The sequence below is a fragment of the Mercenaria mercenaria genome, chromosome 5 (genome assembly GCF_021730395.1).
Source record: "Mercenaria mercenaria strain notata chromosome 5, MADL_Memer_1, whole genome shotgun sequence".
NCBI classification, from domain to species: Eukaryota; Metazoa; Mollusca; class Bivalvia; order Venerida; family Veneridae; genus Mercenaria; species Mercenaria mercenaria.
Window position 1 is genome coordinate 43,392,358 of NC_069365.1, and position 72,089 is coordinate 43,464,446.

Consider the following 72,089-nt stretch of genomic DNA (forward strand, 5'->3'; position numbering starts at 1 on the left):
GTGAAATAGTTAGACGTCATCAGTTCATAATTTAATTCAAGAGGAAATATACTATCCTTGTATCATTAGGTAGGACATTGTACTAAAGCTTTTTCAACATATAAAAAGAACATAAAACGTTTGTATAGTTTGAATATTTTATATGGTCAAATCACCCATGAATACAAATATATAAGAAACATGGAAAGATAGTGTATAGCATAAACGCATAATCTAAAATGGAGTGAGCTGCAGGTTTAAAACACACTGCAGGTTAATATTGTCAACATGGCTATAGCAATGTTATGAAAAATATCTTGGATGTGCAAATCCAAGCGTTTTACAAAAAAAAAAAAAAAAAAAAAAAAAAAAAAAAAAACAACTTAAGATAACATTTGTGTAAAGTGCTTATTTTGTAAATGCGTTCTTGTTCAGTGTTAGACACATGAACTATGTTAATATTATAAAAATACCATGGGGTTATTACAAAATCAAAAATAGTTTGAACATTCACACTTATTATAATCTAACTTATCTCGCCTCCTACAAGATTCTTGCATTTCTACTGGTCAATAGACGTCACGTGGAGACAGGATATATTCCATATCCTGCTAGTACATTACAGATAAGAAATTTGATTAAAAACAAAATGGCTGCCGCACCGCTATCGTAATTAAAACAAGTTAGATTATAAGCCCAAGCTATAGATATCATTTCCGAGATAAAAAAAATTAGTGTTTTCTTGCCGCTCTTATTTTTCCTATCTAAGTTAGGTTTGTGAAGTGAGTAGAAATTATATTATAGAAGAACAGTAACTCTGTATGGCACGGTCGCGATTGACCTTGACCGTTGACAAGTTGATGTTGTTTTAGTATAATCATCGGAAAGCAAAGGAATTAACGCATTTGTAAGACAGCAGTTTGTTGTAGGATCATTTAATCTATCTGCAAGATAAAGGAATTAACAGGAAACGGACTAAAGCGGAAGTTTTAAAAGACATTTCTGACATCGTCTAATCTGATGATTTTTCGAAAGGATGGAACGTAAAAGTTTTTCAAAACCAGTTCATAACCTGTATAAATGAGCTCCTGTGTTTTGTGATTTTGTCAAAATACAGTTCATTTTTCATTTTATGGCTGGTATTAATCAACTATAATCAAAGCATGAAAACCAGGGAAGATTTCAGGATTCCAGCACTGTAACTGTAATTAGCTTTATTATAATATAAAATCTGTGTCAATCAGTACAGTGAGGATGTAAAAGATAGTCGGCAAGATAAAATCGTTACACTGCTTGTTGGTGACAGGATACGGGATATACGCTGTCTCGAAAATCCATATCAGGCTCGAGCTACGCTCTCGCCTAATATGGATTTCCTCGACAGCGTATATCCCGTATCCTGTCACCAACAAGCAGTGTAACTAATATTATCCTGTCAATTAACACATACCCTGCTAAATTTCTATAATGAACTTGTCCATCTTTCAATTTGGACAGTACCATTAATTGTTAAATGGGGTGCTTACCAAAAAGATACTGACTGAATGACGGACAGTGGAGACCATGATCAGACTGCACGAATGTGCAGGCTGATCGTGGTCTACACTGGCCGCAAAGGCAGAATCACTTGCCGTCAGCAGGCTTTGGGGTTAATTCAATACATTGGATAAAGGAAGGAAGACAGTCATGTGTATCAAAGGTGGAGTGAGGAAACAAAAGTTTGAACAATTTTCTTATTTGACATAGTATTGTTCTGGTACCGTTAATTGTTGATTTGAAGTATCGCAAAAGCCAGTGTTTTGATATTTTCCGGGAGTGACTCAGAAACAGAATTCATAAAATTGTATAATATCGATTATCAATTACACCAATAAAACTGAAAATGTGTCAATATTATCAAACTTTGTGATTTATAACGATTACATTTCCGACAAAGAATGTATTTGCTTTTTCTCTAATTGCTATACATTGGTTTATGATGTGAAAACTAGCCATTTGGTCAATTGCTTTAAGGTGACCAACATGGCCGAAGTTAAGCTTTGCCAAAATATTATCAGATCAAGTATTATTTTAATATCTAAACTAACTCTGCTACCCTACACGATAAGGATGGGATGCACTTCTAATTGTGAGAAACAGGAAGACAACTCTTCAAAGTTAAACATAACAATCTTTTCAGAGTTATTTAACACTGAGTCTCATTTTATGGAGATAAAGTATTTAAATGTTGCCTCCTAAATCTAAATGTTATTATCTTCCTTTTTTTTTGATTTATTGAATTTTACACCGATTTACATCAGTATTTCAATATATTCCACGGTATGTTAAGTCCAACTATTGGTTTTAAGAACTGACAACTTCTATTATACATGAATCTTCTTTAATATGAAAGTATATGCATGTGTGCTTATTAATTTGGTTAATACTTAAGTCCAACTACTGTTTTCGACACCTATAAATACCGTATTTTTTAAGAGAATTCTCTAGCACAAAATCACGAATTATAACAGATTTCGATCTTCAAAGTTCTGCTGCTCGAGACAGATGCCATGATTATAAACAAATATGAAATAACTAAACAACAGTCAATATATCAGGTACATGTGCATTATGACCCAACCTATAAACTCATAATTGATTTAGTATTTTACGATAATGCTTTAATTTATTGGTTTATTAATTTCGTTAGGTTTATGTCACATCGACATTATGTTATGTCATACAAATGTATCGCAATTTTTCAGCTTTATAGGCAGCTAAAGGCACTGTTTGCTCCTTGGCGAGGAATAGTTTAGGCACGGGTGGGCAAACGCGTAGAACCACCCGCCATTCGTAGCTTCCTAAAATGAAAGAATTCAACACCCTAATACAGACCTCTTTTTCAAGACATTCAACATATTAATTTCGCAGAAAATGTACGCAAACAAAATATTAAGTGTATATTATATAAAATATGAAACTATTCATTTGCAGGCTTTTACTATATCATTTTACATTTCGCCTGAAGGCAAATACCATGTACGGTAATTTCGTTTGATCTGATAAGTGTTGGATAAAGCTTAAATACTGCCATGTTGAGCACCTTTAAGGAAAGGTAATGTACAGTGACAAAGCGCTTAATTATCATATTCAACATTTTCAAACATATAAATCAGAATGTGAGATAATGACTGTATAGCATGAATCGTTTTGAGATATTTTCTTGACAAACTACAAAATAATGTACTAAAGTCTGTCTCGCCTAAGTTTGGACCTACTGTAATTTATTTGTACTCCAAGTAAACTTGTTATAAATAGCTTCGTTAATATTAGAAGATTTTCAGTCTATAGACATGTTTTCTTTCTTTTGAAAATAAAATAAATTTTTAAAAAAGTCAAGATACGTTGTAAAATGACGTGACATCCATTCAAAAATGACGGCGGTCATACAAGCATCATTTGGGGGGTTGGTTCATATTTGGCGACGTTTGTTTTTAACCTATTGATGAATAAAAGCCATGAAAAAATAAAACTAATTTCGTGCAAAATCTACAGAATTTATCTGCACGTCTGACATTGAATAAACATTTCCCCACTAAATAAAATATTTTTTTTTGATTTGATTTTGCTAAAAAAAAGGGTGTTTGCACGTAATCGTTAGAAATGATTCAAAATAAATGCAAGTCAAGTGCGCATCATTGTTTCATCCATGATAGATAATTTGGGTGGGGACAGTACACTCAGAAGTACACTCATCCCATCTAACTCATTCTTATTACGGGTCATTAAATTTGTTAAAGTTTTAATGTTAACACTTTTTTTTGCATATCTAGCGGATATTGACTGGTGCTTTCTGTTTCGTCTGTGCACGTGAGTTTTAGCGACCATTTGAACTTGCCATATGACTGAATGCAATGAATTATTGAAAATTTAAGGTCTCGTTATATTTGATTGTGACAATTTACCATGCTAATTGGATGATCCGCAAATTATAATAAACAAAGTTGCCAATATATGGGAGACTTTTTAAACAACTTATAATTGTCGTTATTCTTTATAATATAAAAAAACATAAATCTGTTTCAGTAATTCCATCCTCGTGTCTTTAATACTCTCCTTCGCGGCCGTTTGGTGAAACATTATTGCATTCCTTCAAAGTAGAGTGATTTCAATACCACTCATGTTGGTATTTTAAAACATTTTTATAGTTTTGGCTGACATGGTAGCTCTACTGAGCCGATGTTTTTCCACACCGAAATTCCTGTAATTACTGGAATGTTTTTCTACAAAAGAAATCAACGTCGCTTTTCTTGTTTATGGAACACTGATTTTAATTGATATTCGACATTCAAAGCAATAAGCGGGACGTTAGAATCATCTGTAAACTGAAAGCGTCTGTTGACACCGTTAAGTACTATGAGTAATATTTTGAAAGAAACCCGAACAACACCGATTCCATCAAATGCCACGCATTTTGTACACGGCACCTTACGATCGGATAAGAGTAATCTGTTTTCTTTTTTCACATGTCTAACCTTGGTGCGACGCTGTCGGTGCCGCGAAGCTCTGCTATAAACATTGGGGTCTCTGTGTCCCTAACGTGTGTTTTAGACCTGAATGGATCGTTTTCTGAAGAAGACAGCTTGATAGCGGAAGGTCCTTGGCTCCCTCATATGCCTTAAGATGACCAGAGAATCAGGCATCTAGGGTCTTCCTCCACAATTACAGTTGGAAAATATCCATATCATCTGAACTTAAACAGCATTACATCGGATCATTACATCAGGTCCGGCATTGCACCTCTATTATTCTATTGTTGTTGTAATCAAAGAACGCCAATATAATATCTTTTAATCTGTTTTCGTTAAGACTGTAGAAGATGGTGACTAAGCGTTTGAAATAAACCCGTATGTACAAAATTATACAAACACACGTGTGTTGACGAAATATCAGATCGCTTTATCATTTCTTGGTTCGCAATGAAGAGAAAGTGTATGCTAAAAATCAGTGGAATAAGAGAGGAGAAATGCCACAATGAAAGGTATTTGCAAGTGCTTCCGTAATCGATTCGTCTGCAGTGGCACGAGCGTTCTTAGAAAAATACGAAGCGACAGGTATTGGTTTATAACCAAATAACACAGCTCCTCTACAAACTGCTTTACTTGGACCAAGTGGAATAAGGAATTTAGCGTTTGGCAACGCTTTCTTAATGATGTCTTGAAAAATGGGGGATTCAGGTAATTCTCCAACCAATAAAATTACAGTACTTCTTTCCACAATACCTGGGTTTGAAATAATCTTCTGAACGTGAGCTGCTATTTTATAGGTGCAAGGTGTAAAGAAGTTTTTGAAAAATCCTCGATGTATTCTAAGTCTATTGTGAATCCAATATACCTTCTTGCTGTAAGGGGAACATTTTGTCGCTTCTTGGATGTTTTGCTTCATAAAGTCATTACATTTTTTAAAAATACTGACTGGAACTTCAATTGTTACGTTCTCTTCGTTGAAAGTTGTGCCCATCCAGTTCTTTGTAAGGGTACGCTGAAAGTCCAAAACATCAAATTTATCGCAGTCTAATAATATCTGGTGTATTGAGCTTCCAATAATTGTAGTGAGCATTAAATACAACTCTTCCTCAACACAGGCTCCACCCCAAGGCCCTTCGCTTGAGTTGTGAAGCTCCATCAGTCCGTTATCTTGATTTTGCTTGTACACAGATATGTGAGTGTGATCATCTTGACAAAAGAAAAGGTACAAAATACAAAGGTTTATGTCATGTTGAGAACGTTGCATTTGATCAAAATTCTCAAAATTATTATTTTCGCAAAAATGTTATCTGCTCTGGCATCGAAAATAAATATTATTCATCATGATAAAGTAGGAATGTAAAGTAGGAAGAATTACTTCGTTAACTAATAGCGCGTTGCACTGAGGTATACATGCATTTGTTTTGTTTGTGTTAGGTTTAACGTCACGTCGACATAATAATATGTCATATGGCGACTTTCATGGTGCAGGAAGACCCCAGGTGCTCCTCCGGGCATTGCTTCATCACAGGCGGACACCTTGGTAGTACCATTGACTTTTCGTTAGCCAGCTGAATGGCTTCCCTACATAAAGATTTTTACACCCCAAGTGAGGCTCGAACTCACATCGGCAAGGGGCAAATGATTTGAAGTCAGTGACTTTTACCACTTGGCCACGGAGGCCCCGAGGACAATATGCAAGTTTACGGATTGGGCAGTTAGTTCAACATATTATATGAAATAAAGCGGAGATCAAAGCCATGCTCAAAGCGCTCACTTCATGATGCTGAAGACTTCTGACAAGTTTGTAAGCACTCAGTTTTATAACACCTGAGAAACCTGTTTACATGCAAAACTTTCACCAACATTTCTCAGTTAAAATGGAATATACGTTTGACAAAGTAAAAGCCAGAGTTATGTAACACGATCTGAGATGTCATCTTATGACGCCAAATGAAACTTATAAGAAAATCTTTTTGAGCATAGAACGCGGCCTAGCTAAATACATGTAATATAAGACTCGGCTTGATTGAGTCTGTTCGCGAGAGGTTATGAAATGTGAAACACCCCTCATGACCCCAGCACCGAGTTTAAGCGGAATTATACAAATATTTTGAAGCGGTTCCATGATCCCAGATATCCAGAGTCCAAGTACGGCGACACAATTGACGGCCAGTCACTACACTGCACTTAAATACTGCTGTTGTGTTAGTTGATAAAATTTATAAGATTCTTTAGGAGCATAAATCAACCAGGACCGGATTTGATCAAGTACGTTCATGAGAGGTCATGAAATGTGTAATAGCCTCACGCCCACTAGCACCGTCTATTATAACAGTATTAATACAAAGACTAGACTAATAAAATAATAAATAATAATTAAGACTAAGTGTGGATTGAAAATCATTCAGTCCAGTAGTGTTTGAGAAGCATGCTTACATTAAGAAATGAGTACCGATACTAACAGCAAAACTAAGGAAGTAGAATCTAGGTTAATAAGCACGAAATTATAGAAAACATGTTTTTTCTTCTGTTTACACTGAAGTTCAATAAAATGCTACTAAAACAATTAGTCAGGTCATATAGATTGAGGTACACTGACACAATGTGTAACTTGGGTGAGTGACAATTTGCACACGTTTTATGAGAAAGTGTTTGTTTCTTGTTTATTACTTGTAGTTTGGACCAAAAGTTCTTCTTTTTGCTTACGCAAATGATGCATTTGACCAGTCTGTTTAAATATGGAGAAAAATTGTGTATTTGCGGACTAGACAAAAAGAGATAGACACAGGCACAGCAATCACACTGACACATGCTCAGGAGACGTGTGCTGCAGCCTTAGACGGGGAGGAAGACAGAGCAACCTACAACAGGTTAAGTCTTAGAATCGGCTAATTTATGTCAGATGAACTTGTGTTAGTTCTTTCTGTTAGAAGTTGTTGTTTGTTACAAAAAATAGACTAGTCGATGCACACAATATTAAGTTGAATGAAAATCTATGTAAAAACATACGTCCTGCGTTGATGGCCACGAATGTGCTTTCTTGATTATTAGTTTCGGCGCCGCATGTTTCAAGCATCTCTGATTTAGGCATTCTCAGGCAGAATGATAGTGCAGCCACTGATTCAGTCGTCTCTGAAAGTTGGTCTTCGTATATGCCTGCCTTTGAAATAAAAAGCAAATACAATTCTCCAATTTTAAATATTCCTTCCAAATGCAACAAGGATAGGAAACCTAATATATACAAATATATCATTGAATGTACTGGAATATATTACGGGATAAGTATACCTTATCCATGATAGCCAATCACATAACGACTTTTATTACGATGCATCAGAACCGGTAAGCTGCCTTTGTCAAATTCGCTTGATAGGGTTGCTGTCAGTATAAAACTGATAAATAAAATCTTTTACACAAACTATTTTGTTGCAGCTTAACATCAGTGATTTTGCTGTAAACTCTTTGTCGGTCTACATCATTCCTTTATTTTGGAATTTTATCAAACACTTAACTCACATGAAGGTGTAAAATTTGTTTTCCTTCAAGACTCATTATATTTTGCAGTAAATACAGTAACAATTTAGAAAAAAAAACATTTTGCTAGAAGTAAAATAAATGTATTATATAATCATACTTTATACGCAGCCTCTTTAATTATTAGATGGGCATCGAAAGGCAATGAATCCGGAACTGATAAAATCCAAGTCAGATCTTCTTCAGTAATTTGACTTGATGAATAAAACACATGCCGGAACAAATCTTTTTTCAGATAGCCAATGATTGCACCAAATACGTCTACAGCTTTCATTGCCTTTCCTCTGGTGTCATTTATTTCAATGTCTGAATGTATCTGTTCTAATAAGTCAACAGAAGTGTAAAGCCTAAATGTATAGCATGTAAGTTAACATATAAACTGTACTTTGGTCGCTCGAACGCGAATGGACAGGCAAAATTTGTTCGAAATATCGGTTGCTCGAACCATCTTAAGTTGTATATTATATAAGGATTTTGCGGGACCTGACGATGTGTTCGAGCAAAGGGTGGCGTTCGAAATATTGGAGTTCAAGTGTGCGAAGTTCGACTGTATAACATTTACATATTCGATTATTCTTTCAATAATTTACGATAACCATATTTGCTTCAGTATAAGGGCATTGTTCTTACCTTATACCTTCCCGGTTTCTGTCTAGAAAATGCTTTCATAAATTCATTACAAACTGCCTTGCGTTAACCGACATGGACAAACGAAACGGCGGACGGATAATCCTAGATGCAAAAACAATCATGTGCAAATAAGGAATCTGTTTCTTCTAACTGCAACGTTGTGAATTTCTCTATTAGTTTCAAGTAATTGAAATAAATGGAAGTCGTGCGTGACTTGGATAGTAAAATGATCCGTTAATTTATTATTCTGATGCATGAGTTTTAAGCTACAATACAATAGTTTTTTTAAGAAATCGAATTGGAACATAGAAATAACAGAAAACTTTTAACTAGGTCATTAGTCTTCTTCCACCTGTCAGATTTTGTCATCAATTTTCACGATCTGTCAAAATTATACCTAACTCTCTTGTCTTCATATCCATTGGTTTTAAGTATCTTGGTATGTTTAACACTACAATAAATTCCTTATCAATATTGTGCTTGAAACTGTTTTGTTGAGCAAATAATCTCTATTGCCTTAGTTTATTCTTGATTAATATCGCACCAAAAATATGATTTTGCCATTCATCGAAAATTCAAAACATGGTACCTCCTTAAACCTGTTACGACGCGCGCATCTTCATATTGCATTTATTTAAACGTTGGATTTTCGATTAATGTACATCTATCCCATACAACTGAAGCGTGCGCAAGATAAGAGTCTTAAGAGTACTTTGATTTTGGCAATTGACAAATTGACAGCTGTTTACACGTGCACCGTTAAAGAGTAAATGTGAACAATGTACTTTAAATCTAGTAATGAATGATTGACAGTCGATCTTAATGATAATGCTATTGCTGAGATCGAATTATAATGAATTTTTAGTGATGCAGGGATAATTATGTCCGTTTCCTTCTCAAAACATTGGTAGATAATTAGAGCCAAGAAATGTTGGCCAGAATATATGAGATATAATTGAAAACAAGTTGTATCATGTCGAACAACTGCCGGATGTACAATTTAAAGATGGTAAATCTGATTTTGGTCGTATGGTCATTTGCACCTATGTTTGTTCAGTGGATAATTTTTTCAAATTTGATTTTCTATACTGGTTGCCCGAATAGGAATCGAGAAGAAATGCTGTCCAATGTCTGTAGCCTGTAGGTGTCTTATAAGCCAAGCACGACTGGCTCTTTCAGTAAGGGTGAAAGCTCCTTATAATAGTATTTAGGCCATAGTGTCACCAGGAATGTTTATGTGCATGTATATTTAAACTAAGCATAAATGATCCAAACGCGATAATATATAAAGATTCTACGTTAACAGTGCCATTGCTTTTTAATTAAGCAAATTAGATGTTTCTATTAAGATCTGGATATTTGCTATATCAATAAATGAACATGTTTTATGCACACTTGTTATTACTAAACTTCATATATTTGAGAGCATCATGGGTATAAGTATTATTGCAATATAAAAAGAAACGCTTACTCTTTTCCCATGCCAAACTGTCTTAAATTCTCTAAAGAAGTGCCAGTTGGAATGTTCATTATTTACAGATAATTCTGCGTATTTGTCTTCGGCATGGAAACCGAAACTATGAAACACTTTCTTCTCATCAAATAATACCGCTAAACGGATCTTTCCTGAATGTCTTTTATCTGATTCTCTCCATCCATTGTTTGTATAGACATTATTAGGGCCCCTTCTTAGTCCACAAAATCCAAACGAATAGCAACAACGACTGTTTCCTATTTCAATTGCAGCCATTATAAAGTATTTATATTTATCTCCTACTGTGTATCTGTAAATGTCTGAAAATAGACACGTTATAAATAAAACACCAATTTAAATAACAAACATGTATACGAGGGATTTTCAAATTTTTATTGCAACTGGGTCTGTTTCGTTTAGAAAAGGACCATAGTGTTTCTTCCAAAACTGCTAAGGGGTTGTAGAATATGTGACTTTAATATAAAATTCTTATTTTTTCTTTTAAAATGTTGATTTCTGTGTTGTTTATCGCATTATTTTCCGTATTAATTTGTATTTAGTTTTGTCAGTATATGTCTTTTAACCTTAACAATTTTACTACTTACAACCTTCAGTCTTCGCAGACTTTCTACAAATTGATATAACTTTGTCAGCAGTTTTCTTTTCAAATCGTGTAATTATGACTGTCACAGTTTTTTTTGTTTTCATTCCAAAGTTTCTTTCCTAGAAAAACTCAAGTTCGGATGTTCATGTTTTTCTTTACTACGAAATACCTATGTTTCCAGACAATATCAACTTAGGATACAACATTTCTTCATGAACCTACAGACAATTCCAAAAACAAACAAAAAATGATAAGATTTCCTGAAACACAAAATTTACATTACATTAATTTTACTCTTTTGCTTGTTAAATTATGCAGCTCAACTGTATTTTGTCAGTCATGCAAACAAAGCATCTCTGCTGTTCAGCTGGCAAATCAAACTACCTTTTATTGTCAGTAGCTAATCAAACTTACCAAGCAAAATTATTTATTATTTGATTCCATTGAAATCTGTACTGAATATAGCTGATATGTATACCTTTAGCTTATTAGATTGGTTGCTTATTAGATTGGTAGCATTTCTGTCCGAACATCCCTCGTGCACGTTTCAAAACGTTTCTTTTTATAGCAAAAATAGCAAAACTTTAATGATGTCATAACTATTATATATGATAGATATCGCAATATGTTTTTATATTTACAAACTGCTTGCATACAAATGTACATCCTAAAATGAAATCATGTAGGCATAGTACCATCAAAATGTACGAAACAAATAACAGTACTTGCTTTTCAGCTTTTGGAATATAATGACAAATAGGGAAGGTGATTAAATTTTGGACGAGTATTCTAAGCAAGATAATGCTTTTCGTGATATGTGACACAAACTCGACACCGACGCGTTTACAAAATCATTTATGTATTGTTGTCTAAATGTAAAGAGCTTGAAATTTGAATAAAATAATATAATATTACAGAAACAAAGAAACAAGATACGTCTAAATGTATCATAAATTATATTATATGTCCCAGACTCTAGAAATTGTTGTGTGGATTGTTTTTATATCAATTTATATTTATATCGGCGTGCACTAAAATGCAGCAGGTAGTCTTCTTTGATTGAAAGACCAAAAGAGGTCTAATGTCTTCTTTATGTTTTTAAAACATTTGTGCGAAGCACTATTTGTCATACATCAAATTCCTTGGACCGACTTGGAAAACCTGACTCGTAAATGACAGTGATTGTATAAACCACACACAAAACACACCGCTTCGATAGCCTAGTGGTAGAGCGTCCGCTTCGAGTGCGGGAGGGCGTGGGTTCGATCCCCGGCCACGCCATACCAAAGACGTGAAAAATTGTACCAGTAGCTCTCTTTCTTGGCGCTCAGCATTAAAAAGGGAAACTGGCCTCTTCTCTCACACCCTCGTGGCGATGGATTCCATCAAGAATGAGGTGTCGAGAGTGATTAATAAGTTGTAGAACTTCCTACACAATCGACCTAAAATAAATTATGTATAAACTAAGCTGTGGTCAGTTACAGCGTGTCAAACGTTGCTAAATTATATATCCATGTTATTGTTATTGCATTTTCGTTACTGTTAATTAATTTGGTAACTTTGGTATTATCATTATATACTGAGCTGCAAGTGCGTCCGCTGTCAGGCCTTATATCAGAAGTATTTCAGCTGCTGAAATGATGAGACTGGAGAACAGCCAAATCCAAAAGCTCTTGATTTGGTATAAAACATTTTCGAAAATGTACAAATTTTAAAGCTAACATTTTGTAAAAAATGGCATGTCAAACGTTGCTAAATTATATATGTATGTTATTATTATTGTATGTTTGTTATTATTATTCAATGTCTTGTCTTCGTATTCTAAAAGTCATTATTGTTATTCTATATTTCGTTATTGTTATTGTATCTTTGATATTGTTACTCAATGTCGTGTCATTCATATTCTAAGTCTTACCATTGTTATTGTATATGTAGTTATTCTTATTGTATGTTCGATATTCTTATGGTAAAAGTCATTATTGTTATTCTATATTTCGTTATTCTTATTGTATCTTTGATATTGCTATTCAATGTCATGTCATTAATTTTCTAAGTATTACCATTGTTATTGTATATGTCGTTATTCTTATTGTATGTTCGATATTCTTATGGTAAAAGTCATCATTGTTGTTCAATATCTGACAATTCTATTTACAAAACGTGTCATTCTTATTCTATGTTATGTGATTGTATTTGTATAGCGTCGCTGTGCTATTTATATCGCGGGAAATCGCACATACAATAAGAATATCAAGCTTACAAAAACAATAATGAATATACAACAACAATAACGTCTTTTACAATTATAAGAATATCGAACATACAATAAGAATAACGACAATATAGAATAACAATGGTAATACTTAGAATATGAATAACAATATCAAAGATACAATAACAATAACGAAATATAGAATAACAATAATGACATTTACCATAAGAATATCGAACATACAATAAGAATAACGACATATACAATAACAATGGTAAGACTTAGAATATGAATGTCACGACATTGAATAACAATATCAAAGATACAATAACGAAACATAGAATAAAAATAATGACTTTTACCATAAGAATATCGAACATACCATAAGAATAATGACATATACAATAACAATAGCAAATTTTATAATATGAATGACACGACATTGAATAACAATAACAAACATACAATAATAATAACATACATATATGATTTAGCAACGTTTGACATGCCATAGTCAAATAGTCATGTTCAAACTATTTTTAGTGTTTTTTTTTTTATATTTGCCCGGTTCAGTAGGGTTGTGTGGCCTGCCCAGTGTTGTGTTTTTGTTTGTAATAATTTGCAGTTTAATGGCATGACAGGGCTTACATTAGCCTTGCTTATCCATCATTCTGTATTTTGCTTCCCATTATTATCTTACAATGGTTAATGTCAACTTCAAAACTTTCAAGAGATACACCATATTATACGTACTAAATACGATCCAGGCTGTCATACCAACCCAATAACCCAGTTATTGCAACGACTTGAGTTATATAATCTGAATCTCAATATCCCCCTCTGCCTCGTCTGGTCGGAGTATCTTTGTTTTAGCGACTTCCGTTATTCTCTCCATAGCTTAAGTGTACATATAAGCATATATAGATGGTGCAGAATATAACAGACAAAAAGAGAAAAACTGTTTAATTAGTAAAAAGTCATATTACAGAATTGCCAAAGAAACGGTAGCGGTGGGTAACAAGAAAAAATACGGTACTAGCAAACAAAACCAAAACGTACCAATAATGTTACAGGTCATTGTCTCAGTTCTTTGTCGATATTTCTGTTGCTTTGATAATAAATTGTTTCGAAACAACCCAACCGGTGCAATATTTTTACTTAACAAACCTTAAACATTCATATTGGTAACTCACAGTAAATAAATTTATTGGTAACTCAATTATCCGGTGGTAAATTATAAAGGCCCCGCGAGTTTATATTCAAATGTATTGAGACACATCGTATATTTGATGTTCAGTCCTTTTACAGTTTGGCACTACGCTTTCCTTTTTTATGCGTGTTATGGGACATGTGTTGAACACCATGGAGTTTTCAAACTTGTTGCGACTTACTTAATCTGATATCTGCCTTCTGCTTTCTTTCGTCGGGCCCTTAATTGTGGTGTTTTTCTTCGTTTTTTGCTTTATGCAAAGGCATAGATTGCGCTTTACACGAGAATGTTTTGTTTTACATCTTGTGCCTTTACTATCACTACAGATACTGCTGCTATTGTACATGATTCACATGGAGGTACAGGCCTAAATAAAGTTAAGGAACCAACGTGGGAGCCATCTGGTCTTGTCGCGTAATGGCGGACAGGTTTTTAAACACTAAGTTTTCACTTGGCATGACCAGAGAGGTCTAAAAGTAAAGGTGGTTTTTGTTTAAAAAAGATGGATTAATCCATAACTTTCATTTAACGACTGAGACTGTTTTAGAATTGCTTTCACTACATGAAATATGAATCCATCATTTTTATCAATATCTGCATCGCATGTAGAAGTTTGTGAAAAGTGCATGAAGAAATGATTTATTAATCCATGTCCGTGAACAGGTTTTCATCACATGAAATAGGGATGGATTAATTTATCTTTTATCAAGTTTTGTAAACTTGCACAAAAAATGCATGGATTAATCCATGTTTTAATTATATTTTTAGACGGTTTTAAAATGTGTTTCCATTAAGAATAGGGATGGATGAATCCATCTTTTCATAAATATTTGCATCGTTTGTAGAAGTTTTGGAAAAGTGCAAGAAGAAAAGATCGATTAATCCATGTCCACGAACAGGTTTTCACTACATGAAAAATATCTTTAAAAGTTTTGAAAATATGCACAAAGAATGCATGGATTAATCCATGTCCTTAATTATATATTTTAGACGGTCATACAATGTGTTTTTATTATATAGAATAAGGATGGAATAATCTATCTTTTCTATCAATAAGTCTTTGGAAAAGTGCAAGAAGAAATGATGAATTAATCCATGTCCAGGAACAGGTTTTCCTACATGAAAAATAATCTATCTTTTATCAAGTTTTGAAAACATGCACAAAGAATGCATGGATTAATCCATGTGTTAATTACATATTTTAGACGGTCTTACAATGTTTGTTTTTCATTATTTAGAGTAGGGATGGATTATTTCATCTTTTTATCAATATTTTGCATCGCATGTAGAAATTTTGGAAAAATGAAAGAAGAAAAGATGGATTAATCCATGTCCGCGAGTAGGTTTTCACTACCCTTTTTTATCTCTATCAAGATAGAAAGGATAGATTAATCCATGTTTTTGACTCTACATTTGAGATGGTCAGCGAATGTGTTTTCCACTACAAATGTTGCGATGGATTAATTCATCTATTTTATATTAACTCTGTAGAAATATGGAAACATGCGCGAATGACGGATGAGCATATCCATGTCTTTCATTTTACATTTTAGGATGGGCTTCCCTTAAGGAAATAGAAATGGATTAATCCATCTTTTTTATCAAAATCTGCATTTATATGTACCAGTTTCGAAATTGAACGTGTACACACAGCGAATGGATAAAATAGAGATGCATTAATCCGTCATTTTCTACTATCAATATAAGCAATGTTTTGTAGATGTTTCGAAAATTTGCAAAAGAAATGCATGGATTACTCCATGTTTGTGGGTATTTAATATATCATATCTCCAAATCCATAATTTTGATATTTTAAATGGAATATATATCAACAATCCAAATGAAAGGATGGATTAATCCATGTTTTATATTACACATAAAGTGTAATATTTCTTCAAAGTACGGAATTCATTTGGACTGAGTGATAGATTAATCCATGCATTATCAGTAATGAAAGCTGTATTCGCAGATGGATTACAGTAATCCATGTTTATATTATGCTGTACAGAGGAACTTTAGAATAAAATGGAAATCATTTGTTTTATTCGTTTCTTTGCTAATGCATGGATTAATCCATGTCACAATTTCCACGTTTATTTGCAAAATTGACCATTTCCAAAATAGTCTAATCAGTTTAGCCAAAAAATCACCTAACCTAGACAAAATTGCAAAAGTTTTGTTTTGTGTATTTCCAAGTTTTACAATGTCTAAACTATAACCAGGAAAAAATCCCCTGTCCAGAAAGTTGGGGAAGTACATAAAATTGCTATTTCAATAAGGAGCCCGTAATTTTGATCAAATCTTCACTGTTATATTTGGGAATGGAATTTTATCGGTAGTATAACGGTAGATACACTAATACATGTAAACATCGAAGATAACTTATAAATAATAAGACTTAACACGCAATACATCTTCAATAAACCATTTATTTCAAGTTTTTAGGTAAATAATGTGAAAAGAATGGGGTAAATTTACCCCACCCACTTTGTGAAAAAAATGTTAATTTGAAAATTTTCACAAAACATGGATTTCTTTCTTTATATAGGTAAATATGTTTAAACATACCTATTTTTATTCATTTCTAATACGACTAATTCATTACTATAAGACAATATAATGTTTATTCAATTCTACCTTAATTACATAGAGAGTGGTGCTGCGTATTGGAAATAACATTGTTTCTTAAACTACACTGTTTTCTTTGCATGTGCTTAATGTTAATCTACAAAATGCCATTAAGGATATAATGTTTATAAAATGATTAAATATTACACATATTCATACAAAAGATAAGCCGCTATTTAACATTACATAACAACATTACTATCAGTATGTTACAGATTTTCTGAAATTCTTATTCAATGAGACAAAATTGACGGCAAGAAAATTTGAATTCAGTTGCTATAGCAAAATCAAAGTAAAGTACTGCAATACCATAATAAAACTTTAATACTACAGTACCATAATCAAAGTATATAACTTTAACATCATAATAAAGTAAAGTACTGCAACAAGATAATAAAAATTTAGTACTGCAATACCCTAATTAAAGTATAGTACTTCAACAGCATAATTAATGTATAGAAGAGCAACATCATAATCAGAGTATAGTACCGCAACATCATAATCAAAGTATAGTACTATGTACTGCAACACTTAAAGTATCGAAGTATATTACTGCAACACCATCATCAAACTATAGTACAATGCACAGTGTACTGCAAGATCATAATCAATGCACAGTACTGCAACAACATAAAGTTTTAGTTCTGGAAAACCATGTTCAAAGTATAGTATTGCAACGTGACAATCAAAGTAAAGTACTGCAACATCATAATCAAAGTTCATTACTGCAACATCATTATCAAAGTTCATTACTGCAACATCATAATCAAAGTTCATTACTGCAACATCATTATCAAAGTTCATTACTGCAACATCATAATCAAAGTTCATTACTGCAACATCATAATCAAAGTTCATTACTGCAACATCATAATGAAAGTATAGGTTTGCAACACTTCAAAACCATACTCAAGGTATAGTACTGCAACATGATAACCATTGAATTACAGTACTGTAACACTAAAACCAAAGTTCAGTACTGCAACAAAATAATCAAAGTATAGCATTCAAACTCCACAATTATTTACATTTCATCATAACTGTCTTCATCTTCTGCAGTAAGTTCCGTTAATGTAGGAGAATTTGAACAACTGACTCCACGGCAAATTCCACATCCCACAGAACATTCTAAACCGTGTTTCCTGCAAGTACAACGTTTGCTGTCACATCCTGTTTTACAGCTGCATCGGATGACTTTAAGCAAATATTCTGGTGCTGGCGGCAAAGTCATTTTGACTGGGCTTAAAATGTTGTCAGACACCTCCCAACCCCATTCCAAAGGATCAAGATTTTCATTTCCCATCCATGTATGGGTTTGCCAATAAACTCTCATGCTATGAAACGCCGCAGCAGAACTGGTGGGAGGTAGACTATGCACTTCCACAAAGCTTGTGCAACATGAAACTTTCCTAGCAAATTTCTGAAAACGAAGGTGATCCAAACTTTCAGAAGTTCCCCCTTCAAACAAACAGATCATCGCATATTCACCTAACTTCTTTACATCGTCTTTTGTTTCTGCATTGATGAACATTAATGCATTATCCCTGAAATTCTGCTTTGTGCACAAAACTTTAAGAGCTGAGGCTTTGCCGATGCCATGTACTTTTGAAGTTGTGTCGCATCATGTCAGTGCATGAATAAAGGGAAGTAGACTACAGACATCTTGACCCAGTATTTGTTTTGTCTTCTGTATATCCCATACCCTTTTGCCTTTCCCTCGTTTCGGTCTTGAATCTGATCGAAAATACACACCATGTTTCATTCCATCAACATGGTAACACAGTAACACAAGCAAATCTGTATCTTCGCCAACAACCACTGTAGTGTCTGTTACAGCTGACTGGACTGCAGTTTTGACAATGAGGCAATCAGCATCATTTGTGGCTTGTTTTACAGGTATTCCATGATTGGCAAATGTTTCACTGAGAAGCGCAATGAAGTTTTTATTATTGTCAGTATTCCGCAGAAAGACTTCTTTGTTTGTTTTGCATGGCGTTGCTCTTGCAAAAAGAACTTTAGTTCCAACTGCACCTTTCTGTCTCCTTAAATGTGTTAAATCTTTAGTAGATGGACTGTTGCTGTAACCATCAAAAACAACAACAGGTTTCCTGTATCTCTGTTTAAGATAATTGGTGTGTTCCTCACATATAGATCCAAATGACATGCCTTTCTGCCATGGAATCCTTTGTAAAAGAGAACCTCCATCAATGACATAAGCACAGTCGTCTGAATTCGGAATGTTTGTTGCACTGCAGTCCCCCAATTTCCACATACTTTCAGCAAGAAGAGATTTCGTAGGTTGCCTTGGCATGCCAGTATTGTCAAAAAGTGAACTTGGAACACTGCATAACTCATATGTAAAAAGGTCTTGTGTGTCATCCACTAATCTTCCTGCAGCGGTGATTAATCTTTGAAAAAGTAGCTGGGTATCTATGTTGATGTTTTCTCCTGACAGTGTAATTGATGTTTTTTCAGACAATGTGACAGCTTGCCAAGATCTCTGGAATGAAAAGTCATTCAGGGGTTTTCCCATCATTCTCTGAATTATACTGTTACCAATATCATTGGCCTGATCAGCAGTTACTTTACTCCCTGCTGTTAATCCAGTTTCAATGTTACGCAAAGATATATCAGAGCTATTAAAGGGGTCTCTCTCCTTTAAAAATGACATTATGGTACTGGTATCCTTTACGTCCTTGTCAATTCTAGATTTACGAATTTCTTTGTGCCCATCATTAGGATTGTTCATGCCCAACAGATCTAGCATGGCATTATTCACTTCTGCTTTGGCTGGCATAGACATCAACCAGAGTGCTCTTTGATTCTCACTTATGCCTCTACCTCTTGTCAGTCCTCCTGTGGTTTTAAGAGATCTCATTAATACTTGTTCTATAATTAGATCTGTTGATAATCCAGCCCAAAATTTGTCTGTTCTCCGCACAGAATGGAAGCCGGAGACGAACGCTTCATGTACTTCAGGATGACTTGCCTTCAACTGCAACATTTTTTGTAGATTTATGTATGCCGACTTTAAGTAAAGATTGTGTCCAGATGCAGCAAAGAATGGAAGCATTCTGAAGACAGATCGTAAATGGTCATACCAGTTGCTTGTCCGTTCAGCTCTTATGAAATCACGCAATATTGTAATCATCTCCATGTACTGGATCCAGAGTCTTGCTGTGCGATATCCTTTTAGGTAATCTGTCTTAAGTGTCAGTATTTCACACACAGATTGCAAACTATCATCGTCACATATAGCATCTTTTAGAATTTGTTTTGACTCCATCTTGTCATACAATTCTACAATCCTCTGCATTAACTGCTCATTTCCAGACTGCTGCTTTTCACTGACTGATAACAAAGAAGTGTCTTGCTCTGAATTAGCAACACAAAATGAAAAGCTCGACTCTTTTGAAGAATTATCTATGTCTATCTTTGTAATGTTCCGAATTCCATCTGACAGCGAAGACTCTTCAGATATCATTTCATCTTCCGACTGTTTCAGTGTGAGAGTAGCATTGTGTTTCATGAAATCATTTCCAAGTCCTGTATGTTGAGATACTTGTGTTTCATCTTCTTGAATGGGTGAAATGTAGTGAATGTTTAAAGCAGATGATAGTAAAAGAGTGTGTAGTGCTGTATCAACCATGAAATGTCCTCTTACAGCTCTTGCTACTGCTTTTCCGGTCAACATATGTACTACTGCATTGGAAGAATATACAGTTTCTAACACCTCTCTCAAACCTGAACCACTCATCAAAAGTCCTATGCATCCCAGAAAGCTCATTTGAATGTGGAAACCACCTAGACGAAGAACAACATTTTTAATTGGGCTTGATGGTTGTACAGTATCAAGTATATATGTAGCTTTCTGAAATAATGGCTGATCAAATGTAAGCACTGGTGTAACATCATACGTCCTACTTACTTTGGCAACGAAGTGTAAGGTAGAGTTTATGCAAGACAAATCACTAGGTGGCATATCCATCATAGGAAGGAATGTTATGGTTGACTTTGGAGAAAATTTCTGTTTCTTTTCATACAGGTGCATAAATCCTGACCAACTTGGTCTAGCTGGTCGCATTGGATATACAATATTTGAAAATATGTCAAATACTCTATCTTTACTGTGGGTGTTTGTCGCATCAAGCTCTTCAAGGTTGTGAAGCACATCTGCTTTAAATTCGTGTTCAGGTTCTTTTAAATACTTGATTTCAATTCTTCCAAGTTCCACTACTTCATCCATACTTATATCTCTGCGAGGTATACGCGCATGAACTTGTGTACCTGGGGTATTACATGCAATAATTCCCATCCCATGGAAGGTGTTGCTTCCAGCTAATGTTCTTACATTATGATCCACATTATCAACAGAAAACTGAACAAATGATCCAGGGAAGAAAGATGGCATACTGGTATTCAACATAGCAGCTGCATTTGACTCAAACTTTTGCACTTCCCAGTATGACGAACAAAATCCCATACTATTCAGATTATCAATCAAAAATCTGGAACCAAAATAGTGGTATAATTGCACTGCTAGACCAATCTGTAGAGGGGCTTGGATACTCCTGGGTCTACAACTTTGTATAATTGCTTGTCCTATAGATGCAATCTTTACATCTTTGTCTTTTTCACTGAACAGCAAGTTAAGAAGTAAAAGTAAGCTCTGTGGAATGAAACATCTATTTTTGTCACTTGAACCAATTGAGTCTGGTGATGGATAGACATTATTATCAGCAGGGATGTCTAGAATATCCGATTTAATCAACTTTGAGACTGTTTTGATAAGTCTTGTTTTTTCTTCCTCTTCAGTTCTTTGTCTTTTGTTTTCTTCAAAACTATGTAAAATTGAAGATGCTGTTTGCCTTAGAGTAAATTTGTCAACCTGTCCTTCTTTACTGCTAATAACTAAAGCGTCACCGAAATACTCTACTAATTTCCTTTTCATATGCTTCGCTGAATATGCATTTTCTCCACACTCTTTCTCCATCACTTGAACAAGTTCTGTAACAGTAACAACATCTTCACTATCTTCTATGTACTCAACTACAGCCATAAAGCCATCATTTGTTTCTCTACATGGTCTTCCTATTGGACTTTTAGCAGGAATATCTTGAAACGCTTTTGGAATTTGTCTACCGGTTCTGAAATTAACATTACATGACTGGTGGTACACTGCATCTGCAGCAAACAAATCAATGACATATATTAATCTACATGCAACAATGTCGGCCCACTTATCATTTCTTTGTGCACATATTTCTTTTATTGTTGACTGAAAGTCAGTGCTTCTCACTGGAAATACATCATGTCCACGTTTTCTGGATGAGTTTTTTGCATCTTTTCCACAAAAAAGACATTTATGCTTAAAATCAAAATCATTAACAGATCTTAGTAACCTAGTTTCATTAGTATGTGCATCTAATTCAGTCAATACATGTCTTTTGTCAGTGTACTTCTTTCTGCAATCTGTGTGTACTTTTTGTCCGGCAGTTGTTTTTACTGTATCCTTTTTCAAAGCACTTATCTGGTTGATGCCGTGGCTTCCCTTTTCTCTTAAAACGGCAGTATCATCAGTGTCAGTGAAAGATTTTTCACAAATAGCACAAACTTCCATCTGAAACATACACAAGAAAAATAAATGCCAGCTATGACTACTTATGCAAAATGCCTGGTCAAGCACGTGTGTAAGAAGAAATATCTTTTTCAATAACTTCATTTAAGCCATTAAATTTTAACCTTAAATCTTTATATGTATTTATATGATTTCTATGTATTTAGCATAACCAAATGCATTACCAAATGTTTACAAATAAGAACAAGTCTATAAAAATAGCAGTTGAGAACAAATATTTTGTACTGTAGGTGTACGGACCCACTTACTGTAGTAGGGTATAGCCAGTGATTTTTTTACTTTTTTTGGCAACAGCCCATGCCTTTTCAATTGGGAATTTTTAGCGCGATAAACTTCAAAATTGGGAAAAATTAACAAACCTTAATAATGAAATAATTTTGAAAAGTTTTGTTTTAAGGTAAATTTATTTCATTCAAATATGCACTGAGGTTGAACAGACAGGACAGACAGGTTATTTTCTGATGTCACAGGATCTGATGCTCATGACAGATCAATTTGCTTTTCTGACGTTTGATTTGAATTTAATTTCTCTTTAACTTTACCAAAAGATGTTCGAATGTCCGGAGTACCGATGGCGTGTTTAAGTTTTATTTTCTTATTATAATATTTGGAATTATGCGACATTTTTCGATAATTTAGGTAAGTTTCTAACAATTGTTTTTCCGACTCATTTTGACGCATGAAAAAGCGTTTAGCGACCGTGATGAAAGTCATACTAAATGCCGTACTATGCCGTGACCCGTTTTATGTTAACAACGCGCTTCGAGTTGGCAACAAAATTCTGCGAATAAACCATAATTAGTGTCGGAATTTTTATGATTATTTGCATGGTTTTAGTTAAACTTTCACAAGAAATCAATCTAATTGGGAAAAATCATCTCGTTTTTGGGAATTTTTAAGCAGTTTTGGGAATTTTGACCATTTTTGTCAGTTGGGAAGACGCCGAATTTCGGAGTCAAATCGGCGCAAAAAAAATCACTGATAGCTATAGGGAATATATGTTGGACAACATCAGCATTTACATGTAACTCTTTCAAACGCCATAAATACTAATCCAACATGTATCTGAAAAGAAACATTTCAAAACATTATAGAATAAAAATGATAACTTGTCATTAATGAGCACAACCCCTTCATATACGTTAGAAAATGACATCATTTAGATAATTATTACAGAGATAGAAGGTATATAAAAATCATTAGCATGTAATATATATTGCTTCAATCCAGATAAAAAAATACATGATAGGACACTGAAACTGACCTGACTTATCTATGAGTTTATCCAAGTTTATGACATATATATTGGATACCCACAGCATTTTCACTGTTTTAAACATCACCACGCCATAAGACCAAAGCAACATGAATCTTCTCTGAAAAGAAACAAATCACGTAACTAAATATCACTACGTGAATGATATACCTATCGCTAGTAGATTAATGAAATGTGAGTAAATCATCTTAAAAAAATATATAAATACTACATTCAATAATGAAAGAAATATGGAAATAATATACAATCAAAATCAATACAATATAAGACAATTAAAAACCATCGGCATTTGATATTTTTGACATTAGGGTGCTTACCTTGCATATTATATTTAGAACAGCTCAAGCACTTTCAACCTTTCTCAAACCACCACCAAGACCAAGGCAACCTAAAGCTCTGAAAAGAAACAGTTCAGAACACTATAAGTATCCATACAAGAATTATTTGTCTTTCAAATATAAAAGCAGAAACGGTGCCCAAATTAGAAACTATCATCTTTGACTTTAAGCAGTTATAATTTTGTTGTAAATTACGAATAATATGTACCTAATTACCTATGTTAAGCTATTTATTGACTTGAAACTAGCAATATCCTTCTTGTTTCCTTTCTCTACAAACTGATCTGGAGATCTGTTATCTCTGTAAACAAAGAATTACAATTATTCATTGCATCCATTGAAAAAAAATCCTCTCATTTCAATAATAACTGTCAAAAATAATATTAGCAGTGAACAGTTTTTAATTTGTATTTTGACGGAAACGGCGTTCCATATTTGAAAAAAAATCGAGCGTGACCTTGACTCAACATGTCTTTTAAAATGTTTTTATTCCTTTGTATACAATTTTATACTACCAATTACTATATTATGTTATATCAGAGCATCTTTGGCTCAAATCTTTGTTTAAAATGCGATTTTTATCCGAAACGAATATCGGTCATTTTGCATGCAACACGATGGTCAAAGTTATACTAATACAGTTTAAAGAATGATCATGGCAAGCTAAATTGATCAAATGTATATTGAAATTGATTACTTACCTTAGATTTAAACTTTATCCATCCGAATTACGTAGTAGTTCTGAATTTAATCTCGGCCAGATACATTTTCGAAAATTGTCCGCCATTTTAACTTTTCATTATGACGTCACAAATGCAAGTATGGGCCGCCGTCTACACAATATAAACAGGGAATGAAAAACACATTTTTTCAAAATATGTTCTTATCAAATGCGAGAAAATGGCAAAGTCTATTAATGGAGATTTTCTTCTGTGAATATATGGGAGTATACTCTTTTCAAAAATGTACAAAGAAATTCTTTTGCAATTTTGTCTAGGTTCGGACCTTCCCTTATTAGACTAAAATAGTCCTCCGATATTTAGTCAAAATAAGGACACTCTAAATGGCGTATACTACCCCCAAACAGGGATTTTTTGACAAATCCTTTTTTATATTAATATCATCAGTTTACTGCTACTACATGATTCACCTGGCGGTACAGGCCTAACTATCGCCAAGGAACCAACGTGGGAGTCATCTGGACTTGTCGGGTAATGGCGGACAGGTTTTTGAACACTATATTTTCACTTGGCATGACCAGAGAGGTCTGAATTAAAGCTGGTTTCTGTTTAATTTCAAATTTCATTGTGGTTGTATTTTTGACATTTTGGTAGAAAAATGGGAGAGGAGATAGTATTTGGTGAAGGTAAACTCATTTTAGTATGAGTACCTATCGACCTAAGATGACCTTACTTCGGTCATCTCGATTTTTAGATATGTCGACATTTTTCCTTGGTTCCGATAATGTCGAGATATCGAGATTTGACTGTAATACTTCCAGGTCACAGCAGTGTAATTTTGATGTGATTTTACAGTTACTGTAAGCAAATATGACAATAGAAGTCTCTCTTAGAAGATACATGACCCCTTCTTTTCTCTTCAGTTTATGTCAGTTTTATCATAAGTCTTTAAAATGAAGTACGAATTATGCTAGTTTGACCTATAACACTATCCTGTAATTTTTTTAATATGGTAAAGATTAAGAATTCCAAGCACATATTACGATAAAATATATTTTAATTGCATGGTTGCTTGGACTTTCCTTCTACAACGCAGTAGACATTTTTAGGAAGCGTATACGAAATTCTGTCTTTTGGCAGAATTTTAACTAAGATTTTCTCAAACAAAATGTAATTTCATGTAAATAAAACTGTGGCAGGAAGCACTATCCACATCTTTTGAAATATTCTGAAAAAAAAAACAAATAAAACGCTAAACCACAAATTGGTCTTACCTTAGTATGAAATACCTAAATATTCAAAACATGGTGCACATGCTCTTTATTAAAACAACTTTGAATTCAATTACATTTAAGATAAACCCGTTCGTATTTATCCTAGTTATTGTGGTATCAGATAATATACGTGTACATGTTTTCAGATTGCATCGTATCACTACTCACTTTGTGGACTTTAGAATAGTGTATTATAAATTATATTAAAAAGCAGCTTATTTTCCGCGTTTTGTATTGTTGCTACAAAAAGCAGTGTGTAAGGGCTGTTAGTTCAATCATTACTAGGGTCATCATAATTTTGTGCCAGGAATTGGACTGATTTTTCAAATACAAAATATATGGAAATTTAAATTTTCGATTTTAGTTCTATATGTAAACTCAAAAGGATATCTTTGTTACCTCTCCAGCGATCCATACCATTAAAATATAGTAAATATATTATTACTAAGGTAGGGAATGTACCTTATACGTAATTTATTTATAATGCAGTACACTCAACACAATTTATGACTGGTTACGTTCAAGTATAAGATATTCATGTAAGACTATCATTTGTACATGTACATGTGTATGTTACGTTAGTGTTTACGTTTCTTGTTGTGACAGCATTTGTACCAAAACCGATCTCCTTAAAAAAGTTATTTCTGTATAAGACGTTCGCCATTTTTAATTAAACTTTTAATAAGCAATGAAATTACGTGGTTGATATATGATTAGATTTTCGTTTTAGTATAAAAATCGTGTGTCAAATTAAAATAAACATAACATATATTTAAAATTTTAAAAAGTTTTCATTGACAAATTACTTCCTAGTTTCATAAGAATATTGTAAAACTGAATTTAGAAACTTTCTTAGACTAACAAAATGAAATAACATTCATAATTGTGATAAAATGTTTGGGTGGATGCAGATATTTCTGGGTAGGTCACGGGTGGGTTTTTGGGCACTCTACCATAGCCTATCTTCTTTTAGCGTTTCTACAGCTTGTTAAAGAAATAATTTACTTAAATGCTTTCATTCTATCATCGTATTGATGAGTATCACTTTGAAATTTGCAAAATATTTATTTTTAATCTTATTAATTATGTATGAAATAAATGGATAAGAGGTCTCTATGTAGTAAAATGAAAAATGATATACCTATTTTAAGTCTCAGCTGCAGCTGATCCACAAGCAATATCTGAAAATCGTAATGAAATCAATTATGAGCAATAGTTCTGGGATTGGTTTTATTTCCGTTGCCAAACGCTTTGGACGACATTTTTTTTCAAAATTAGCGGCATAGATTCTCGTCTGACAAATTATTTAAGACCATTTCCTGCCATCAAATTTGTGAATGGAGCAGGTGTTCATGTACAACATAGTGTATTATCAATATTGTATTGCCACCTAAATGTGCGTCACTATAATGCAAATGTGCACGATCAAGCTCCAGTATTGACCGCATTAACAAAACCATAACTGCAGTAAATCAGGAAAGCCATATACAAATGATTTAAGTATGAAACGGTTCTATGTTTGTCAAATTAGATGTAGTCAGTGTCAAAACTAGTTTTTCATGAAAAAATGTAACATGTTCTCTCTTTTTATTATTAGTTTCATGTCAAATATTTATTATGAGTTTGTGTAGCAATAAACAATGTTTTCGACAGGTGCATTATTCCTAGAAATTACAGAAATGGGTATATTTTTATATACAGTACAATCGCGATCCTACGAAAAGCCAAGGGACCGGCCGTTTTTTTTTCGTAATATCGCATTTTCGTTCGAGCGCAGCATAGGAAATTTCGCTACACAGCACCTTGATATCTGCACGTTGTAACCCGTGATATTTAAACATGTTATTTTCGTTTCGGAGTACATGTACATGTATACTAATTTTATATGTAGATCTGGGTCTACTACAAATCTTATTCGAATCCGAAATGTAAAACGTTTTTTTTTGTTTTCCTTCACTTTTAATTCACTGTATATAAAATATATACTGGGTACATTGTTACACGAGAACAAAAATTGCAATTGCCTATTCCGATTCAGCTACCCTTAACTGAATTGTTCGGAATAATAAAACGACTATTTACAGACGATCAGGACTTAAATATTTTTAATATGTTTTATTGAAGTGATTGTTTTAGACGTATAGATATCGAAACAAGTGTGACTGATATGCCATCCGATCCGATAGTTAGAGAAGAAAAAAATAACCACTAACACAGCGTATGTGTTTCGAATTTAATTACAAAGTTTTCACACTTTAATAACTGTTTACGCCCAGCTAACTGATCGTGACACTTTACACTCTAAAGCATTTTTCACGCCATTATGGAAAGTGTGAACACTTAGACAATATAGGTATCCGTAAAATCGCAACTAAAACAAGTTCAAAACAGGCTTTAAGGGCAGGAAAATACATTCGTAGGAGCGCATTTTTCGTAAAATTGCATTTTCGTAAAATCGCGACTTTCTAACGAAAACAGCCGGGACCACAATACCTTTTCGTAGTACACCGGTATTTCGTTAAATTGAGATTCGTAGCACCGCGAATGCACTGTATATGTTTAAATGTAAATATCGTATACAGTATGGTTCTGAGCATCTGCGCTTCGTTAAGGAGTAAATTTAGTTATATCAAATGTCTTTAAGATAAAAATGCTGCTAAAATTCACCGTTATAACCACATTGTCGCATTTCGAAAACTCTTAAATAAATGTTCTTAATTGTTCTTTAAAATTAATCATTTAAATATGATGTCATTTGTGAGCATCAAGCGACATTCAAAATTAAAATTTTGCCGTCAGAATTATGGGCCAATTTACAACATGAGCAGGAGAACCAATGAAAATGAAACGCAAAATCTAAAAGATAACATAGGAGCACCCGATTGTTACAATTTAAATGCCGGCGCCTATTTGCCGCACGTAAGGAGCGCATATGTATTCGCATTAAAATCAAAACATCCGGCTAAACAACAGGGCAACCAACAGCGTTGTAAATTCACTTAAACGAACACTGTCGACACAGACAAAATGTAGACAACACTGACAAAGCAAAGGAACTCAACCTTGGAACAACAGTGACGAGTTCGATCCGTTCTTATGTACATATAGCCACTCTTTTTATCCCTATATACGTCATTTTACCCATAAGAAAGTTCAACGTACGCTTTAATGATTATTTTGTATTGCGGGGACGTATATAGCTTATAAGCAAAATGTTGCTTTACAAGCAAAATTAGTATTAGTTAGGAAAGGCAATTGTTTATAAGTGTGAATGATATTTGAAGACTGTGGTATTTCTTTCATACTGCACATTACTTTTTTACTAGTTGTTTATGCCATCACAAAGCCATGATTGTCTCTAAACATTCTAAACATTTTCAAAGTAATGTCAACATTTAAAGACGATTTGCTGACTTACAAAAAAGGCTATAACATGATATATGTTTCGAAATCCATAGACAGATGGAATTAATTTAACAATGTAATTTGAATAAAATACACATAGTTATAGAAGTTTTGTAACCTACCATAAATGACATACAGCACATTATTCAGACATATTGTTGTATGAATAATGACGTTATTAAGCCTAGCCAATCCCGCCCCCCCCCCCCCCCCCCCACACGTCCTGTCTCATATGTAATGTTGTGAACAAAATGCTTTACTTCTGTTGATTTATTTATTTATTTTGTTGCGTTTAACGTCGCATCGATACAATTAGAGGTCATATGGCGACTTTCCCGCTTTGATGGTGGAGGAAGACCCCAAATGCCCCTCCGTGCATTATTTCATCAATCACGAACGGGCGACTGGGTAGAACCACCGACCTTCCGTAAGCCAGCTGGATGGCTTCCTCACATGAAGAATTCAACGACCCGAGTGAGGCTGGAACCAACATCGATGAGGGGCAAGTGATTTGAAGTCAGCGACCTTAATCACGCGGCCACGGAGGCCCCCTACTTCTAATGGAAGATGGTTACTTACAAGCTATTTGTCATGAACATGCAATTATTGTATTACAACTCAGCAAAGTGGTAGCAGACTATGTTTCATTGAGTTTGTATATGATGTGCAACACCTCAGACATATAGGTTCAGATTCAGCATAACAGATAATGAAAGAGGCACGTTCATTTTATTTCCCTTAGACGCAATTGTGTCTTTAAAAACTGCATATCTTAATGTATTTCAAATGTATGTATATATACGTAAAATTCGTTAGATTAAATATGAAATAGAAAGGAGTGTTATGTCTATTATAAATTTGTCAAATGTCACTTTAGGGAGTCCGGATCCGTAGATAAAAAATATTTCCCGTGAGTTTTGATGTTTGTTTAAGTTGTGAAAATTTTAATGATACTTTTCACGGACACTTGGTGTCAGGACCAACATTCCCCTCCGCTATCCGTTTTGTGATCGTTAGCTATGCTCAGTACGTGTTATAATGCTAAAATATTGTCTTACAGTTGTCAGGGGTGGCGGAGGATGTGGGTGAAGTTGGTGGGGGTTGATTCCTGACCCCCAAGTGTCTGTTATACTTTGATGTAGTAAGTTATCAAAGTGATTTTAATTAATCAAAGAGCCTATTAATTAGCTGAAACTTAAAATAATAAACGTTATTATTAATATTGACTAAACAGGATGCATAATACATTGTATATTACATTTTGAAAGTTGGTACAGTCTAACTTTTATTGGTACATTTTGACTTTACCATTTGAGAGCCTTTATGGCTTAGGAACGTTTCGACCTACACTGTCTCATTTCAGCAGTAGGCAGTTGTTGCTAAGGTTTGTTAGAAAACAGATCTCAAGACATCCTTTAAAACGATGTATTTCGATAAGATTTTTATATAAAAGTACAATATTCTAAGTAGTATATGGTAATTACAGTGGTGTTGTGTAAATCGTGTTGCTGGACGGATGGGAATGTACTAAGTACGGAATTTGTAACCAGTCCTGCTTCTAAGGGAAGTTACTCTCACTGCCTATTGAGATGTGATAAAATAGATTTCAGAATCATTCAATTTTTGTAGAAACTCGCTCATCTTTTGTAACTATTATTTAGTGTTCATTGTGAATTGTACCTGCTTTTTTCCAAAATTATTTTAATTATACACACTTGGACAATCGTCAGAACTAACTGGCGGACGTAGGATTTTTATTTAAATGTACAATATTCTAAGCAGTATATGGTAATTACAGTAGTGTTGTGTAAATTGTGTCGTCGGACAGATGGGAATGTATTACGTACGGAGTTTATAACCAGTCCTGCTTCTAAGGGATATTGCTCTCACTGCCTTTTGAGATGTGATGAAACAGATTTCAGAAATATGCAATTTTTGTAGAAACTCGCTCATCTTTTGTAACTATTATTTAGTGTTTATTATGAATTTTACCTGGTAGTGCTTTTTTACAAACTTATTTTAATTATAGTCACTTGGACAATCGTCAGAACTAACTGACGAACGTGATCTTGCGCTTGAAGCTGACGTCTTGGATTTTTAGACAAGTAAATTCAGAAAATGCTGTCAAGGATCTGGTAGGCTTCTCTCTTGATCCAGAAGTGTTCTGTCATGAGGGTGGGGCGTTGTTTTTTCTGACAGAAAATTTGAGCAGAGGCTATTGAAGTAACGCCCTTGTGTACGTTTTTCCTGCTTGTCAGAACTCCAAAGCATGTATTTATTTTGGCGACAGTGTGCGATAGGGATGCCTAGTAATTCTATAACTTTTTCAGTGTATGTCGAGTGTTATGAAGGATCCTTAAAGTATATGTTTCAAAATTAAGTGATAGGACACAATTTGCATGAAACAAATTTATCAACAACTGTGTCTAACCTTAATAATTAAAAATCATAATCTCTAACGAAAGGCTGATGTTACAAAATTAGATGTGTATAAACTAAATAATTGATTCACACTAAATGTTTAAATACCAACCAAATTATTGTATGTTTGAAATAAATGCATCAGCCAAGGTAGTTTCAACCAAATGATTGTTTCGACCTAAACTATTCCGTACGATATTTTCGGACCTTACGAAATAACGAAATAATTTTCCTCAAGATACTTAGCTTATGCTTATGAGGAACAAATGACACAGTAGTAAATGACTTGTAGTATATGAAATAATTACTGTAATAGTATTATAATGCTTTATCAATGATACAAAATACTTAAAGGCATTTACCTCCTGATTTGGGCTAAAATGACTTTTCTTTTAAATTGAAGTTTAGTCTTTAATCAATTAATTTATTTTAAACATTGGGCTTTCTTATTTCTAAACTGTCTTAAAGATGCCAAATCAAGACAAAAACATGCCCGAGTCGAGAATCAAACACGGCTGCCTGCAGTCTAGACCAATACACCATGAAGGACGCCATATTAAACGGACGTTAAATATAAAGCTGTATAAATATGGCAGTTCATCTCCGATTGAGGGTTTTACCGGACGAAGGATTACGCATAAATATGACTCAACAGTCCTTGTGGCTTGACCTACAAACTTACCTATATAAAAATGACCTTGACCCTGAAATGATCTTCACCTCCAAACTTAAAATCTTAATCATCAACATTTTTGGTCCTACAGGCCACATTAATGACAATTTAGTTCATACTCACACCCAACGCCTTATCGAAAAAGAGAAAGGTTCATATTGTAGACATAACAACCCACTTGCTGTTTTGATATGTATATTTGATATATATTTGTATGCAGTGTATATTATAATGCAGATTTTAAGCAATAAAATACATTATGAATAATTTAAACTAAAATAAACAAAATTATGATCTAGAAATTTAATCTCATATTTCACTGTGTATTTTATATCATTTAATTTGATGCACTTATATGTAGTAATTAATTTGAATTTAAGGTAAATCAAAAAGTGATTTTCTAATGTATGCCAATGAGACATATAGGAAACAATAATATTATTTCATGCAGATATTAACTCTTCCGTGATTTGAACACAAAAACTGTTTATATGCAGGAATCAATTGTGTGGTTTATTTTCCAGTAAAATTAATTAAATCCTTGAACAATTACCAGTATACATGTCTAGCGTTGCAAGACTATTCTATTATGCCTCCACGTTCTCAAGCAAGTCAGCTAATAAGTTGAATTTTAAAAGCCTTTGCATTTCAGAAAGATACGGCCGCAATATACATTTGTGTTTGTTTGCCTACGAAATGAGACAGTATGGCTAAAAGAACATTATCAACTTCTCATATATGCCATATAGGGTAGTAATCGATATTACAAAAATGCAATGCGAATATGTATGATTGCGCAATAAGAAGAGTCTATCTGACACATCTTTGCTTATGTCTAGAAGTCATCCATACATTGTACTAGAACTTTTGTTATTGCAGTTTTATGATTTTACAGCAAACTATTTTAGTATGATAGTAAGATGTCTGATGTGTTTTACTTTTACTACTATACATACTGTGGCTTCGACATAGTATTTTGTATTTGCTGTTACAACATTTTCCCACAAAAACAAGCGACAATACGTTATTTTTATAGTTTAATATCGTATTCGTTATTTTAGAGAAAAAGAGTGATTGTGTTTTCAGGGTCACACTAAGATGAACAGTGCAAATCATGATCAGATTGCACAGATGTGCAGTCTGATCATGATCTACACTGGTCGCAAAGGCAGAATCAATCGTGCCCAGCATGATGAAGGATAAATTAGGAAGGCTTTCTTATTCCTAGAAAGTTGCATGTCTTTGTTCGCAAGATTTAAGATACATAAAGAATATTATGCCAATAAATAAATATTTGAGAAAATGGGCAATTACCACACTGCCTCTGTGTAAATACAAAATATATGGGGATTGTGTGTATAAACAATAGTATGTGTTTGGTTAAAGTAGAAGTATATCTAGTACAATATCTTGAGTCTGTGCTACCACTGAAAAGTGACAGTTTTTTTTCAACAAAGGATTATTGCAATGTGCAATTTAATTGTCAGTTGTTTAATTGTCTACATTATACTAAGCAAAGTTAATTGCTTTTTAGTACGTTTCTGCATTTAAGGTTAATATCTGATGATGGAATATCTTAGACATTTTAATGCGTACAAAATGTCTTTAAAGAAAATACCAAGCATACAGTGACGTGACTTCTATTGTTTACTATCTCCTCACAGATGTTATTACATTATGGTTAACGAGGGCACTTTATTGCGAACTTAAGATAAAATACTCTTTTCTCCAGAATTACAAAATTATATAGACTAAAAAGGATTTCAAGACACAAAAATGTACCGACGTAACGTTTTGAATAGAAAAAGAATAATATCTGTATCTAAATTGTGCCATTAGAATGTCGGTCATTTTTGAATGCAAGACGCTAAATTTTATCAAAACAAAATCAGACGCCTTAATTTGTCAAATGAAAAAGTATACAAAACTTTCGATCAGCCTTTCAATCCGTATATAGATTGTATGTACACTGTCAGATAGAGGATTAAAAAAACATCAGTATGTGATCAGACACAACAATGTCGCTGTAATGTTTTGTAATTAGTTCGTTAGAATGTATTAATGCATCACCTAGATATTTGTCCGCCATGCAAGTACACCTTTTAAATAAAAGAACGTCTTGCATATGCAAATTTGATCTTCTATAATTTTGTGTAGTTATTTTTTTCTCTCAAAATATCGAGCTAACCGTAATATAAACTTTCTAAGACATATGTTGATTAGCTGCACTGATTATATTTGCTATCAACTCGGTTACTAATTAAGAAATAATATATCCAAAACTGTGACTTAGTCGTTGAATCAAATCAATTTTTGGAATTAAAATGAAAGGAATTATATCACTAAGGTGAAGCTGCACGGCAATGATTTTACTCAATAATAATAATAAAAATCACTTTTGAGTAACAAAATTTCGATCATAACACGACATGAAGATTTGTGATAACCTTCACCATATCCAAAAAAATTAAAAAGTGCTTGCTAAAAAACATGTCGTGTTCAGTTTTATAACTCACCGCTATGATGTTTGTCGCCATGACTTAACTACTGTTACGTAGAAACAGTGATTCTATTGTATTTTGTATTGAAGTCCTTTAAAAGAAATAATTGTTACACATTATCTTAATTGTGAATGTATTTCTGCTAAAACAGTAGAGTTAAATTAATGTTTTTTCTATCTTTAAATGGTATCTGAAAATAAACTATTTTAGTGAAAAATGCGTGTCAGATATCTTTCAGTACAGTACAGGCGTATAATCTAACATAAGTGCGCTGCAGCTTTAAAACACACTCCATGTTAATAACAGTAATGGTTATGACAAAAACATCTTAGATGTATAATTCCAAACATTTTACAAAGGTTTAAAACTTAAGACAACATTCATATAAAGCACCTATTTTGTAAATACGTTCTTGTTCAGTGTCAGATATTTGAAATATGTCAATACAATATCATGGTCATGCTACAAAATCAAAAATATTTTGAACATATTCACACTTACTATAATCTTACTTATCCTGTAAATAAATCCTTACCCTACTAAATTTCGAGGAATCAAAATCAGACTGAGCAAACCGTACATGTGATGTACATGTCCTTTTCTTTGGTAGAGGCAATTCCAACGGCTACGTACCGGTGTTTAACAGATTTACACAGTTGTATGCGTAAATACATTTTGTTCTGAACTTAGTTTGAACAAATTTCTTATTTGACATATTATTGTTCTGGTACCGTTAACGGTTGATTTCAAGGCATGCACAAGGTTGGTGTTTTGATATTTGTCGGGACTCACTGAGAAACAGAATTCATAAAATTATATAATTTTGATTAATAGTTACACCAATGGTTATGAAAATGTGTTAATATTGTCTAGTTTTGTGACATTTCCGAAAATGAATATATTTATTTTTCTCTAATTGCTGTACATCAGTTTATGATGTGACAACTAGTAATTTGGCCACTTGCTTTAAGATAACCAACGTGGCCGTATTCAAAATGACCAAAAGCCTATCAGATCAAATATATGAATGCTTAACATTAGGAAGACAACTCTTCAAAGGTAAATACAACCGTCGTTACAGAGTTATTTAATAAACTTGTAGAACATTAGAGTATTTCAACGTGTCTTCCTAAGTCCAAATTTTGCTTTGATTTTTGTAATTCAACAACTATTTTCAACAGTATTTAAACATATTCCATATTAAGTTAAGTCCAGGGCACGTGCGGGCATGTGGGTAGAACAACCCACCAACCGTAAGTAAACAGTATGGCTTCCACAAATGAAATAGTTCCACACCATAAGTGAGGTTCGAACCGACAGCGTTTAGGGGTTAGTGATTCAAAGTCAGCGATTTTTTTTTCTCTTGGCCACGGAGACCGCTTTATCATGTTCTAAGAAATTCACTATATTGATTACGTAGAAATTTCCGAAAACAAAGTAGTTATCAGTATTTTTCGTAAAATATGAAACTATTTTGTAAGGGTTTTTACTACAGCCTTTCAGCCTTTCACGTTTCCGACTTAAGTCAAATACCATGTAGAATGAACATTGGATCTGGCTATCTTACGGAAAAGCTAAAATGCTTTAAATTTGAACACCTTGAATCAAAGGCAGAGAACAATGTTGAAACGCCTAGTTCAAACATCATAATACAACGAGTCAAGTATGTGAGATGATAACAGTAACGTTTTCTTTTAAATTTACAAACACATTTACTAGATTATGATATAATAAATGTATGTACAATTTGGAAAGATGTTTTCTATGGTTAAATTGTATAATATCTTACTTATCTATTTGTACATGTACGTATAAACTATGGGATCTTGGTGATCGAGTAGTTAAGGTTGCTGACTTGTGTTTTAGTCCTGACTGGATCGGTTCTGAGCCTCTATGCCCAGAGGTTGATGGTTGAAGGTTGCCATATCACCTGAACTTAGTTAGTGGGAGAAGTAAAATAATACTTCTTTCTACGATATCTTGTTTTGAAATGAGGTCCTGAATGTGTGCCACTATTTTTTGGCGCCTGGTTGAAAGAATGATTTAAAAAGTTCTAAATCTATTCTAAGTTTGTCAGCAAGATTCCAACTGAAATTCTTGTTATAAGGTGAACGTTTATGGCTTCCCTAATGTTTTGCTTCGAAAAATCTTCACATTTTTCAAAAACACTTGCGGGATTTCGAATTTTTACTTTCTCTTTTTCAAAGGCTGACATGACGTTCTCTGTTAAGGCTCACTGAAAGTCAAAAGCATCACCCTTATTGCAATCTAATAACATCTGGTGCAGTGAGCTTCCAGTAATTCTGCTGAGCATTGAATATAACTCCTCAACACCGGCTACACTCCAAGGCCCTTTACTTGCAGGAAGCGTCATTTTCATTTTTCTTGTACACTGATATATGTGTGTCATCATCTTGAATAAAACAATAAAGTATAAAAGTTTACCTCGCGTTGAAAATGTGGCATTTGATCAGTTATGGAAATTATTATTTTTTGCAGAAATATTTTCTGTTCTGCTTTCGAAAATGAATGCATATTCATTTATACTATATTATTCATCATCAAACCAAAGTAGGAATGTAAAAAAAGGAAGAATAATTTTGTTAAAGGTGTTTAACTAACAAATAGTGCATGTCATTGAGGTTCCTATGCAAGTTTATATACTGGACAACCAGGTAATAATATTATATGGATCGAAACGGAGCTCAAAGCGAAACTCAGAGCGGTCATTTTATGATACCAAAGACTTATGTAGAGTTCAGGTGAAGTCTGATTCATAACAATTCCTGAAAAACATTCTACATGCAAAACTTTCACCAATAATTCGCAATTTAAACATAATATATGTTTGAATAATAGTACAAAAAACTATATTAATGAAACACGCCATTAAGAGCAAGAGCAAAGACACTTTTTATAAGTGCCACGCCAACTTATACACATACATACAATGTCATAAAGTCCCGCGTAATCTCTTGGGTGATAACAGAAGAAAATTTTCTAGTGCGGGAGCAAGCCTGTATTAATCACTAACATATGTATAAAGCTTTCTACCTGAGAATCATTTTTTGAGTTTTTTTATCAAATACACTATGGTTATTTATAGTCTGTATCATAAAATTCCTTGACATTTTTATAAACCAACACCCCCAGCCCCTGTTTCATTTTCAAGTTTTTATAAAACAACACTCTCCCTTGTTTTATTTTCAAGTTTTTATTCAGGTAGAATTGTTCATATAATTGGCATGCTTCTGCAGCTATACAGTTAATGTAAAATCGTCGTGTCCGGATGTTTTAATAATTTACTGTTTATTATTTTGCAGTTTTTTTATTTTTGAACGGCTTCATTTTCATATGACTGAGGTATTCTCTTAAATCTTATATCGTTTTTCACCTGTATGTATCAAGTAATTCGAAAGTCTAGTGATAAGTGTAAATGAGCGGTGTAAAGTGTCTGATCTAGTATCATTTTGCACCAGTCGGCATTCTGATCATTTTATCAGATCTTATGTTGACCCCTAGGGCTGTATACATTCAGTTTACTGGAACTAAAATACGGTTGTGGTACGGGATAAAAGCTACTTTCCGTGACTTCCGGTGTACGAAGCAGACGTAACAAATGATCAAGATTATGTAAAGTATTATGAATTGCATGGTATTATAACAAGGAACGTATAATGTCATATAGGTTAATACATAAAAATATATACAAAACAAAAAAAACAAAGACAAATATTAAACAGGGAATGCCACGTACCAAAATCGCAGCCTCCCCAAAACGAAACCTACAGCACGTAGACTTGCACACCACAAACACACACACACATACACGTGCACACACACAAAGCCAACACACGAGGACAAAACGAACAAACAAAGGAACACACACACATACACAAAGCCTACACAAGACAAAACGAACAAACAAAGGAACACAGTGGGGCACCGCCTTGGAACGGTCAGTGGCAAAAACACCACTGGGGAGCTTAAACCGGTTCATGGTGCGCACCCAACCTCACTCTTACCCCCACCATGTTCCAAAGACACGGGACAGTGTAAATAAAAGTAATCCCCTCCAGGTGAATCTATAACACAAGTCGCTGCCTTAGGACTGCCATCTTAAAATTAAAACAACTACTTTAATATATTAATAAGGTAAAATTTAATTTTAAAAGTATGAAGAAAATCTGTTTCACCATGATAGGCCTTTAAAAATGTTTCAATGATATATGAATACACCTTTAAAAATCTTGAAGAATACAGTAAACATAGACATGCTTGAACTGGTTATTCTATTTAAAATTTTATACTAATAGTTGTCGGATTGTGGTGGGGCTTGATGTACGTGTGTGATTGTGTTCAACTGAAATGAAATTATCCCTACTTCATTTTGAAATTTCGGACACGGTGGTTTTGTGGAATATTTGAATGCACTTTTCTGCGTGTCAATTCATTCATTTCATTAATATAACTTGATGTTGCGAGACTCATGAATACAGCGACAAAGACACTTTTTATAAGTGCCACGCCAACCTATACACATGCATAAATATGACTCAACAGTCCTTGTGGCATGATCTACAAACTTACTATATAAAAATGACATTGACCCTCATATGATCTTCACCTCCAAACTTAAGTTTTGGTCCTACAGACCACATAAATTCCCAGTGTATTTCATACCCATACACAGGATGCCTTGTGGCAAGATCCACAAACTGACTTATATAATAGATGACAATGACCTTCATATTATCTTCACCTTAAAACTTAAAACTTCAAAAACATCATTTTAGTCATACACTCCATGAATTTGCGTTTTGAAAACGCAGCTCCTTGTTGTATTTTTTTAGCAATGGCCAGATATTTTCAGCATGGCCAGGCCACAAGCAAGAAGCAAAAAGCACAAGAGCTGAATAATATACGAACAAATTAGAGCATTTAGAAAGTCCGATGCATGTTGCTGATGTTATGAGGAAACTATTCTCATCTCAATAGGGAGGGGCTCTCAATCTACGGATCGCGAGGTAGTGATTTTGATAACCAATTTTAAAACGATATCTCCGCCATTTTTTAACCTTAAAATTAATTTCCTCTATAGAAAATACACCGAAGTAATTACCTACGCAATTCCAGTTTCATTGCATATTCAAATACATCATCTCCTTTCAAGGAAAGATAAATTGACTGTGTTTTATTCTTATGTAATACATACTTTTATTTACTTTTTCCTTTGCCTTCAAGTTACAATGGATCGGAGCGAGATTCTTCATGTCTAAACATTCCTACGGTTTTAAGAGTTTTTCTTTTTATTTTGGCCTTTTTCAGATTAAAAGGAACGCACGCGCACACACGCACGCGTGCGCTCATCCTCAACTGTAGAAGTACAATTAAAACAAACCCTCTATCAGACGTTTGTATCTACCACAGTTAATATATGTATAAGGACGGTACAGTTCCTAAACATTGCAAGTAGGACTCGGCGTGATCTAATTAAAACAACCTTGCAATACTGTTCTACTTTGAAATTCTGTTTAAATATATTAAGTAAACAGTTTTTGTAACTGTTCACAAATGAAGTTGAAGTTGTCATGGAATTTCCTGATGTTCAAAAGTTAACGTTGACTAGCTCGTTTAGAGTTTATGGAATTGTTTTTTTTATTGATTAATAGTAACATCAACAGTAAAACTTGTAAAAATGTATTATGTAAGTTGTTTTATTGACTTTGCAACATTAATTTATTTCTGAAAACTAATCATTTGGTCATAATGCTCTACGTTTGAGGATCAACATGACAGTATTTAAGCTTCATTAAACGCGTACAATATCAAACATGTCAAATGATTAAAATGTCAAATCAGTATACATATATCAAATTGTACTGATTTATATAGCACCATTTTCATGATAAATACGATCAAATGTACTTTACATACAGAGACTACATAGACACTCACTAAATGTCAAAAATACATGTTTTACTGAAACAGATACAGAGCGATCTGGTCAGAGGGTAAGAGTGAGAAAAACCCACAGAACATACATTGACCGAGATAAAATGTTTAAAAATAGGCATGTCCAGCTAACTTAGCCTAGCTCTTTTTTTATTAAACAGTCTGTTTCTTTAACATGCCTTGTTTATAGCACCGATACTCGCAAGGCCCTCATTCCTTGGAAGAACAGGTGTAACGGTCAGTTTTTTCCCCAGTCAGTTCTTTCCCCGGGGAAAAAACCGACTAGTCAGTTTTTTTCCCGGGGAATGAACTGACTGGTCAGTTCTTTCTCCCACTAGTCAATTTTCCCCCCCAGTCGCAACTGGTTACTCTTGATCATTCTTATGGGGGGAAAAACTAACTAGTCAATTCTTTCTTCCCTCGTCAATTTTCCTGGCTAGTCAATTATTTCCCCTGTTAGTGAATTGGAACTGGTTATTCTTGGTTATTCTTAACTAGCCTGTTTTTCATTTCCGATAGTCGGTTTTCATTTAAATTTCATATAAACTAAGAAATATGTTTCATATTTTGTGTAAATTAAAGAAATGTTTTTAAATGAACTTATTTTAATTTCTGTTGTATTTTTTATTTGCCTTTTTCCAGTTTCAATTTCTTCTAAGGTAAGGAAATTACTGCTGGTCAGTACTTTTCCCACGTAGCCAGTACTTGACCAGTAAGGTGGGGGTAGTAAATCGACCAGTCAGTTATTTTCCCCCTAGCCTGTACTTGCTCTGTTAGGTGGGGGAAGAAATTGAACGGTCAGTTCTTTCCCCCTAGCCAGTACTTGACCTGTCAGGTGGGGAAATGAAAATGACCAATCAATTCTTTCCCCGCTAGCCAGAACTTGCTTTGTCAGGTGGGGGAAGAAATTGACCGGTCAGTTCTTTCCCCCCTAGCCAGTACTTGCTCTGTTAAGTGGGGAGAAATTGACCGGTCAGTTCTTTACCCCCTATCATATACTTGACCTGTCAGGTGGGGTAAGAAATTTACTGGTCAGTTCTTTCCCCTCTAGCCGGTACTTGCTAGAAAGAACTGACTGTTTCTTCTCCCTCTAGCCAGTACTTGTTCTGTTAAGTGGGAGAAGAAAATGCCTGGTCAGTTTTTCCCCGCTAGCCAGTATTTGACTTGTCGGGTGGGGAGAAGAAATTGACTGGTAAGTTCTTTCCTCGCTAGCCAGTACTTGCTCTGTTAGGTGGGAGAAGAAATTGACTGGTCAGTTCTTTCCCCCCAGCAAGTACTTGACCTGTCCTGTCAGGGGGGATGGGGGGGGGGAGAAGAAATTAACCAGTCAGTTCTTTCACCCCTAGCCAATACTTGACCTATCGGGTGGGGAAATGAATTTGACCAGTCAGTTCTTTCCTCCTTAGCCAGTACTTGACCTAATAGGAGGGAGAACTAAATAGACAAGTTAGTTATTTCCCCTCTAGCCAGTACTTGACCTGTCAGGTGGGGGAAGAAATTGACCGGTCAGTTCTTTCCCCCTAGCCAGTGCTTGACCTGTCAGGTGGGGGAAGAAATTGACCGGTCAGTTCTTTCCCACTAGCCAGAACTTGACCTTTCAGGTGGGGGAAAAAATTGACTGATCAGTTCTTTCCCCACTATTATATGCTTGACCTGTCAGGTGGGGGAAGAAATTTACCGGTCAGTTCTTTTCCCTCTAGGCAGTACTTGCTAGAAAGACCTGTCAGGTGGGGGAAGAAATTGACTAGTCAGTTCTTTCCTCCCTAACCAGTACTTGACCTGTCAGGTGGGGGAAGAAATTGACCGGTCAGTTCTTTCCCACTAGCCAGAACTTGACCTTTCAGGTGGGGCAAAAATTGACTGGTCAGTTCTTTCCCCACTATCATATAATTGACCTGTCAGGTGGGGGAAGAAATTTACCGGTCAATTTCGTCCCCCTCTAGCCAGTACTTGCTCTGTTAGGTGGGTGAAGAAAATGTCTGGTCAGATCTTACACCCCTAGCTAGTACTTGACCTGTCGAGTGGGGAGAAGAAATTGACCGGTCAGTTCTTTCCCCGCTAGCCAGTACTTGCTTCGTCAGGTGGGGGAAGAAATTTACCAGTCAGTTCTTTACCCCCAGCAAGTACTTGACCTGTCGGAAGGGGGGGGGGGGGTGAAGAAATTAACCAGTCAGTTCCTTTCCTCCTAGCCAGTACTTAACCTGTTGGGGGGGGGAATGAATTTGACCAGTCATTTCTTTCCCCCCTAGCCAGAACTTGACCTATCAGGAGGAAAAAAAAATAGACAAGTTAGTTATTTCCCCCCTAGCCGGTACTTGACCTGTCAGGTGGGGGAAGAAATTGACCAGTCAGTTCTTTCCCCCCTAGCCAGTACTTGACCTTTCAGGTGGGGGAAAAATTGACCGGTCAGTTCTTTTCCCCCTATCATATACTTGACCTGACAGGTGGGGGAAGAAATTTACTGGCCAGTTCTTTCCCCTCTAGGCAGTACTTGCTAGAAAGAACTGACCAGTCAATTCCTTCCCCCTCTAGCCAGTAAATTGCTTTTAGGTGGGCGAAGAAAATGTCTGGTCAGTTCTTCCCCCCCCCACCCCCTAGCCAGTACTTGACCTGTCCGGTGGGGAGAAGAAATTGACCGGTCAAATCTTTCCACGCTAGCCAGTACATGCACTGTTAGGTGGGAGAAGAAATTGACTAATCAGTTCTTTCCCCCCAGCAAGTACTTGACCTGTCAAGGGCGGAAGAATTTTTTTTTCATTTGAGGCCCCTTGCGGGTAACCCCGTTTATTTTTTTTTTTTTAATACATGATACTTAAACATACAGTAACTGTTCATATATATACACAGTCTTGACAATATTATGGTTAACATAGTCTTATTTTCAATTTAGATTTAAATATCATGTATCTTATAACATGAAAAGTAAAGAAAAATAATGATATTTTTGTTGCTATCTCACTTAATAGAAGAGTTTAGAAATAAAATAACATGAAAAAGGACTACGTCAAAAAGGATAAAAAAGACAAAAGAAAAAAATGTATGTGGTGGGGGTGGGGGGTGGAGTAATGATTGTATCATCTTTTACACTGTTGTAGATGTTTAAAAGATTGAACAATTGAGAGACAGTAATGAGATGTCAAAGGAATCTTTGCCATTTTTTGTTTGAAGAGGTCTAGGGGCGGAAGAATTTAACCAGTCAGTTCTTTTCCCCCTAGCCAGTACTTGACCTGTCAGGTGGGGAAATAAATTTGATCAGTCAGTTCTTTCCCCCCTAGCCAGTACTTGACCTATCAGGAGGGAGAAAAAATTGACAAGTTAGTTATTTCCCCCCTAGCTAGTACTTGTTCTGTCAGGTGGGGGAAGAAATTGACCAGTCAGTTCTTTCCCCCCTAGCCAGTACTTGCTTTATCAGGTAGGGGAATAAATTGACAAGTCAGTTCTTTCCCCGCTAGCCAGTTCTTGACCTGTCGAGTGGGGAGAATAAATTGACTAGTCAGTTCTTTCCCCGAGGCCAGTGCTTGACCTGTCAGGTGGGGGAAGAAATTGACCGGTCAGTTCTTTCCCCCTAGCCAGAAATTGACGTTTCAGGTGGGAAAAAGACATTGACCGGTCAGTTCTTTCCCCCCATCATATACTTGACCTGTCAGGTAAGGGAAGAAATTTACTAGTCAGTTCGTTCCCTTCTAGCCAGTACTTGCTAGAAAGAACTGACTGTTTCTTCCCCCTCTAGCCAGAACTTGCTCTGTTAGATGGGTGAAGAAAATGTCTGGTCAGTTCTATTTCCCCCCTAGCCAGTACTTGACCTGTCGGGGGAGGGGGGAGAAGAAATTGACTGGTCAGTTCTTTCCCCCCTAGCCAGTGCTTGACCTGTCGGGTGGGGAAATGAATTTGACCAGTCAGTTCTTTCCCTTCTAGCCAGTACTTGCTTTGTCAGGTGGGGGAAGAAATTGACCGGTCAGTTCTTTCCCCCCTAGCCAGGTCGTGACCTGTCAGGTGGGGAGAAGAAAATTGACCAGTCAGTTCTTTTCCCCCTAGCCAGTACTTGACCTGTCAGCTTGTGGAAGAAATTGACTGGTAAGTTCTTCCCTCTCCAAAGCCTGTACTTTCTTTGTTAGGTGGGGGAAAGAACTGACCGGTCAATTTCTTCCCCCACCTAACAGAGCAACTACAGGCTACGGGGGAAAGAACTGACTGGTCAATTTCATCCCCTACCTAACAGAGCAAGTACTGGCTCGGGGGGAAAGAACAGACTGGTCAATTTCATTTCGCCACTTGACAGTTCAAGTACTGGCTAGGGGAAAAAGAACTGACTGGTCAATTTCATTTCCCGACCCGACAGGTCAAGTACTGGCTAGGGGTGAAAGAGCTGACTAGTCAATTTCTTCCCCCACCTGACAGGTCAAGTATATGCTGGGGGAAAGAACTGACTGGTCAATTTCTTCCCCCACCTGATAGGTCAAGTATATCCTGTGTGTGTGTGGGGGGGGGGGGAAGAACCGAGCGGTCAATTTCATTTTTTTTCCTTCACCGGACAGTTCAAGTACTGGCTAGGGAAGAAAGAACTGACAGGTCAATTTCATTTCCCCACCCGACAGGTCATGTTCTGGCTAGGGAAGAAAGAACTGACTGGTCAATTTCATTTCCCCACCCGACAGGTCATGTACTGGCTAAGGAGGAAAGAACTGACTGGTCAATTTCTTCTCCCCACCCGACAGGCTAAGAACTTGCTAGGGGGAAAGAACTGACTGGTCAATTTTTTCCCCCACCTGTTAAAGCAAGTACTAGCTAGGGGGAAAAGAACTGACAGATCAATTTCTTCCCCCACCTGACATGTCCAGTACTGGCTCGGGGGGGGGGGGGGGGGGGATAACTAACTTGTCAATTTTTTCTCCCTCCTGATAGGTAAAGTATATGCTAGGGGGGAAAGAATTGACTGGTCAATTTCATCCCCCACCTAACAGAGCAAGTACTGGCTCAGGGGGAAAGAACTGACTGGTCAATTTCTTCTCCCCATTCGACAGGCCAAGTACTGGCTGGGGGGAAAGAACTGCCAGACCAATTTCTTCCCCCACCTGACAGTTCAAGTACTGGCTTGGGGGGAAAGAACTGACTAGTCAATTTCTTCCCCTACCTGAAAGTTCATGTATAATGCCAGGGGAGAAAAAACTGACCGGTCAATTTTTTCCCCAACCTGACAGGTCAAGTATGTGCTAGGGGGAAAAGAACTGACTGGTCAAATTCATTTCCCCACCCGACAGGTCAAGTACTGGCTAGGGGGGAGGGAACTGACTGGTCAATTTCTTCCCCCACCTAAAAGAGCAAGTATTGGCTAGGGGGGAAAAACTGACTGGTCAATTTCTTCTCCACATTCGACAGGTCAAGTACTGGCTGGGAGGAATGAACTGACAGGCCAATTTCTTCCCCCACCTGACAGGCCAAGTACTGGCTTGGGGGAAAAACTGACTATTCAATTTCTTCCACCGCCTGATAGGTCAAGTATATGCAAGGGGGGAAAGAACTGACCGGTCAATTTTTTCCCTAACCTGACAGGTCAAGTATGTGCTAGGAGGGAAAGAAATGACCGGTCAATTTCTTCCCCCACCTGATAGGTCAAACATATGCTAGGGGGGGGGGGGAAGAACTGACTGGTCAATTTCTTCCTCCACCTGATAGGACATGTATATGCAAGGGGTGAAAGAACTGACTGGTCAATTTCTTCCCCCACCTGATAGGTCAAGTATATGCTAGGGGGGAAATAACTGACTGGTCAATTTCTTCCCAGCTATCAGAGCAAGTACTGGCTAGGGGGGAAAGAACTGACTGGTCAATTTCTTCTCCCCATTTGAAAGGTCAAGTACTGGCTGGGGGGAAAGAACTGACAGGCCAATTTCTTCCCCCACCTGATAGGTCAAGTATATGCAAGGGGGGGGGGGAAGCACTGACTAGTCAATTTCTTCCTCCACCTGACAAGTCCAGTACTGGCTAGGGGGAAAATAACTAACTTGTAAATGTTTTCTCCTTCCTGATAGGTCAAGTACTGGCTAGGGGGGAAAGAACTGATGGTCAAATTCATTTCCCCATCCGACAGGTCAAGTATATGCTGGGGAGAAAAAACTGACTGGTCAATTTCTTCCCCCACCTAACAGAGAAAGTACTGGCTAGGGGGGAAAGTACTGACTGGTCAATTTCTTCTCCCCATTCGACAGGTCAAGTACTGGCTGGGGGGAAAGAACTGCCAGGACAATTTCTTCCCCCACCTGACAGTTCAAGTACTGCCTTGGGGGGAAAGAACTGACTAATCAATTTCTTACCCCACCTGACAGTTCAAGTATAATGCTAGGGGAGAAAAAACTGGCCGGTCAATTTTTTCCCCAACCTGACAGGTCAAGATTGTGCTGGGGGAAATAAAATTGACTGGTCAAATTCATTTCCTCACCCGACAGGTCAATTACTGGCTAGGGGGGAAAGAAGTGACTGATCAATTGCTTCCCCCACCTGACAGGTCAAGTACTGGCTTGGGGGGGGGGGGAAGAACTGACTAGTCAATTTCTTCCCCCTCCTGATAGGTCAAGTATATGCAAGGGGGGAAAGAACTGACCGGTCAATTTTTTCCCCAAGCTGACAGGTCAAATATGTGCTATGGGGGAAAGAAGAACTGACCGGTCAATTTCTTCCCCCACCTGATAGGTCAAATATATGCTAGGGGGGGGGGAGAGAACTGACCGATCAATTTCTCCCCCCATCTGATAGGTCAAGAATATGCTAGGGGGAAAGAACTGACTGGTAAATTTCTTCCCCCACCTGACAGGTCAAGTACTGGCTTGGAGGGAAAGAACTGACTAGTCAAATTCTTCCCCCACCTGATAGGTCAAGTATATGCAAGGGGGGAAAGAACTGACCGGTCAATTTTTTCCCCAAGCTGACAGATCTAGTATGTGCTAGGGGGGAATGAACTGACCGGTCAATTTCTCCCCTCATCTGATAGGTCAAGAATATGCTAGGGGGAAAGAACTGACTGGTCAATTTCTTCCCCACCTGACAGGTCGAGTACTGGCTTGGGGGGGAAAGAACTGACTAGTCAATTTCTTCCCCCACCTGATAGGTCAAGTATATGCAAGGGGGGAAAGAACTGACCGGTCAATTTTTTCCCCAAGCTGACAGGTCAAGTATGTGCTAGGGGGGAAAGAACTGACCGGTCAATTTCTTCCCCCACCTGATAGGTCAAATATATGCAAGGGGGGAAAGAACTGATAGGTCAATTTCTCCCCCTATCTGACAGTTCAAGAATATGCTAGGGGGAAAGAACTGACTGGTCAATTTCTTCCCCCACCTGATAGGTGAAGTATATGCAAGGGGGGAAAGAACTGACTGGTCAATTTCTTCCCCACCTGATAGGTCAAGTATATGCTGGGGGGGGGGGGGTAGAACTGACTGGTCAATTTCTTCCCCCCACCTAACAGAGCAAGTACTGGCTAGGGGGGAAAGAACTGACTGGTCAATTTCTTCTCCCCATTCGACAAGTCAAGTACTGGCTGGGGGGAAAGAACTGACAGGCCAATTTCTTCCCACACGTGATAGGTCAAGTATATGCAAGGGGTGAAAGAACTGACAAGTCAATTTCTTCTCCCCATTCGACAACTCAAGTACTGGCTGGGGGGAAAGAACTGACAGGCCAATTTCTTCCCCACCTGATAGGTCAAGTATATGCTAGGGGAGAAAGAACTGAATGGTCAATTTCTTCCCCCACCTGATACGTCAAGTATATGCTAGGGGGGAAAGAACTGACTGGTCAATTTCTTCCCCCACCTAACAGAGCAAGTTCTGGCTAGGGGGGAAAGAACTGACTAGTCAATTTCTTCTCCCCATTCGACAGGTCAAGTACTGGCTGGGGGGAAAGAACTGACAGGCCAATTTCTCCCCCCATCTGACAGGTCAAGTACAGGCTTGGGGGGAAAGAATTGACTATTCAATTTCTTCCCCACCTCACAGTTCAAGAATAATGCAAGGGGGGAAAGAACGGACTAGTCAATTTCTTCTCCCCATTCGACAACTCAAGTACTGGCTGGGAGGAAAGAACTGACAGGCCAATTTCTTCCCCCACCTGACAGGTCAAGTACAGGCTTTTGGGGAAAGAACTGACTATTCAATTTCTTCCCCCACCTGACAGTTCAATTATAATGTTAGGGGAGAAAAAACTGACCGGTCAATTTTTTCCCCAACCTGACAGGTCAAGTATGTGCTAGGGGGGAAAGAACTGACTCGTCAAATTCTTTCCCCACCTAAAACAGCAAGTACCGGCGAGGGGGGAAAGAACTGACTGGTCAATTTCTTCTCCCCATTCGACAACTCAAGTACTGGCTGGGGGGAAAGAACTGACAGGCCAATTTCTTCCCCCATCTGACAGGTCAAGTACAGGCTTGGGGGGAAAGAATTGACTATTCAATTTCTTCCCCACCTCACAGTTCAAGAATAATGCAAGGGGAGAAAGAACTGACCGGTCAATTTTTTCCCCAACCTGATAGATCAAGTATATGTTAGGAGGGAAAGAACTGACTAGTCAATTTCTTCCCCCATATGATAGGTCAAGTATATGCAAGGGGGGACAGAACTGACCGGACAATTTATTCTCCCCACCCGACAGGTCATGTACTGGCTAGGGGGGAAAGAACTGACCGGTCAATTTCTTCCCTCACCTGATAGATCAAGTGTATGCAAGGGGGGAAAGAACTGACTGGTCAATTTCTTCACCCACCTGATAGGTCAAGTATATGCTAGGGGGAAAGAACTGACTGGTCAATTTCTTCCCCCACCTAACAGAGCAAGTACTGGCTGGGGGGAAAGAACTGACTGGTCAATTTCTTCTCCCCATTCGACAGGTCAAATACTGACCGGGCGGAAAGAACTGACAGGCCAATTTCTTCCCCCACCTGATAGGTCAAGTATATGCAAGGGGGGAAAGAACTGACCGGTCAATTTCTTCTCCCCACCCGACAGGTCAGGTACTGTCTAGGGGAGGGGGGGGGAGAACTGACCGGTCAATTTCTCCCCCCATCTGACAGGTAAAGAATATGCTAGAGGGAAAGAACTGACTGGTCAATTTCTTCCCCCACCTGATGATAGGTCAAGTATATGCAAGGGGGGAAAGAACTGACTGGTCAATTTCTTCCCCACCTGATAGGTCAAGTATATGCTAGGGGGAAAGAACTGACTGGTCAATTTCTTCCCCCACCTAACAGAGAAAGTTCTGGCTAGGGGGAAAAGAACTGACTGGTCAATTTCTTCTCCCCATTCGACAGGTCAAGTAATGGCTGGGGGGAAAGAACTGACAGGCCAATTTCTTCCCCCACCTGATAGGTCAAGTATATGCAAGGGGGGAAAGAACTGACTAGTCAATTTCTGCTCCTCATTCGACAACTCAAGTACTGGCTGGGGGGAAAGAACTGACAGGCCAATTTCTTCCCCCACCTGATAGGTCAAGTACAGGCTTTTGGGGAAAGAACTGACTATTCAATTTCTTCCCCCACCTGACAGTTCAATTATAATGCTAGGGGAGAAAAAACTGACCGGTCAATTTTTTCCCCAATCTGACAGGTCAAGTATGTGCTAGGGGGGAAAGAACTGACTGGTCAAATTCTTTCCCCACCTAAAACAGCAAGTACCGTCGAGGGGGGAAAGAACTGACTGGTCAAATTCTTTCCCCACCTAAAACAGCAAGTACCGTCGAGGGGGGAAAGAACTGACTGGTCAATTTCTTCTCCCCATTCGACAACTCAAGTACTGGCTGGGGGGAAAGAACTGACAGGCCAATTTCTTCCCCCATCTGACAGGTCAAGTACAGGCTTGGGGGGAAAGAATTGACTATTCAATTTCTTCCCCACCTCACAGTTCAAGAATAATGCAAGGGGAGAAAGAACTGACCGGTCAATTTTTTCCCCAACCTGATAGATCAAGTATATGTTAGGAGGGAAAGAACTGACTAGTCAATTTCTTCCCCCATATGATAGGTCAAGTATATGCAAGGGGGGACAGAACTGACCGGACAATTTATTCTCCCCACCCGACAGGTCATGTACTGGCTAGGGGGGAAAGAACTGACCGGTCAATTTCTTCCCTCACCTGATAGATCAAGTGTATGCAAGGGGGGAAAGAACTGACTGGTCAATTTCTTCACCCACCTGATAGGTCAAGTATATGCTAGGGGGAAAGAACTGACTGGTCAATTTCTTCCCCCACCTAACAGAGCAAGTACTGGCTGGGGGGAAAGAACTGACTGGTCAATTTCTTCTCCCCATTCGACAGGTCAAATACTGACCGGGCGGAAAGAACTGACAGGCCAATTTCTTCCCCCACCTGATAGGTCAAGTATATGCAAGGGGGGAAAGAACTGACCGGTCAATTTCTTCTCCCCACCCGACAGGTCAGGTACTGTCTAGGGGAGGGGGGGGGAGAACTGACCGGTCAATTTCTCCCCCCATCTGACAGGTAAAGAATATGCTAGAGGGAAAGAACTGACTGGTCAATTTCTTCCCCCACCTGATGATAGGTCAAGTATATGCAAGGGGGGAAAGAACTGACTGGTCAATTTCTTCCCCACCTGATAGGTCAAGTATATGCTAGGGGGAAAGAACTGACTGGTCAATTTCTTCCCCCACCTAACAGAGAAAGTTCTGGCTAGGGGGAAAAGAACTGACTGGTCAATTTCTTCTCCCCATTCGACAGGTCAAGTAATGGCTGGGGGGAAAGAACTGACAGGCCAATTTCTTCCCCCACCTGATAGGTCAAGTATATGCAAGGGGGGAAAGAACTGACTAGTCAATTTCTGCTCCTCATTCGACAACTCAAGTACTGGCTGGGGGGAAAGAACTGACAGGCCAATTTCTTCCCCCACCTGATAGGTCAAGTACAGGCTTTTGGGGAAAGAACTGACTATTCAATTTCTTCCCCCACCTGACAGTTCAATTATAATGCTAGGGGAGAAAAAACTGACCGGTCAATTTTTTCCCCAATCTGACAGGTCAAGTATGTGCTAGGGGGGAAAGAACTGACTGGTCAAATTCTTTCCCCACCTAAAACAGCAAGTACCGTCGAGGGGGGAAAGAACTGACTGGTCAAATTCTTTCCCCACCTAAAACAGCAAGTACCGTCGAGGGGGGAAAGAACTGACTGGTCAATTTCTTCTCCCCATTCGACAACTCAAGTACTGGCTGGGGGGAAAGAACTGACAGGCCAATTTCTTCCCCCACCTGACAGGTCAAGTACAGGCTTCGGGGGAAAGAACTGACTATTCAATTTCTTCCCCACCTGACAGTTCAAGTATAATGCAAGGGGAGAAAGAACTGACCGGTCAATTTTTTCCCCAACCTGATAGATCAAGTATATACTAGGAGGGAAAGAACTGACTAGTCAATTTCTTCCCCCATCTGATAGGTCAAGTATATGCAAGGAGGGAAAGAACTGACCGGTCAATTTCTTCTCCCCACCCGACAGGTCAAGTACTGGCTAGGGGGGAAAGACCTGACCGGTCAATTTCTTCCCCCACCTGATAGATCAAGTGTATGTAAGGGGGAAAAGAACTGACTGGTCAATTTCTCCACCCACCTGATAGGTCAAGTATATGCTAGGGGGAAAGAACTGACTGGTCAATTTCTTCCCCCACTTAACAGATCAAGTACTGGCTGGGGGGAAAGAACTGACTGGTCAATTTCTTCTCCCCATTCGACAGGTCAAATACTGGCTGGGCGGAAAGAACTGAGAGGCCAATTTGTTCCCCCACCTGATAGGTCAAGTATATGCAAGGGGGGAAAGAACTGACTAGTCAGTTTCTTCTCCCCACCCGACAGGTCAAGTACTGTCTAGGGGGGAAAGAACTGGCCGGTCAATTTCTTCCCCTACCTGATAGGTCAAGTATATGCAAGGGGGGAAAGAACTGACTAGTCAATTTCTTCTCCCCACCCGACAGGTCAAGTACTGTCTAGGGGGGAAAGAACTGGCCGGTCAATTTCTTCCCCCACCTGATAGGTCAAGTATATGCAAGGGGGGAAAGAACTGACTAGTCAGTTTCTTCCCCCAGCTATATGCTAGGGGGTAAAGAACTGACTGGTCAATTTCTTCCCAAACCTGATAGGTGAAATATATGCTAGGGGGGAAAGTCCTGACCGGTCAATTTCTTCTCCCCACCCGACAGGTCAGGTACTGGCTAGGGGGGAAAGAACCGACCGGCCAATTTCTTCCCCCACCTGATAGGTCAAGTATATGCAAGGGAGGGGGGGGGGGGGGGGGGAGAACTGACTCGTCAATTTCTTCCCCGCCCTATATGCTAGGGAGGAAAGAACTGACTGGTCAATTTCTTCCCCCACCTGATAGGTGAAATATATGCTGGGGGTGGGGGGAAGTACTGACTGATCAATTTTTCCTCCACCTGATAGGTCAAGTATATGCAAGGGGGAAAGAACTGACCAGTCAATTTCTTCCCCACACCTGACAGATATTAAATAGTATCGGCAATCAAACAGAAGTTAAAAAATTTGATTTGACAAAAAAAACAACATTGATTAAAAGTTACAAAAAAAGAAACATACAGGTTTATTCAAATGAAAAACAATACCTGTTTCATCTGAAATTTAAATGGAAAATGAATAGACACTTGTATCCCAAATAACAATACCGAAAGAATCCAGTACTTGAAGGGAAAACTTGACTAGGGGGAATGAACTGACTAGTCAGATTTTTCCCTGCGGAAAAATCTGACTAACTAGTAAGTTTCTTTCCATATCAGAAAAAATATTCCGAGAAGGGAAAAACTGACTAGGGAGGGGTGGGGGAGGGGGGGGGGGGGGGAACTGACTAGTCAGTTTTTTTCCCCGGGGGAAAGAATTGACTAGTCAGTTTTTCCCCCGGGGAAAGAACTGACTGGGGAAAAACTGGGCTGTTACACAGGAATGAGCAGTTACCTCTGATTTGCATGATAAGGATGTCAAAGGATGATATCAAAAAATACAGGAAGACAACTCTTCAAAGACAAGCAAAATAAGCGTCTTGGAGTTACCTATGGTAAGTATATCTATTCAACAAATCTAAATGACACGCACAGTAGTGTTGTATCAAACGTGCCTTCCTACATACAATGTTCTTTTGTTCTAATTGTTTGAGATATTCAACATTTATTAATTGTAAACGTCAGGATACTAAATCAAACCATTGTTTTGTGTGCAAGTTCCCGACAGCTTCCCAACATAAATATACAGCATGTACGAGATCTCATGCTGAATTTGGCCATTGACACCAAGTTATTGAAGAGATTGACATTATTGAAGCTTTTAATGACACTCAAGGGTCACTGATAATATTTTAAATATGGGAAAACTATATTCATAAATAGTGAATTACATTTATCCAAAATAATTACAACTGATATATCACAGATTTATAGGCATCATTTAAGTAATTGTTAATGGCAATTTAAGGAAAATATATGATAACTGAGTTTTTAACTTGTCAGTTTCTCCTACATGGATGGAAATGTTCCTCGGGCAACACAATACGGTATCAATGTACCACAACTTTTGCACATTTTGCAAGAGCTTGCTCATAGTCAAGGGATTTTAATTATAGAAGTCCTTTATAGAAAAAAACGTTACAGCAAGCTTTCCAACGTTTCTATTTCACCGCTAAATTTTACTTCAGATCCCTCGAACTTTTTCCTCCTGTTCGGGTTTTCAAATCTTTATACACTACGATATATACATACGTTTAGTGTCAGTCTCAGCTTCGGGAATATAGAGACAATCTACGCCAAATCAGCTTGCAAAATCAAACTACCTTTTATTGCAAGTGTATAGGACAATACACTGTTATTTGATTCTGATGAAATGTTGAAATGTGTAGTGGATACAACTTAAATGTCAATCTTAACCATTGTTATCCAAATTTACGGTACGGAACTGCAGAAAATTACACATAATGCATATTGTAAAAATATTTGTAAACCTGTTTGAAACCCTATAAACAGACAGCACAATGCAAAAAAATAAACTGTGTATCACAGTGCATGTTTGCAGATTGACCCATCTACAAACAAATGTGACCTGTTTGAGGGTGCGATGACTACGTATAAGCGTTGTGATGCTTTCCTCCTCAATCCTACGAAAGCAGACATTTATGGTCTTGGTGTTCTGATTTCAGACCAGTTTTTGTAGTACAGATCTTTTGATATGTTTTACTTCAATCGGCTATATTGTCACTACTGTAAGAATTTATCTCAGCGGAAAATCATCGTATGGTGTCGGGGGTGGGGGAGGAATCCGAAAGGGAAAGTTGAACAAGGACGAATATACAAGGGAATGCCATGTTCTTTAAAAAATAGTCGCACTACAACGTAAACCACAATAGCGCAGATACTCAAATATAAATATACAACGACGATCAACTGAATAACATAGAAAAAACGAACAAGCAACACATAAGAAAACAGTAGGGCACCGTTATAGACTCACAAGCTTACAAACGCACCCACACAAGTAGGAAAAACAGTCAAGTACCGTCTTGGGATTCGGCTGCCAAAACAAAGAAGAGCCACGAAAACTTACTTAAAGTAAAGGGAGAAGGGATGCAAAAAGTAGCGTAAATGCAAGGGAAAGGAGAGGGCAAAAGGGGGAGTGGGGCGGAGGAAAATCGCTTACAACAAACAAGAAAACATACGCAACACACAATACAAGACAGACAAAACAACCTGTTGAAAATAGGGGCACCGCCTTGGAACGGTCAGTAACCTAAATAAAGGAAACTTGGTGTTTAAACGCGTTTAGGCCATGCCAACCTCGCACTTACCCTATTTTCAACAAGTTAAACAACACAATGTAAATAAAATTCCCGCTGAGAAAGACTTCAACATTAGTGCAAATGTAACAGATATATAAAGCAAAACATAAAATTAAGGTAAATTTAAAGAACAATTACACCAATGTACTCAACAACTTGTCTGAAGTCATAGCAACAAGAGCCTAACCTTTAAGGGCACGACTAAGAAAACTGTAAGACAAAAATCAACTCCCTCCGTCCGTTGTATGTAGGATTTAGGAGAAAAGCATCATGGAGTCCTACACTTTATTAGTCATCGCACCATCAAATAGGAAAGCGTAGCAATTAACTGTAGAGGGGTCAATCACTAAACATGCACTGTGCTTCACGATTTTCGCATCGTATCCTCTTTTGATAAACTTTTTAACCAATTTTACAAAAAATTGATTAAAATAAGGGGTATGTTTGATTTTCCGAATTTTATAAACTACATCTCCATAGTATTCCGGGTGTGCAAGTCCAAGTTTTAAAAGTGTTTTAAGGGACGTATTGTATTTTTCTAATAGTTCAGACGATCTGTAGTAAAATTTACTAAAAGCTTTCCGTAGCTTATGATAACGGTAACCCTGTTGTAACAATTCTTGGTGATATGAAGATTTCTGTCATTAAAATCATCTATCTTTGAGCAAGCTCTTGCAAAACGAATAAGCTGTGAAATATAGACACCGTATGATGTTGCTCGAGAGACATCTCCATCAAGATGGGGAAAGTTGACAATTTCAAAATTAAAATCGTCCCTTTTATCATATATTTTCGTTTCTAGTTTATTATTCACAATTCTTAAATTTAGATCCAGAAATGACGCTTCTAAATCTGAAGTATTAGACTTGTTAAGCTGTAACTTTTTAGGGTAAATATATTTCACCATTTCTGAAAAACATTGGTTGTCAATATTTAAAATATCATCAAGATACCTTGAGGTTCCATTAAAAGCTGCAATAATTTCAAATTGTGTCTCAGTGAATAAACTAAGCATGAAATCTCGTTCATAAGATAAGATATGTTTATTTAAGTCTCACTTTGCATGATAATTATACACATACATATTAAAATAACATCAGACTACATTAAAACATGCAAACCTTTCTAATCAGAAATATGAGAGACTATAATCTATTCACAAGTAGCTAAAAAATTTAAGAATTTCATACTAACTTTTATAAGCATAAAAAGTTTTAGTAATTTTTTTTTAAAAACTGTACAACCAAGTTAGTACACAATATATACGTATTTATACATTTATACTTATTCAATGATATAAAAGATTTCTCCTTCTACTTAAAATACTAAAACAGGTTTTGGCACATAGTAAAGCTATTTCTGGATTTGTCAGCAAAAAGGCTACTTTCTCTGTATCATTTAAAGTTGTGAAGTTATTATTGATTCTACAAGCTTCTAACAGTAAATCTGTACGAATAGTATTGTAACAAGGACAATGTAATAAAACATGAAGTTCATCCTCAACTGTAGTGGAACAATTAAAACAAAGTCTGTCACTAACAGGAAGACCGTTATATCTACCAGTTTCTATATGTATTGGAGCAGTACCACTCCTAAACTTAGCAAGTGCACCTCGATATGATTTATTCAAAACAATCTTACAATACTGTTCTACTTCAAAATTCTGTTTAAAGGTACAATACAGTCTAAGCTTATTTCCACATACACCATTACGGGCAGTATCACGATTTACATCACAATGCCATTGTTCTACAAATTCATTGAAAATATTAGGTAAAATTACATTTAAGATATCACTTTTATTAGCAAAAACATTAATGTAACAAAATCTATCACAGTTATATTTTTTCCATCTTTGACACACCCGGAAGTTCCAATTTTTACATTAATTGCTACTTTTACTATTTGACCAATTAAACACTTTTCTATTTAATCTTGTCTCATCCATATTTACTACTTTGCACCAATATAATATAATAGTTTTCCAACATAAACTTATTAATGGATTCCATCCGATATCCCCACAGACCGCTGCATTTGGGGTATATCTACCAACATTTAAAAGATTCCTGGCAGCTCTATTCTGAACTGCATTTATACATGTAAATGGTTCAGTACCCCATACAGATGATGCAAAAGTAATAACAGAACAAACAGTAGTTTCATATAGTTTGGTAAAAGCCTCATAGGGAAGTCCACCAAAAGCCTTTGCTCTAGCAATCAGTAAGCCAAGAGCCCTGTTGGCTGATTGAGCAACTGTCTTTGCTGTAACTGAGTGCTCTGTAAGTACAAGACCAAGATTTTTATATTGTGAAACAAAACCTATTGGTGTACTTCCAATTCTGAAGCAATATTTAGACATATTGACAGATGGATTACGAAAGTGAACAATACTGGATTTCAAAGGGTTAACACTCATAAAATTAACTACACACCAGCTATTCAACACATTCAGCATATTTTGCAGGTCATCCTCAGATGCTGCTATAAGAACAATATCATCTGCATACAACAGAACATATACATTTTCACCATCTATATCAATCCCTCTATTAAGTGCATTAAGCTTTAAAGCTAGATCATTTACGTAGAGATTGAAAAGAACGGGCGAAAGAGAACAGCCCTGTTTTAAACCAGTGTTTACAGAGAACCAGTCAGTATTAAAGGAATTTAACTTGACAGAACACATTACATTTTGGTATAGTGATTTTACAGCCTTGACTAATTTAGTGTGGAATCCAAGTTTAGACAATTTTTTGAACAACAAGTCTCTATTAACAGTATCGTACACTTTCTTAAAATCAATGAAGGCGCAAAAAGTGGACAGTTTAAGTTTTTTCCTAGTTTCAATTATATGTGTTAATGTATGTATCTGGTCTACAGTACTGCGACTTTTCCTGAAACCATTTTGTCCTTCAAAAATAATATTGCTGACATCTGCCCAATCAGTAATTTTTTAGTTTAACAAGGTACAATACACTTTATAAACTACAGGAGTTATTGCAATTCCTCTGTAGGATAACGGATCCTTTGGATCACTGGTAGAACACTTAGGAATTGGTTTTATTAACACTTTATTCCATATACTAGGTACAGTACCTGCTTGGAAACAAGTATTACATAATTTATGCAGAAAAGTCACAACAGCTTCATTTTTTAAAACCTCTCCGGGGATTTCGTCAATGCCAACTGATCTATTCTTTTTGACATTAAAAATGGCATTTCTAACTTCACTTATGGAAAAATCTTGAGAAAAAATACTATCACCAGTATCATTTTGTATATTGGTGTTGACATCAATATCATCATTTTCAACTGATGTTTGATTACAAGGCTGGTTTAACAATAAACTAAAACCTTGTTTCCATTTACTAAAAACATAATCTTTATCAGTTGTAATATTCCCATTTTCATCTTTAACCTCCATCGGAATTTCATTTTTTCTATTATCCCGTATTCCCACCCTCCCAATTGACTTCCAAAACTCTTGTTTATTACTTACAGCACTGTCTAACAATTCATTTTGAATTTTTAACCAATAATTTCTTTTACATCTCTGGACAAAGGCATCAAAATGTTTTCTTTTCCTGACAAAATCATGTTTAAAAATATGTTTATTTACATTCTTACAATTTCTCCATAACTTTTCAGCTTGACACAAATCATTCCATAAATCCTGTAAATGTTCGTTCCACCAAGGTTTACGAATCCGCCTACGTTTATTTGAGACTCCATACTTCATGGTAATGTTTTTAAAAGGTAGTTTATTTACCATTTCCCCTTTAAGTAAATTACAAAAATCTGTATAAACCGATTCAATAGAATCTCGATTCTGCTGACTCTGTTCTAAAGCCTGAATCGAGTTTCGAATCTCAGTACAGACATTTTGTGCACAAAAATCATCAGGAATATTGCTAACATTAAAATGTACTAATTTCTTCTCACATGCTGTAACATATTTACCATTTACAGTACAACTATCTATGATACCAGGAATATGAAAACAACAAGTAATAACCGAGTGGTCAGGAACAGTTCTAGATTCAATACCCATACTACTTATCAAATTACCATCAACTTCAGTAGGTCTTATTACCTTAAACAGTTTATAATACTCTAAATCTTCATATGGAATTATAATATAATCTACAACATATTTTCCACGAGAAGACACAAATGTAAAATCATTGTTGAAGAAATTCCTTCCATTTAAAATACAACAATTGCTATCTGTCAAAAATTTAACAAAAAATTCACCATAGCTATTTTCACTATAGTCAACTACATTTCTTTCTGGTATTTCATTTACACCCTCTATAAAATCAGGGACTGTTAAAGTCACCACATATCATAAATTTACCTAGACCTTGAAATTCATATATGTTTGCTAACAAACGGTCAAAAAAGTCTTCCGCACAAACATATCTTGAAGAACCTTGAGGAGGTAAGTAACAAGAACATACATTGAAAGCTACACCAGTTTCTTTGTTTTTAAGAGTTATCCATAAAATACTTTCGTAAGTATTATCTAATACTGAAATAGAAAAAAGTTCATGTAACTCTTTACGAACAAGAATACATACACCACCTGAGCCGGACCTAGCATTTACATGCAAACTTTTTCTATTATTACCAAAAAAGGTAAAGTCAGATAAATTTAAAACTTGATTTTTAAGAAGATAAGTTTCAGCAATACAAACAATATCAAGATCTAAAGAATTAACACAATTTTCTCTAAATTTGAAATTATCACAACTATCATCCACTGACCAACTGTTCACATTCCAAAACCCAATGTTAAACTATTTGCGATATCTACTATTATGGCTGTGATTGTTGTAGTTTCATAACAGTATAAGAATAAACGCACGTTGACCTTTTTTGCTAATTGGGAGGCAATTTTCAGCACTATGTTACAATTTTAAAATGTGTGGGCTTAAGCACAACGTGGCAACTTTTCATCTGCAAAAGTATTTGCTTTTCGACAAAACACAAAAATCCCCCAGGCGTCCATAACGGAGCAAGGGTATATGGAGATTTCAGGAACTTCGTCAAAACGTTCAAAAGGTCGGATGTTAGATATTTCCGTATTTGAGAACTGCCAGACCTACGTTTCTGGAATAATTTCAAAATAAATTTCGTGTAATAAATGTTGATTCTATAGCAGCGTGAAGGGGGCATTAGCTTCCTCGTCTAGACTGAACAGATAAAGGTGCGAGGCGAGTCTCATTTATCGAGTATTTCATCATAGTTAAATTCGCTAAGAATATGAGCAAAAGAAAAAAAAGAAACAACGGTTCCGGCGTCTTCAGTCTTTTCTAAATAACCAGCTTAAAACGTTAAACCGGAGCCCAGTTGTTGTATACGGTGTAGGGAGACAGCTTTTCTTAGGAACATGGCTTTCCCTGTTGAATATTTATCCCTTCTTTTTCAACTTTCCCCCAACCCCACTACCCTTTTATCTATTTATTTATATTTGCATATAAATAAAATGTACTTTTTGTTGGACTATTGAAGCAACCCGTTTACTATACTTTTCCGTTGCAGTTTTTGTTTTTGCGGGCCTACTTTGCGATGCATAGCTCAATGTCTGTGTTTTGGGTGCTCATTTCTTCCAGGAAATCTACCATTACCTTTTATCTTTTATTTCAATATCGGTGAGCTGACGAAATGGAGAAAATCAACGTGATCAATTTATATATAAGCCAGTCTTCAGCCCATGTAGGTAAAGGTATATATCTATCAACATGATAGAATCTACAGGAAAATACATGTTTGAAGAGGGATACCAATACATGTAACAGCATTGTTATATATTACCTAATTAAGCAAAACAATGTATTGATACGCTGTTGTATTCAAGATTTTTATTTTGCAAAAGATTATTTACTAGAGTATTTTGAAAGTGGTTCCTCTGTAAGATCTGTAGAAGACCCTGTCATTTACTCGTATAAACTGTGGGGTATATGTGGTCGGATGGTTGATCTAGCCATCTTCGAATCACCTGCTCCTCACTATAGTAGGTTGCAGCCCTACGGACCATCTTCTGAGAAAGTCAAGTGGATTGAAGAAGGTCGTTGGTTCTCTTTTGTACCTGAACAAATGCCTTATAGTACTTGGGCAATTTCTCCACAATGCAAGTTGGACGTGAACCTTTCTAGTTTAATGATCAAAGACACAAAATTGTAATTCAACTGGTGTGTAAGCATCTTAAAGTTTCAACGTTTACAAAATGTAAGGCTGATCGAGTATGATAACACTTTTAATCATTTTAAAGCAATACACGCAAAATGTATAAAAAAGAAAACACACAATTCTAGGTTTTCAAGGCAAACAACATACCGATCATTTTAAACAGGATAAATGCGACATTTCGAAAGGTATTTACAGTGCGGCTCTTATATGTTGACGCATTTATAAATCATTTTCTAGTTTTCAAGTTTGGATTGACAGGTACATGTAGCCTCCTAATGAAGTCAGAGAAATAAAAAAGGATTAATGCCACAATGGAATATATGTGTCAGTGTTTCTTTAACCGATTCGGCATGCTTAGGAGATGTTGGAGTGACACTTAAGGGTTTGTGAGCAAACTGTACAGCTCCTCTACATACTGCCTTACTTGGATTAAGCGGAATAATGAATTTACCGTTCAGCAGCGCTTTCTTTATGGCGTCTTGAAAAATAGGTGATTCTGATAATTCTCCAACCAGTATATATGTATTTGTCTCTACACTATTTGGTTGTAAAAGTATGTCCTTAACGTGACGCACTATTTCACCGATGCATGGTTTAAAGAGGGTTTCGTATGTTTCTGTTTTTATTCCAAATTTGCTTGCAGCCCAAAAGATTGTCCCTTTGTTAGGCTTTGTCGCTTGAAGAATACCTTTCATGATACAACTTGAAAAGTTGCAGTCATACAAAACAATTCTTACTTTTTCCTGATCGTGAGACGTTCTAGTTGTCATCCATTTCGTCTTTAACTTACGCTGAAAATCCAAAATATCAGTTCTATCAAAGTCTACTAACATCTGGTGCACTGAACGTCCAATAATTATTGAGAGCATCGAATACAATTGGTCATCAACAAAGGTTCCTCCCCAAGGTCCTTCCGTTGCGTTAAGAAGCTCCAGTTGTCCTACATCTGTATTTCGCTTGTACACTGATATGTGCGTATCGTCATCTGAAAAACAACAGATAAGACATAAATGTTGTGTCATGTTTACTTATGGCTTTTGCAGGTTCAAAAATGATCAAATCAAACTGAAGTAGAATCGTGTAAAGTAGGAAGAATTACCCCGTTGCCGAAGTTTGATAAACAAAGAATGATTGACACCAATGTTCATATGCATACGGATCTGGCCAATATGAACCGAAGCGGAGATCAAAAGATAACAGGTAAGGGTAGATTTCTCGGAAGCACAGAACACTAAAACACAACCTCAGAGCCATGCATTTGCAGAGTAAGCCCGCAACAAAAAGAAGCTGTTACAGTAATGGAAAAATATTTCAGACGGGTTGCTTCAAACATCCAACAAGTATAATACTAATTTATGCTAAGTATAGATGGAGAGGAGGGAAGTGGTAAGGTGCAAAATGGGGCCGTGGAGGGGGGACCCGAAGGGGAAAGTTGAACAAGGACGAATATACACAAAGGGAATGCCACGTTCCTTAATAGCAGTTACACTACAACGTAAATCACAATAGCGCAGACACTAATGTACCAGAGATAAACACACAACCACACCCAACTGAATAACATAGAAAAACGAACAAGCAACACATAAGAAAACAGTAGGACACCGTTTTAGACTCACAAGCATACGAACGCACCAACACAAGTAGGAAAAAACAATCGTGTACCGTCTTAGGATTCCGGCAGCCAAAACAAAGGAGAGCCACGAAAACTTACTCAAAGTAAAGGGGGAGGGGATGCAAAATGTAGCGTAAATGCAAGGGGAAAGGAGGGGCAAAAGGGAGGGGGGTAGGGGGATTGAGGAGGAGGAAAAAACGCTTTCAGCAAACAAGAAAACCTACGCAACAGACAATAAGACAGACCAAAAAACAGTTTAGAAAAGGGACACCGCCTTGGATTGGTCAGTAACCTATATCGCACTTACCCTAGTCCAAACAAGTTAGACAAGACAATGTTAATAAAATGCTAACAACAAACAAGACTACATATGCAACACAAAATACGAGATGGACAGCTTATAAAATGGCAACAGCAAAGATTACATACGCAACACAAAAAACGAGAGAGACAGAAACAAGTTGAAAATAGGGGCACCGCCTTAGAACGGTCAGTAACCTATATAAAGTAAAATGGGGGGTTAAACGCGTTTAGACCATGCCAACGTCGCACTTACCCTATTTTCAACAAGTTAGACAACACAATGTAAATAAAATCCCCGCTGACAAAGACTCTAACATTAGTGCAAAAATAACAGATAAATAAAGTAAAACATACAATTAAGGTAAATCTAAGGTATAAATACACTAATGTACTCAACAACTTGTCTGAAGTCAGAGAAATTAGAGCCTAACTTTTAAGGCCATGCTCATAGCAATTATGTCATGACGCCGAGCACTTCTGAGGAGTTTGAAATCATTCACTTTCATTGCTGTTGAGAAAACCTGCTAACATTAAAAACTGTCCGCATCATTTCTGAGTTAAATTTGACAAATTTAAGCCAGAGTTATGATACACGATCTGAGATGTCATCTTTTGATGCCAAATAAAACTTGCTTACATTCAAAACGTTCTGTTAAAATCAGAAACTCCTCATAAAAAACCTAATAACTACTATGTCAAGGGTGTCTGTCAATAGTTTGACAGATTCATGTCTTAAAGTTATTGGTACTTTTTTTATCACTAAACGAGAGCAAAGAAGTTAACGCTTTTCACTTCAGTTGACGTTGTTGCAAAGTTGACGTTAGTGCAAGTCACTAGTCACTTATTCTATTACTAATATCATTATACCAAAAATAATTTCTCTCGATAATGGCTATCATGGACTTCTAACTGATTTGTAGGTAAAAAGAAGTACAATGTACAATCTTTTCTTTTTTAGATTCCAAAGTAATATTTGATAAATCTGGTAAATAAAAATCTGGTGAATAATAATCTGATCAGAAAAAAATGAATAATACCTTTTCCCTTGTATTTATTTACAACTAAGTTTGCAATTCGATTTATTTACTCTTTTTCCGACCGTTTTTGATGTGTTTGTAGTGGTTTTTTTCTGTAATAAATTTTATTAAACTACCTTTGACTTCACTGCATTATCGAGAAAGAAAACTCGGCTTTTGTCCCGGTGCATGTAAACAAAATGCCTCTTTCTTGTGTAAGCTTCTGTGCGTCTCATTTTCGCATGAACAGAAAAATATGAAATTATCTTAACACTGCCATCCATTCATTTAGAAGCTGTAATAAGTGATTTCAAATCAATATTCCAGTCCACAAAGCAGCAAAGATTAATATAGTATGGCATCATATTTGAATGACTTTGATTTATCCATAGAATTGGTAAATATGATATAGTTGATATAAAATTTATACCATATAAGTACGGTAAATCTAGGCTGGACACTCACGATACCCTAGGAGGTTTCTTCCTATTGTAGTATATTTGTTCTATCAAATAGTGCATTTATCCTATTGTAGTATATTTGTTCTATCAAATAGTGCATGTTTATGCTAATTGTAATCATAAACTTTTTCGGAGGTATGCTTGTGTGAAGGCATTTGTAAGATTTTTTACTTGATGTGGCATACATGGTGTAATGATGTATCATGATAAATAGTAACAAAAACCGTGATTATCTTTACAATATTTACACTTCATGAAAATGAAAATCTATCTAAAAACATACGTCCTGCGTTGATGACCACGAACTTGTCTTCTTGATTACCAACAGTAGAGTCGGCGCCGCATACCCCGTCCATCTCTGATTTATGCATTCTTTGACAGAAAGTAAGTGCAGCTACTGACTGGGTTATCATTGAAAGACTGTCTTCATTTATGCCTGCCTTTGAAACAATAAAAGAAATACCATTCTTAAGATCCCTTTTAAATAGGAAACCTGATACATATTATTGACTGTATTTGGATATAATACGAGATAAAGTATAATTATATTGATTGTAGTTTGTGTTAACTATCGGCTACGAATATAGTTACAAATTAGAAATTCATTTTTGTTGTAAGTAAAATATATGTTTATGTAATTATACATTATACGCAGCCTCTTCCATTAAAAGATGGGCACCGAGGGACCATGAATCCGGAACTGTTAAAATCCAAAATACATCTTCTTCAGTCAGTCCAGTTAATGGATGAAACAACTGCCCCAACAAATGTTTTTTTAGATAGCCAATGATGGCACCAAATACATCTACAGCTTTCATTGTCTTTCCTTTAGTGTCATCGATTTCAATGTCTGAAGTTATCTGTTCAAATAAGTAATTTAAACACAAGCGTCAAGCCTAAACGTATAACGTACTTGATTACATATATGAACCGCACCATGTGAAAACCAACATGGTGGCTTTGCGACCAGCACGCATCCGTGAAGTCTAGTCTGGATCCATGCTGTCCGCTAACGGTTTCTCTAATTGCAATAGGCTTTGAAAGCGAACAGCATGCACCCTGAACAGACTGCGCGGATACGCAGGCTGGTCTGGATCCATGCTTGCCGCAATGTCAATATGTTGATTTTCTCATGATGCGGCTCAAATAATATTTTGCGTATTAAACCATTCCTTCAATAACTCGTGATACCTGCTTCAAATTATTATTTCTTAGTAGCCTTCCGGTAAAACGCATACATATGCAATATGAAAATTCATTACAAACTGCCTTGTGCGGCGTTAAGACATTTTCATGAACCGACATGGACAAACAAGGTAGTGGATGGAACTCATAGAATCCTAGAAATGTTTGTTTTTACATGTTAAAACAGAAAGAAAGTTGGTTGTGCCCAAGTTCTTAAAACATTATCGGTCGGCCAAGTTCAATCGTGCTATTGTTTAACGTTAACGGCAGAGAATTATATCTATCATGCATGCATAGATGGCAAACACTGGAAGCAAAAGATGAGCTTGTAACTTTAACGGAAGGCAAAGTTACTCAAAATAGGAACCAGTACCTCGCCTCCTACCCTCCCTCTCCACATTAGCCATTCATTATCAGATCAGGCGGTTCCAACATAGATTAAGTGATGAATCTTACGCAGAACAAGACTTTCGTGGACGAAATGACACATTTCCGATTTTGTAAGTGTGTTTTTAAGAAATTACTACCTGTAATATACCGAATCAAATGAAAATGATGGGTGTACCTGGGACGCAAGTGACTCCATTACATTGCTCATTTAGCTGAGATTAGTGCCGTTTTCTCAAACACTCTGTACAGCCCGCGGGGTATGAAGATGTCTGTCAGATTTTTAAGAATATCGCATCATATTATACAGTGTTTAGCGGAATCAAGTAATTTTTTCAACGTTTTATATTCAAATGGCAACTTCTTAAGACAGGACCTGTGTATTTTCATAGATATTGGTTTGTTTCTTAAAACCGTCCGGGACTTAGCGTACCTGTTCCATTAGTCGTACGCACGCAATACTAGTGGATACCTTGAGTTTCTAACTGCCGAAAAATGCTTGGCATTACCTAGGTTTAAATAGTTGACCTTAATTCCACAAAATACTTCGTACTGATTTATATGCTTTGGTGTCAGGAGCGTATGACGGAAACATTTATTATTTACAGATTTATTTTAGCACATCATTGATAAAAATCCCATATATATTTTACTATTGCATTTATTTATCAATGAAAAACTATTGGTATAAATAATCAATCTGCACTATTTACTTGTAAGTGGCCGTGATAAAATAATTGATAATTTTTTGCATATTAATATCTTTAAGCATCATTGTGCCATGCAAATATATCTGTTTGTAATTCTTCGGAAACCCTCACCATCTTTCTTTATTTTCCTTTTTCTTATTTTTACTTTGTCTCGCAATTGTATCTAAGTAGGTAACTTGAAAATTACCACATATATTCACGTGTAAAGATATTAGACCCGTAATAGAGTACCTCTTTTTGAAGAGTTTTTAATTCCTACCATAAACCTACTTCGACTGCAATTTTCGGGGGGGGGGGGGGGGGGGGGGGGCGTACCCAAGCCCCACCGGGACCAAATTTTGTTTCCTTATTTTTCTTTTCTTTTGTAAGTTTTTACTTTTTTCAAGACTTATTACTGATTTATTGTACAAAAGTGGAAAATTTTCATTTGATAAGCGATTTCTTGCTGTTCAAAGTGGATTTACCTCTGAGACAGCAGAAGGAGTAGAGTTAGACATCTTTCAAAATACCGAGTTACATGCGGTTAAAGTTCTCTAATTTGCCTTCACTCTTTAGATTACACATTGTGAAAGAAATGTAGGTAGGTTTTACTTCTGCCCCAAGGTTATTTTTGAATGAAGTGAGCAAAATTTAAAACAGACCAAATTGACCTTATTTTTCATCTTGAAGTTTAGAATTTTTTCAACTTAATCCATTTTACTTGTACAGAAAAGTGAAGAATTTTCATTTGATGATTTATTTGTTTCAAGTGATGTTTCCTTTAGTAAATTGGGATAATGAATTCTCAGCAAACGTTTGGGATAGTGGCCATCACTTTGAAATTTGTCTGTACTTGAGGTTGAGGAAATACCAAAGATTATACAAAATTTATGAAAAACGGCACGGTAAAAGTTGTTTAAAAATTGCAACTAAGTGTGAAACACGATCAACTTAAAGGATATACCAAGCAAATGCATTTTTTAAACATTATATTTAGGGATTCAATACCTTAAAGACATATAATGAAATATAATGATTTGGAAATACGAAAATGAAAGTATGTTTCAGAAAGTATTAGATTTTTTAAGGCGGAATGGCTAAATATCTATATGCAAACAGCATACGCCGTTCAAGTAATAAGACGTTTGCGTAACGTCAAAAAAAGTGGGAAAATGCGCAACGTCAAACACCGCCCAGAGCGCCATTTGAGACTTTACTATTTTTTGCGACTTCATAGCTCGAAAACGAAGTCGGTAGTCAAATACTTTCTTATCGTTATTTTGCTGAGAAACGCCTTTAAAGTAATTGTGTAAATTTTAAAAAATCTACGGACCAGTAAATGCATCCTCCCAATTTATAAAACAACGTCACTTCCTTAGAGGTCAGATTTTGGAACAACACATGCTAAGATTTATAGCTACAACTTAATTAATCGGAAAGGGTCAGCTTCAAACTTATCACTTAACAAACTCGCGTGCAGTCAGTGTCGCTGTGGGCTCACATTTATCTGGTAGAAGTGTCTTTTCATTGATTTATCAAATGATTTTCTTATGATTTTTATGTCAGAAAAATGCACGAGAAAATGCGGGTAGTGGAAAAATAATGACAATACTGCGAAAACGAAGTCGGTGCCCCCTGATTTTTGTTTGCTCATTTTACAGTAAAATTATAAGAAAATATTAGTTTTAAAAAATATATGGACCAGTTTTTGCACACTACATAGTCATTCCACACGAAAACAATAATTTCATAGAAAGATTTTGGCATGATTTTTGCATAAAGTAAACATTCCTTCAGCGAATAGTGGGAGTATATATTTGAATATTACATCACCGTATAGGTTTTGACCGCCATATTATATAAAATGGAAAAAAAACTTTTTTAAATAAAATGAATGCCCCGAAACTAAATTAATCGCCATGGAAACGACAACGTCACAACTATTTCCGACGAGGCTAAAAGGTGAAATTTCGACGTCATTTGCGTAAAAAGTGTGCACTTTATCTTTTCAATAATTGTACATCGGGTGAAGATCAACGTTTGCTCTTATTTACGTATGTTATCAAGAATGAAACTTGTTTTTGAAATCCCGCTCATTACACCTTCTAAACATCAATATACGCGCTATTGTTGCATCGGTTGTTCGTGCCCAGTTGTTAAATTACGATATCTTCCAAATCGCCAGTGCCAGCAATATTAAGCGTTTTACAATTAATAAACCTTATAAACTATTAACCTTTTACCTATTTTCTTGAGTTTAAGCCTTTTATTTATTGCTGCGGGGTCAATTCATGTCTGTCCTATGTCCGTTATTTGTCTGAAAATGTGTCAAAATTTGAACGTTCTTTTTTTTTTGACTGTTACTCAAAAGTAATTCATCCGACTTTCTGACTTAGTAGGACCACACACCATGCATTGCGAGCGTTCTAGTCCTACTCGCATCGTAATTATGACAGCTTGATACAGCGTCCAATTCATCCATGTCAGAAAACTGTAGTAAGCATCGAAAATAAATTGTAAGGTCAAGAATATAAACTAGTTTGTTACAGATGATATATTTATCTTGTGAATAGATCTGTTTTTGCTTGTTCTGCATAAAATCTGTAGAATAAAAATCACGTATTGAATATGTGTACAAACATGCGGCTTTTAACATAGTATAAAGTTGAGCTCGATTCATTATTATTATAATATTATTGTACCAGATTTATGTAGCGCCCTTTCCATGATAGACACGTTTGAAGGCGCTTTACATAAAGCAAACTCAGCCACATTCATCCTCTACTAGACTAAGTGCATACACAGAGTGATCTGACCAGAGGGACAGAGGGAGATAAAACCCCTAGACCAGACAGGAAGAAATCATTTTATATACAGGCATGTCCAGCTAACTTTGTCTAGCTAAGAAATTTCCAGTGTCTGGACCGGGATTAGAACCCAGGACCTCTGGATTGACAGTCAAGCGTGTTACCACTAGACCATCGGCCCACCCACAGGTCGACCAAATGTTATCCCTGGCGTTCATAAAATAACGAGCAAATGAAAATGATAAGATAAAGCGTGTCGACTTTCCGCAAAATTATTTTGTGGAATGCTGTCAGTATTATATTTCTTTATAAGAATGTAATAGTTTACTTCAAACAGTAAGAATTCGCCTGAGATGTTGTGCTCTCCAGCAACTGCTATCTTGCACCTATACGTATACGTGAAGTTAAATGAAATACACCTACAGTGCCCAAATAACAATAAATAAATCGATGATATAGGTCAGTGCTAATGACGCATCATATCCTGTTTTTAACAACACCATGCACAAGAGAAAATGTGTCGCCATTAAAACAGCATTGCGTGATCGATGATGTAAGTATTGCAACATGCTTTAGATTCTGGTAAGTTAACTGATCTACAAAATATATCCACATGTTTGTGAAAGTTTCTAGAGTTTGGAACTAAACTGTTTGTACAAGTTGTCAACACGGATATTCAAGACAGCGTCCAAGATTTTTTTTTGTTGGATTTAACGTCGCACCGACACATGATAGGTCATATGGCGACTTTCCAGCTTTAATGGTGGAGAAAGACCCCAGGTGCCCCTCCGTGCATTATTTCATCACGAGCGGGCACCTGGATAGAACCACCGACCTTTCGTAAGCCAGGTGGATGGCTTCCTCACATGAAGAATTCAACGCCCCGAGTGAGGCTCGAACCCACATCGATGAGGGGCAAGTGATTTGAAGTCAGCGACCTTAACCACTCGGCCACGGATGCCCCGCGTCCAAAATGGTCGCCAGCATATTAAAGTTACAGAAATACATATTTGGATATATGCCATTTTTAACTAAAACGTATGAACTTAAACACTAATTTATTGTATCACATGCATATTAAGGGCGTTGCCAGGGGGTTTGCGACGGGTTTGAACGCACCCCCTTTTAAGTAAACGTTTCAATGCCATCTTAACTATTTTTAATAATAAAACCCTTAACTTTGATAAACAAAATTGTTCCGGAAGGACATAAAACGTACAATTTTAGACAGCGTCGGTGCTAGAACCATGTGTTGCCTAATTATGTTATGACAGCCAATATAACTTTCATGTAAGGCCCTTCATTATTTTTTCTCACACGACCATTAACTATTAATGTTTATGTGTTGCTTACTCATTACTGAAAAATGTAATATGCAAAATCACTGAAAGGCAAGTCTTTCCTTTGTCAATCAAGAAATTATGACAAATTATACCGAATTTACATCAAAAATGATTTATAACATTTAAGAAACACCTATTTTGAAAGAAACATTCTTGTCTTGTTTTGACGTTCAAATTTAGTTGAACATCGAAATCATTGTAAAAATAACTGTTCAGTTAAATTGCTCATAAAACATTAGGCAATAATATTCTTGTACAAATAATATATATTTAATGTACAAATGTAATAACTATAGAATAACTTAAAGGTAATGTAAATTTACCAATATGT

General features: G+C 36.3%; 2 protein-coding genes across 3 annotated transcripts in view; both read right to left on the bottom strand.

Annotated features, from left to right (window-relative positions):
* Nucleotides 1–1,370: 1,370 nt before the first annotated feature.
* LOC123557043 (heat shock 70 kDa protein 12A-like) lies at nt 1,371–26,075 on the bottom strand. Its single transcript, XM_045348232.2, has 6 exons — nt 25,986–26,075; nt 13,695–13,838; nt 10,123–10,445; nt 8,122–8,337; nt 7,497–7,647; nt 1,371–5,693 (listed from the first exon to the last, which is right to left on the bottom strand). The coding sequence occupies exons 2-6, from the start codon at nt 13,714–13,716 to the stop codon at nt 4,963–4,965; spliced, it is 1,443 nt and encodes a 480-aa protein (XP_045204167.2). The 5' UTR covers nt 13,717–13,838; nt 25,986–26,075; the 3' UTR covers nt 1,371–4,962.
* Nucleotides 26,076–62,001: 35,926 nt separating this feature from the next.
* Nucleotides 62,002–72,089, bottom strand: part of LOC123558944 (heat shock 70 kDa protein 12A-like) — an 18,642-nt gene continuing 8,554 nt past the window's right edge. The window contains exons 1-2 of one of the 2 annotated variants that reach the window (XM_045350778.2): nt 65,631–66,420; nt 62,002–62,937 (exon numbers count right to left, since the gene is read on the bottom strand). In XM_045350778.2, coding sequence (XP_045206713.2) covers nt 62,234–62,937; nt 65,631–65,760 — 834 coding nt within the window. In that variant the 5' untranslated portion in view covers nt 65,761–66,420 and the 3' untranslated portion in view covers nt 62,002–62,233. Of the gene's footprint in view, nt 62,938–65,630; nt 66,421–72,089 lie in introns of those variants that run through there. The other variant, XR_006687845.2, reaches the window with a different exon arrangement.

Coding starts and splice junctions, on each gene's coding strand:
- LOC123557043 (XM_045348232.2), bottom strand. CDS start 13,716: ATGACAGCCTGGATCGTATTTA. Junction 10,446..13,694: donor GACAGCCTGGATCGTATTTA/GTACGTATAATA, acceptor GTCTATTTTCAG/ACATTTACAGATACACAGTA. Junction 5,694..7,496: donor CGTGGCCATCAACGCAGGAC/GTATGTTTTTAC, acceptor TCTTTTGTCAAG/ATGATCACACTCACATATCT.